Raw genomic sequence first — 72,089 nt, 5'->3', positions numbered from 1 at the left:
TCTCTGTAACTCTGCCTTTTAAATAAATACATACATCTTTAAAAAATGTTTCTTGAGCTTATCTGATACATGGTAAGCGCTTAACATACTTCTGATGAAGATTTTTGACTAGGGCAAGTATTAGTTAGCCTTCTGTATCTGCTAAACACATCTGTGTACTTGCTTATAAAATTTGGGTTTAGGAGAAGAACCCTGCTCTGTCAGTTTAGCCAGAAGCCTCTGTCCTTAAAATCTTCAGTATCTGATCAGGTTCCTCATCCTCTGCCATCCCCTAAATAGCATCTGATTGCCTTGACCTATCTTCAGCAGTATATATTAGGTTGGTGTATATCAGCTTTTTTATCCCATACTATCTAAGCCACTTAGGTAGTAAAGACATTTATTTTGGTTCATGGTTTTGGAGGTTCACAATTCAAAATCTGGAAGGCCTATTGGTTCAGTCGTCTGGTAAGGCCAGAGGATAGCAATGGTGGAACATTTGTGGAGGAACACTCACACAGCAAGCCAGGAAGTGTAAAGAGTGGCTGGGCCCGATGTGGCTTTTTTTTTTTTTTTAAAGATTTTATTTATTTATTTGAGAGGTAGAGTTACAGACAGTGAGAGGGAAAGAGAGAGAAAGGTCTTCTACTCACTGGTTCACCCCCCAATTGGCAAAAATGGCTGGAGCTGCACTGATCCGAAGCCAGGAGCCAGGAGCTTCCTCCAGATCTCCCACACGGAGCGTTTGGGCCATCTTCTACTGCTTTCCCAGGCACAGCAGAGAGCTGGATCGAGGTGGAGCAGCTGGGACTAGAACCGGCACCCATATGGGATGCCAGCTCCGCAAGCAGAGGATTAACCTACTGCACCACAGCGCCAGCCCCCAATGTGGCTTTTATAAACAACTGTCTCACAAGAACTACCTTCTGAAGGTATGCACCCCCCACCCCTATTACCTAAAGACCTTCCATTTACCTCAAGTCCTGGAAACCATAAATGGGGAAAGTCTTACTCTTAATCCCATCACGTTGTCACTTTGGTGTTTAACTGTCTGCAATCATTTGGGAGCTCTACCATTCTTAATAGCAATCAGCTTAGCTAGAATATCCCTGATCCATGATCCTCTAAGCAACATTCTACCCTCTGTCCCCATTCTGCTCCTTGGTTATGAATGCCCACAGGTGCATGCTGTATTTGGAGTTGAGCCCAATATCTTTCTCCCACTGCAAGACCCTGCTGCACTGATATTTATATGTGTTGTGATGGTCCTGAATAAAGTCTGCATTCCCATGCTTTAACAAGTATCATTGAATATTTTTCTTAATGCTGATGCAAACTAATCTGACCTTAGGAAAGTTAATCTACATGAACCTTGTTTTTCTTAGTTTAAAATGCTATGCTCAAGATAATTGATCTTGTAGATCCCTTACTGACCTAAAATTCTGAATTCTGATTATGTATCTCCATTGTCTTCTGGCTCAGTGCAACCATTAACAACTTCATATTTAGTTCTCACATCTGAGCATTATCTTCTTCTGTATGATTCTTAGCAGAATTATTGCATAAATTTTTTCATTGTTTACTAAGCCTTCTCAATGTATTTACAGAGATGTCTCTTTAGAATAATCTGATTATGCCTTTATTTGTTGCCAGCAGAGGTACGTTTATAGTAAACTCCATATTGATACTACATCTTTCCCTCTCATGGCACTCAGTTCACAGTCAGATATCTTGTCTGGAAGACACCTGCAGAGAACAACAGAATTGCTCAAAGATCTCAGAGTTTCAGGCCACGAGTGGAATAGAAAAAGATAAAATTTCAAATATGTTGGTGTTTCTGGGGCAGGCATTTGGTGTAGCTGTTATGATGCTGCTTGGGATGCTTGTGTCCCACATCAGAATGCTTGAGCTCAAATTCCAGCTTCACTTCTGATTCTGGATTCCTGTTACCGTGCACCCTCAGAGGCCGCAGGTGATGGCTTCATTTCTTGGGTGCCTACCACCACGTGGGAGACCTAGACTGAGTTCCAGCTTCCTGATTTTGACCTGGCCTACCCTGGCTGTTGCAGGCATGCAGGCAGTGATCCAACAGATAGCTCTGTCTGTCTCTCTCAAATAAATAAAAATACATAAGTCAAAAAATTTTAAAAGGTGCTTCTCTTGCTTCCTCTTTCATATATTCACTAAATGAAGCATACATTTGTTATTCTATATGATGGACCAATCTAAAATTTTCTAATTACCATTAAATACAGTCTAGAAGTGGTTGTTACAATAACAAATACCACTTGAAATAATTCTTTGGGTTTAGGATCTGGAAGAAAAAGGTCAAAATTCTGCTTATGAATGGCAACTATGGGAGTATATTTTTAAAAAGATATTTATTGATTGATTTGAAAGGCGGGGGGGAGGGAAGAGAGAGAGAGAGAAAGAGAGAGAGAGAGAGAGAGAGAGAGAGAAAGAAGAGATACTATCTGCTAGCTCAGTTCCCAAATGGCTGCAATAATCAGGTTTGGGCCAGGCTGAAGCCAGGAGCCAGGTACCCCATCCTGGTCTCCTGCATGGGTAGCAGGAGGCAAAGTACTTGAGTCATCTTCAGGTTCATTGGCAGGAATCTGTATCAGAAGCAGAGCAGCCAAGACTCCTGCTAGCACTAGTGTCATGAGCAGCACCTTAACCCACTGTGCCACAATACCAGTTCCCATATAAGTCCTTTTTCTGTTACTGATAACACAGTACCATAGACTAAGCAAATTATAAAGAAAAGAGGTTTATTTCAGCTCACAGTTCTGGCCTATGGTTGAAGGTACCAGTGGTCATTGTCTTCTAGCTGGCAGAGTCCCAGGCTGGTAGCAGGGTGTTACATAGCAAGAAACAGAAACCAAATGTGTATTTCTCTTCTGGCTTTGGTCTTGGTCTCAGTCTCGGTCTCGCTCTCGCTCTCACTCTCTCTCTCTCACTATAAAGCCACCAGGATTCAATCATAAAGGCTCCATCCGGAGTCTTATGTAATCTGACCACCTTCCAAATCCTCCCTCCCCTCATCTAATCATAGGTCGTGCTATTTCCACCCTCTTAATACCTCACAATGGGAATTCAATTTCAACACCTGAGAGCACTTCGAGACACACAGACCATAACACCTGCTCTCTTTGTTTCAGGAAACAATGACATTTTAGCCTGAAATGTACATTTCTTTGAGATTTACTTACTTCTCTGTTTTTTCTCCCATGTATATATGAGGTTACATGTTAACTAATTTCGTTTCTTTTTCTCTTACTAATTTTTTATTACAGGGAGTCCCAGTAAAAAACTATGAGGGATAAAGAGAAAAATATTTTTCTTTCCCTACAAGAACAAAGAGCTACATGATATATAGTTATATAAATGTTTCACAAAAATACAAATGAATCATAACTGAATTTATGATGAACAAATTATTCTAAAGATTCTTGTAACACCAAAAGTAATGCTTTGTTTTCTCTTTTTTTTTTTAAAGATTTATTTATTTGAGGTCGGGCACTGTGGCATAGTGGGTAAAGCCCAAGCCTGCAGTTCAATACCCAGCTGCTCCACTTCTGATCCAGCTCTCTGCTATGGCCTGGGAAGGCAGTGGAGGATGGCCCAAGTCCTTGGACTCCTGCATCCATGTGGGAGACCTGCAGGAAGCTCCTGGCTCCTGGCTTTGGATTGGTGCAACTCCAGCTGTTGAGGCCATCTGGGGAGTGAACCATTGGCTGGAAGACCTCTCTCTTTCTCTCTCTCTGCCTCTCTGTAGGTCTGCCTTTCAAATAAGTAAATAAATCTTTTTTAAAAAGGCAGAGATAGAGAGAAGGAGAGATAGAGATCTTCCATCTGCTGGTTCACTCACTAAATGGCCACTGGGCCAGCCCGAAGCCAGGAGCCCGGAGTTTCTCCCAGGTCTCCCATAAGGTGCAGGGCCCAGGACTCAAACAGGTACTCATATGGGATGCTGGTGCTGCAGGTGGTGGCTCAATCCTCTATGCCACAGTGCTGGTTCATTTTTTTTGAACTGGGAGTTAACTGCCAAGTCATTATGGAATATCTCTAGGATTGGTTTTGAGTGGAAAGTATTGATTTATTTCTCTCAAAGAATTATACTGCACTAGTGTTTTCCGTTGTTAGGTTTGTAGGGCTTTACATTTTTTTCATTTCATTCTGGTTGATTTTCCAAATGTTTATTCACCATTAACAATATACAAGGCACAATGAAAGTGATAGAGTATAAATGGGACCTAGAATATAAAATATATTCCTTCATTTGAAATGATAGATAGGACATGTGCATGCAGATACTTGAAGGTAATTGATGATATAAAACAATGAGTTAAGTTCAAAATTATCCTTATGACTGCTATCATGGATGTTAAATATTTTCTTCTTTTATTTTTTATTTATTTGACACATAGAGTTAGACAGTAAAAGAGAGAGAGAGACAGAGAGAAAGGTCTTCTTTCCATTGGTTCACTCCCCAAATGGCCGCTATGGCTAGCTCTGAGCCGATCCGAACCAGGAACCAGGTGTTTCTTCCTGGTCTCCCACGTGGGTGCAGGGGCTCAAGCACTTGGGCCATCCTCCACTGCCCTCCTGGGCCACAGCAGAGAGCTGGACTGTAAGAGGAGCAGCCGGCACTAGAACCTGGCACCCATATGGGATGCTGGTGCTATAGGCAGAGGATTAACCAAGTGAGCCACGGTGCTGGCACCATGGATTGTTAAGTAGATAATTGCCTTATGGCTGCTGATAGTTTAAAAAAATCATACTTTCCTTTAATAGAACACACATATTTCTTTGATAGAAACACAAGATTGAAAGGTCAGCCATCTGGGTTTCCTTAGTCCTGCCACTGAAATTCAAACAACATGTTTTGGGAGCATTATTAAACCAATTGCATGTTCTCAGGTTTCTTGGGGTAGACACTGGAGGGGTGAAAAAGTAGCTGTTAGAAACTAACAAACAGTAGATGCTGGTGAGGAGGTAGGGAAAAGGAACCCTAATCCACTGTTGGTGGGAATGTAAAGTAGAACAGCCATTGTGGAAGGCAGTATGGAGATTCCTCAGAAAACTGAAAACACATCTACCATATGACCCAGTAAACCCACTCCTAGGAATTTATCCAAAGGAAACGAAATCAGCATATGAAAGAGTGATCAGTACTCCTAAGTTCACTGCAGCTCAATTAACAATATCTAAGATATGGAATCAATCCAGATGTCTGTCAACTGATGACTAGATAAAGAAATTGTGGTGTGTGTATATATACCATCCCCACTCCCATCCCACCTCCCACTACATCTCCCATTCCATTTTCCATTAAGATTCATTTTTAATTGACTTTGTATACAGAAGACCAACTCTATACTAAGTAGAAATTTCAACTATTTGCACCCACATAGACACACAAAGTATAAAGTACAGTTTTGAAGACAAGTTTTACTGTTAATTCTCATAGTACAACTCATTAATTCCATATTGTTCTTCAGCCCCCTTCAGTTCCTCCATCTTACGTTAAATTCAGAATGTCTCCCAGTGCCCAAGCACTAACAAGCCTCTTAAGTCCTATACCAAGTCAGCAGATAAAAATGTTTTGTGATGAACATGACCATTCTATTCTTCCTTCATGTTGCAGTCTTAATTTTCTAGCAGCTTTTTTCAGACTGGAGGTGCCCTAGTAGTTAACAAGTGACAGCTGTGATTGGCCACCAGCTTTATGAGTCTCCTGGGAGATTCAGCTTGTAGAAGGAGAAGGTCACCTTTATCTAATTGGAAATAAATTTGAAAGTCTCACAAAGATGAATCCAGAACATTAATAAAAACAGAGAAAGAAGCACTGCCAAAAGTGTTACCCAAACAAATCACTCAAGGGTTGGTCTTCTGGGACTGATAACATCACGAGCACTTGCTTAGAGACTGTAGGAAGCCTACTGTGTCAGAGCTGTAAACTTACCAAGTTTATTCAGCCCCAAATACAAGGCATGAGAATTAATCCAAGACACAGCTCATGTCGTGTTGTGCACAGAAAGTAGTCTGATACCAAGCTACAGGTCTAAGAGGGAGGACAAGAGAATGGATAGCTTTTATTCAACTTCAAATCTATTTTAGATACTCAACAATAGGGTTAGGAATGAAGCTGAGAAGAAAAAGCCAGAATTAGTGATAATTCACTTTTGAAAGAAAAAATGCAAGCCTAAGGAGGCCTCATCTGTAAACACACAATTTCAGCAATGGTTGTTATTTTAGTTTTTGAAAGGGCACAGAACACTGTGGACACTGTTCTTCTAGGTGCTGTTTTCAGAGAACAAATTTATCAGCAATTGTTGTGGCCTATTTTACATAAACAACTGGGATAGAATTCTCAGGGAAAAAAAATCAGAAACAAGGAATTGTCCAGAATGAGTCTTCACAAAGAATCAATGATCCTGTCACTGCTTAATTTCCTCCCCTTTCCTCTGGCTTTCCCAGGACAGGAGTCCAAATCCTCTGTTAAGTCCATTAAGTACACAGCACCCATGAGACTCCCTGATTCACCTTCTAAGCTAGAACTCTGACTGTTGGGTCAGGCCATGAACGTGAAATTAATGCCTTCACTTCCTAATTATGCAAGGACACATGAGCTCTCCCCAGGACACCTGGTCTAACCATGTAACATTTCATTTACTTTCTTTGGTATTGAGGGAATCAATTTGAAGCAAGTATTTGGAATAAATAGTTTAAATATTGGCCTCTTATTTTTTAAGTTCACATAGGTATGCTACTGCTCATTTCTTTAAAAAAATTCCATTATAAGATAAGAAATGAATATTTTGAGAAAAAGTTGTCTATCAGAGCATCTTCACTGGTTAAAATAAGATACCCTATGGGCTACAGCAAACCAAGTACCAAGTAAAATCCTAAACCATGTAGTAATTAGTATTTAGTGAACCCATATTTTATATCAGGTATATGGTTGAACTTAGTAATAATCTGCACATATAACAAGAGCCATGGCCAGGCTCCCTTGATATGGCCCCACTGTAGCTTTCCAATACTTTCTACTATTTTGCTTCACTGACCCAGGCCACCGTCAAATCAGTCAGCCAGCTGGCCTCTTTTACTTTGTGATTTCCTGCTGCCACTTAACACTGCAAGGAATGCCTTTCCTCCTCCCACAACCACATTCACATGCCTCAGAACTGTCACCTTTCTCAGCTCAGCTCAGTGCTTCTCTTGCTGGCCGGAAGTAATTTCTCCTTCCTTTCAACTTTTATAGCACTCTCTCAGAGGTTTGCTCAAGAATTTATCACTTGTCACTTTGTAAGATCACTATTTAGCCGGCGCCGTGGCTCACTAGGCTAATCCTCCACCTTGCGGCGCCGGCACACCGGGTTCTAGTCCCGGTTGGGGCGCCGGATTCTGTCCCGGTTGCCCCTCTTCCAGGCCAGCTCTCTGCTATGGCCAGGGAGTGCAGTGGAGGATGGCCCAGGTGCTTGGGCCCTGCACCCCATGGGAGACCAGGAAAAGCACCTGGCTCCTGGCTCCTGCCAGGATCAGCGCGGTGCGCCGGCTGCAGCGGCGGCCATTGGAGGGTGAACCAACGGCAAAGGAAGACCTTTCTCTCTCTGTCTCTCTCTCTCACTGTCCACTCTGCCTGTCAAAAAAAAAAAAAAAAAAAAAATCACTATTTATATCAGAGTCCTGTTTGACTCTCTAGACCTGAGGGCAGGATCTATGATTGACTCACTGTTTTATCTTCCTCAGAGCTTAACTTCTATAGTAGAAGATAACAGAGAAGTGAGAATGCCAGATTTAGAAAAAAAAAAAAAAGGTTGAAAGGACACATAGTTAAATTTTATTTTCTTATGGGGAATAATTTTAAGCGTACTTGGACATTTTGCATATTGAAATATTACATGGAAAATAAGTCACACTAAAAACATTCAATTCAAGGGCCTGGTGTTGTAGCACAGTTGGGTTAAGCCGCTGTCATCCCAAATGTGTGCCGGTTTAAGCCCCAGCTGCTCCACTTCTGATTCAGCTCTTTGCTAATGTGCCTGGAAAAGCATCGGAAGATGGTCCAAGTTCTTGGACCCCTGCCACCCACATGGGAGGCCTGACTGAGCCCCAGCCATTGCCACCATATGGAGAGTGAACCAAGGGATGGAAGATCTCTGTCTCTGTATCTCCTTCTCTGTAAATCTGCCTTTCAAGTAAATTAATCTTCAAAAAATTCAATTTTTATCTGGAATTAAAATTAACTAGATGTTCTATTTTTAAAAGATATTTCATATTGTTTTAGAGGCCCAGAGACACAGAGACAAGGTAAAGAGAGAGAGAGAGAGGGAGCACACTCCCATCTGCTGACTCATTCCCCAAAGGTTCACAACAGCTTAACAGGGCTGAGCTGAGCTCATACTTGGAGCTGGGAACTCAATCCAGGTGGAAAGGTAGATAGGTGGTAGGAGGTGAGCTGAGGTCTGACAGTCCCTTCCCAATCCACCCAGACAGCCTATGTTGACGTCTAACAGCTTCAGCCCAACTGCATGATGGTATGGGTCTGTAATTGACCTGCCCAACTAAATAGCTGTTGACAGCTCCTTGCCAATCTGTAAAGGTCCTTGATTGACAGCTTTATACAGTTCACATTTTTGTTGGCCAGTGGGACAGCAGCACTATCCCATATGACAGCCTGGCCCAGCTCCCATGTGGGATCCTCCTTCTATGCACCATCAAGGCTTCCTTCCCTTCCTCTGCTCAGGCCAGGACTCAGTTTCTGTGCCTGATGCAAGACTAACTCCCATGCTCCAACAAGACCCCTTTACAGTAGTAGAAAGTTGAAGTTCCACAATGTTGCAAACTTGCAACCAGCTCCAGCTGAAAATATCCAACTTGGCTGTAGGATATGTGCCCCCACCACCTTTAGGTCATTATAATAAAATTACCATAGGGCACTCCCACTCTCATCATGCACCTGATGCCACTACACTTCTGCTATTTCCTAAAATGGGAATCAGCAATATCTGCACCCCACCCATAGCTGAATCCTTTCGAATATTCACTGGAACTCCAGCTGGGACATCACCCCCAATGCCTCTAGAGAGAATAAATGATAGGTCTAACCCAACTGACAAGGCCTTTTTGTTTTTCCAAAATATTTATTCATTTAAAAGGCAGAGTTACAGAGACAGAGAGAAAGAAGAGACAGAGAAATCTTCCACCCACTGGTTCACTCCCCAAATGGCCCAAATGGCCCCAGCTGGTTCAGGCCAAAGCTAGAGTCCAGAACTCCACCTGGGTCAGAGGCCCAAGTACTTGGGCCATCTTCCACTGTTTCCCCAGGTGTATTAGCTGGGAACTGGATTAGAAGTGGAATACTTGGGACTTCAACAGGTGCTCACATGGAATACATAACTGCCATAACTCACTGAACCACAGTGACAAATCCTGAGGACTTTTTCTAAGTCAAGTTTTTCCTTGGTTGGGCTTTTCCTTTGTGGAGGGCTTTTTGACTGTTGGAAGTCTTTCCTTGGAGAAGGGCTTTTCTTTGGGCCTTTTTGAGTTTTTGGCTATTCGTGCACAAGTTGGTTTTTGGGCTTGCACTTTTGTTTTACTCTAAATAAATCCTGCTCTCCTGTACATCCCTATGCCTCTACCTTTGAATCCTTTCATATGTGAAGGGGAGAACCTGCAGTAAGCCTAGCCAGGAGACCCCAGTCCCACAACACCAGGATTCCAGTTATTTAAGTCATCATCACTGCCTCCCAGGTTCTGCAACAGCAGGAAATTGGAGACAGATGCCAGAGCTGAGTATTAACCAAGTACTCTGATGTGGGATGTAAAGATCTTAACCAGCATCTTTTCCTATTATTATTTTATAGATTTATTTTATTCGTTTGATAGAGTTACAGAGAGAGAAAGGGAAAGACAGGGAGAGAGAAAGAGATCTTCTATCTGCTGGTTGGCACTTCTTCCTTTCATCAGGATTTTCCTGCCCTGCTCACATGTACCTGCCAGGTGGAAAAACAACCTGATAAACTAATCTGAGCAAAGGTGTCAAAGGCTGACATGGATGTAATAGGTTTAACATGCACCTCCTCTGACGTCACACTTCCTGTGACGATGTTACTGATTTCCCAACAAAGTTAACCGCTTCCTCCTGGATGCTACTCCACACCTCTACCAACCCTTCAGTACTTGTTTAGTACTTCTCTGGTGGAAGAATGATTAACTGTTTATAAAGGCAATGCGTACAAATGTAGTGTTTATAAATATACACAAAGCCTTCATGTCTACACCACCAGTGCCTGGCATAGTTTCTGCCCAACAATAGGCAATCAATATATATTTGTTAAATAAATGTTTCTGTTAACTACTTAAACAGGGAGTCCTATATATGTAACAGTCAGTACAATGATTCTATAGTTATTAGAAGGCCCAGCACTGGTAATAGTCAATAAGGAAGTGTTTTAGGTCTTGTGGTCTAATAAGTAGTCCTTAATTGTGTCTAGTGTTTCAGACCTGAAGATCTCCTCTGAGAATAGGGCTATTATTAGTTCAAGACTGTTTACAGTGCAGACTATTATTAACCTTAAACTGTTTTGTCTCTTTCTTTTTGAAAAAATTTATTTATTTATTTGAAAGCTGAGTAAAAGAGATAGAAAGTGAGGAGAGAGAGAGAGAGATTGAGAGAGTCTTCCTTCGGCTATTCACTTCCGAAATGCCTTCAGCAACCAATGCTGGGCCATGTTGAAGCCAAGAGCCAGAACTCCATCTAGGTCCCCCACATGGATGACATTTGTAATTAGTGTCTCCATAAATGTTTTTCTCAATTTTCTTGAATGACATCTTAGACAGTTTGAATAACTTTCTGGTAAGTTTTAATTATTCAAATATAGGCTTGTCTAGATTAAAACTGAAAGCAGGAGTTGGGGAAAGGATTAAGTGCAGCCTGCTCTTCAACTCCTCCCACCCCCTTCCTCATTCAAGTCAATTTCTCTGAAGTTGAGGACAGGGAGGAGAGACAGGAGAACCAGAGGTCCTCTTACAAAAAATCCATATACTGGACTAAGGCATATGGCACTTCTGTAATCACCCTGGCTTTGAGTGGCTCTATCCTTTTTTGATGGTATCTGTTGATATAGTGGTCTCTGTAAGGGCAGAGTACCTAGTTTCTTGGAAAGGAAGGTAGTCAGTTGTGCTAAGGCTTATCTCCTCCAGCTCTGCTGCAGTATTTTGCTGGGTGAGGCTTCTTGGTTCTGTGGCTACATGAGCTGCTCTAGAAATCTTATCTTCCACCTCTATCACTGTATTCTTACACATGGAATCTGGAAATGATTAGGTATATTAAGGTCTGAGGTATGATGTCCAAGTGTTAAGATAAACAATGTGTTAGCCATGCAATATTAGGGTATACAAGTCCAAGATTTGTTCACTTTGGGATTTTAAAATACTATAAATATAAGCTATGCCAGTAAATTTACTGACCTCAGAATATCTAAACCAGAAATAAGTACTTTCTTCCATGTTTACAAACATACTGTTCCCCCAAATTCTTTATCATGCTCTCCTAAGGCATCTTTCACCACATTACTGAGCTTCAGGGGGAGTTTTACAGTGGGCCTCTAGTTTCTACAGTTCTGCAAGGAAAAGAAAGACCAACTTCCTTTTGTTGGCATCTCCATCTGTGCCATGATTCTCTTATAGCACATGCCCTTACTTAGCCATCCTACTAGTCAGCTTTCATAGCAGGAACACCAGTCCTCAGCTGGTGGCAGCATCATGGTACATAACTGTGACGCTAGATTGCCCCTCCTGATGCCTTCAGAACTAATATGGATTCTAACACAAATCATTGAGAGCTGGTTATACATCTTAAAATAAATATTTTCATCATTAGCAAACCAGCATGTCATCAACAATGTGAAGCTCAGGCATATTTTTAAACTGTTTCTGAATTGTTACTCTCTTCAATTTTATCTTTTCATATTCACAGATGTATAGCTTTAGAAATCACTGATGGGGCCGGCGCTGTGGGGCAGCTAGTTAAAGCCCTGGACTGAAGCGCCAGCATCCCAATGGGCGCTGGTTCTAGTCTCGGCTGCTTCTCTTCCAATCCAGCTCTCTGCTTTGGCCTGGGAAAACAATAGAAGATGGCCCAAGTCCTTGGGCCCATGCACCCACGTGGGAGACCTGGAAGAAGCTCCTGGCTCCTGGCTTCAGATCCATGCAGCTCCAGCCGTTGCGGCCATCTGGGGAGTGAACCAGCAGATGGAAGACCTCTCTCTATATAACTCTCTCTCTAACTCTGTCTTTCAAATAAATAAAATAAATCTTAGAAAAAAAGAAATCACTGACATTGCCAGTCCAGGTAAATCAGAATAATCTTCATTTTCTGTTGAATGAAACCTTACTTTCCTCTGTGAGAGACTGAGAGTGTCATCAATTCAATTAACTTTCAGTTTGTTCCCTCTGAAAATATCCAGACAGTGCTTTTTAAGAGCTCTGTTTCTAAGAAAAATAAAATGAATCATGTGTACTCAGCATGTTAATAAGCAATTAGTACTCAATTTTAAAAGGCTGAAATCCAAGGCTTTACGTTGCTCTAGGGGGAGCTGGCACATTTGTCCTGGTTTGAGCTCTCAGGTTATTTATAGATCCTGCCCAGGAAGGCTTTGGCTCCTGATGCTATGAACCATGTTTTATGGTTTGAATGGTGTCCTCCAGAAGAAATATGTTGAAACAGTCACCCCCAACAGTTTAAAATGTGACCTTATTTGGAAATAAGGTCTTAATAAAACTAATCAAGTTAAAATGAAGTCATTAGTGTGGCTCTCTATCCAATATGACTAATGTCCTGATAAAAAGGAGTAATTTTTACACACACACACAGAGTCAGGGAGAACGCCTTGTGAGGCTGAAAGTAGAGATTGGAGTGGTACATCTACAAGCCCAGGTATCAAGCATTACCAGAAAATCATGATTTACCTCACAGCCTCAAAGAGAGCCAACCTTGCTGATCCCTTAATCCTGGACTTCTGATCCCCAGAATTGAGACAATGCATTTCTGTTGTTTAAGTCAACTAATTTGTGATACTTGTAATGGAAGTGCTAGCAAAGTAATGTGCAATACTCCGTTTCTAATCTCTTAATTTCTGACTTTCTCAATTGTATATAAAGAAGACTCACCTTAAATTTGGTGGCAATTATACAATTGGTGAGGATAAAACAGAGGGAAGAGCTACTGGCATTTTGGTATGGTGATGCTACTAAAAGTATGATTTTCCCAACCTTAGCTCTCCAGCTCTTGTTATCTCTATCTCATCTACTTTCTGAGACAAAGAGATGGCACTGTCCAGAAGAAATTGATCCTAATTGATCCTTTACTTTCATTTCTGAAGTGAAATGCCTTTCTATCAAATAAATCTAGGATTGAACATTGGCAAAGTAGTAAACATTGAAGAACTTGATCCAAGTCTTCTCAATTTTGTGAAATAAAAATGAGAACTTTTAATTTCTGTTATGAGCAAAAAATATCTATCAAATCATCTGGAAAAATGTTTTCATTTTAGTAAGTAGGAATTCATTATGGGTTAAGTAGAACTTATCTTCCCCAAATTCATGCAGATGTTTAAATTCTGATGTTTTAACATTAATGGTTAATAGATTAAGGGTACAGACTTAGTCTAATCATGGTTTCTGAGAGTTGGGTCTAGTGGAAGTTGGTCATTGGGAATGAACGCTCAGAGTGTGGTTCTTGTGAGAGGGTTAACTGAGCTCAAATTCTTCCTACTTGTTCTCTCTGTTTTCTGTAATTATGTAATTATTCCTCCACACCTGCCATGGCCATGACCAGTCTCCACCAGACACCTGACTATGGGGTAGCCCAATCTGAACTATAACCTCCAAACAGTAAACTGAAATGAAGCTATTCTCAAGTATTTTAGTCCAAGTAAATGAAAAGCGGACTAATATAGAAATCAATATTCAAAATTTTCTAGACCAGTGATCTTCCTGTCACCAGTGGTAGACAGTTTGCTTAGATTCTTTTTCACTGATGGAGTAATGAATTACAGTTCAGTGAGATGGAAGTAGGGATAGTAAAGCAAGACTTAAGGAAGTTCCAAGGGAGGAATATGACAGTTGAGAGAAAATGTGGCACATTTTCTTCCTGGTTTGAAACTTTTATCCCTAAAGCTTAAGGTTGTCAAGTGGTGATGTAGCTGTGATGCTCATGACATTTGTGATTGACATCTGGGAGATGCATAACTTCGGACTCTCTGAGCACGTGGCTATAAACTAAACTTTTGATTTGCCCGAGCTTCCATTTAATCAGGATACAAGTTACACTGCAAATAGGGCAGTCTTGGCTTGCCCTGGGAGAAGAGGAGAGGGTCCTTGGTTTCACGTCTGCAGGGGGGGTCTTGTGGCCCCTCCCCAGTTGCTCGTGTTCAACTCCCTGCCTGACACTTCTGTTTAGTCCCCACTTGCTGTAAGAATGAGAGACGCCAAAGTCTGTGCATTAATAAAGTATTACATTTCTATCACTTAATAGCAAGTAACATGATCTGCATTTCAAAAGTTGTAGGGGAAAAATGAGCTTTCACAATGCACAATCAGTTGCACAATGCAGCCAAGCACAATGTCTAGTAAATGATCAGAAACTCTTTTTCCTACTTACTAAAATACAAGATGATTTCAAAAACATGGAAGAACTAAATTAATGTTTATTGGCCACTCTACTTCAGTACTTTATATACATTGCTTCATTTAACCTTCATCACAGCAGCCTTATTAACCTACTTTACTGAAGAGTAAGCTGAGGGTGGCAGTGCTGTGGCACAGCAAGCTGTCACTACTTGTGACACTGGCATCCTACATCAGTGTTCCAGTTAAGAGTCCCAACTGCTGTGCTTCTGATCCAGCTCCCTGCTAATGCACCTAGGATAGCAGTGGACCCCTGCCACCCATGTGGGAGACCTAGGTAGAGTTCTCAGCTCCTGCTTCAGTCAGGCCCAGCCCCAGTTGTTGCAACCATTTGGGGAGTGAACCAGAAGATGGAAGATATCTCTCTCTTCCCCACTCTGGTCACTCTACCTTTCAGATAAATAAACAAACCTTCAAGAAGGAAAAGCAAGCTGATGCTCAAAGATGTTTACAAACCTTCTCCAGAAAACGATGACTGGCAGAAGTGGGATATGAATCTACATTTGCTTCAACCTGAAAGATTAGCAGTTTTTCTCAACTTTGTGGATCATTTGTATTCAAGTCACCTGGAAATAAACTTTAAAGTGCTGGTTTAAAATTCCTAAATCCAGAAATCTTGATTCTGTGGGTCTGGGGTAGGGTTCAAGAATTTGTGTTTCAGGGGCCAGCATTTGGCACAATGGTTTGTCATCCTTGGGATGCCTGCATCCCAAATCAGAGTGCCTGATTTGAGTCCCAACCTTCTTGCTTCCCAACCAACTACCTATGAATATGTACCCTAGGAAACCTAGATGGAGTTCCAGGTTCTTAGGTTCAGTTTGGCCCAGCCTCAGCTGTTGTAGGCATCTGGGGAAAGGACCAGCAGATGGGAGATCTCTCTCTCTCTCTCTGTTCTTTCTCTTAGCCTTTCAAATAAAACAAAAATAAATGAAAGTTTAAAAAAAGAGAACTTGAGTTTCAAATTCAGCATCATACATAATTTTGACACAAACCTGCCATATTTTTAAAAAGTCTGTGAGAGTGATTCTCAGGTAACTTAATCTTTCAAATATTAGTTCAGATTGGCAATCTTTTCATAGAAACTAAGCTACTTGGAATAAAAATAAATCTTCCCCTTTTCAGAGATGGACCGATCCAAAGCCAGGAACTTGGGGCTTCTTCCAGGTCTCCCACATGGGTGCAGGGGCCCAAGGCCTTGGGCCATCTTCTGCTGCTTTCCCAGGCATATTAGCAGGGAGCTGGATTGGAAGTGGAGCAGCTGGGACTTGAACCAGTGCCTATATGGGATGTCGGCACTGCAGACAGCAGCTTAACCCATTTTGCCACAGTGCTGGCCCCAAGACAAATAAATAAATCTTGAAAGAAAGGAAGGAAGAAAGGAAAGAAGGAAGGAAGGAAGGAAACCTCTTGCCCATGCTCCAGTCTGACTACCCTTCACAACATCTTTAAACAAACAAACAAACCTTTACTACATGACATTACTGTGGTCCAGTGTTGCTTTAGCTTTTGGATATTTGAACCAGTATAAGGAACAATGAAGCACTATCATGTGACTCTGTATTTTGATAACAGGAATATTTAAAAATTTTTCATCTAATATCATAATCATCTTGTAAAATAAATGAAATTTTGACAAATATGTAAGGGCATAATATTAAACTGTTTCTTAAAGCAAATGATTTTAGCTTTGTGAAAAAATTCTGTACTTATTTTTTCCTTTGAATTAACAAAATTTCATCAGGAACCAAAACAGGTCCGTGGGTTGAAATATGCCCATAAACCACTGCTATGGGTGTCCAAATTATCCACAAGAAGACTCAGCCAATGACTTTGAGTATTGTAACTAAATTAAGATAATTAAGCTTACCTGCATGGAAGGATGCACTATAAGGTAGGCAGAATATACTTATGTTGTACTGACAGTAGGTATATAGTCATATAATGGGAGACCTGAAAAAGAAATATCTATGTTGGGGCTGGTTTTCTGGTGCACTGGATTAAGCTGCCACTTGCAACTCTGGTACCACACAACAGAGTACCTGGTTCAAGTTCTGGTTTCTCTGCTTCTGATCCAGCTTCCTTCTAATGTGCCTGGAAAAGTAGTAGATGATGGCTCGAGTACTTGGGTCCCCACCACCTATGTGGGAGACTTGCACTTGGTTTCAGCCTGACCCAGCCCTAGCTGTTCCAGGCTTTTGAGGAGTAAACCAGCAGTTGGAAGATCTCTCTAACTTTCTAAATAAATAAATAAATCTTTTTTTTTGAAAGAGCCAGTTCTTGATTAACAGATTGAAAAGGGTGATTCAACTTGTCAGAGAATTTGAATTTAAAAAGATAGATCTGTATAGACTAGAGTAGGAAGTAAAGGATTAGTGAAGAAGAGGCAGCTAAGCTGAATTTTGCTAGGTTAGAAAAGGTGCGAAGGGAATCCTAGATGGAAAAAAGAAAACCATGTAGAGGGTGGAAGTCAGCCACCGAGGGTGGCAGTGATTCAAGTGCAGGTGTTGTACAGAGATCAGTCTGATTAGAACAGAGCTGGTTTTAAAAAGTAGTAGATGATTAGGTTGTATAAAGAGAGGTGGTTTGGGATGATGTGAAAAATGGACTATCAGGCTAAGGAGTTAGACAGTCATAGAGGTGTTGCAGTTTTGAGTTTCTCATGTACAGAGGAATCTAAAGTTAAGACAGTATTTTACTCTGGTAAGTAATGAGTTTTGACTTCTGATTCTTAAAACCTAGTTTCTGACACAAATAAACCATGGATTCCTGCAGATGGCATGATGGCCACTAGATTTAGAATCCATACAGAATCTTTGCAATATCTGGCAAGTCTGATCTATCTTGGGATTAGAATCTTAGTTTGAATTTCTACTATTTATTTACTTACACACTTGCAAGGTCTGGCACTCTGCTTTTTGTCTCCAAGTCTAAAATGAAAACATAGGAGGGTGAAATACAATATCCTCATTCCCCGACATCACTTTACCCTTGCCGTGCTTACTGGAGAAAAAATAATTTGAGACAAATAATTCAATGTCAGATTAGTAATGCTCTTTCAGCATAATATAGTCTGGTTTATTTTTAATAAATAAGGTCAAAATTACGTTAATACTATGCTTATGAATTCTCATGTAGAGCAAATAGTGGTTTCTGAAGGAAATGAATCCTCAGGGTAGAATAAATGTATCAAATGTTTTTAGTTAATATCAATGTCAGAAAAAGAAAAAGGAACAGAACCAGAAATAACTAGTAATCAACAAATGGCTGAAGCTGTGACACAGTTAAAATAACGCAAGAAACTGAGAGAGTCTAGGACTTTATTTTGTTTGGAGTGATGGTAGCTCCTAGAGAAATCAGGGATGGAAGAAACCCATCAGAGTGGGGAAAAGGATTAGGAATGAGAGAGTACATACACAGGACATCTGTGAAGGCCCAGAATGTCTTTGTGAGACTGACAGTTCACCCAAGGGTAAGGAGGGAGACATAATTCTTGGAACAACACAAAGGAACAAAGTAGTTAGATCAATGTAATCAACCAACTAAATTCTCCCAGAAGAACTGTCTAACCCTTTATACATCTTTGGATTTTGCATATAGGTTCTAGGAGCTGGTAGAAGGTAGAGGGTATTTAGGGATACAAACTTTGTTAAGATTCAAGGATACAACCTGCGCAAATAAAAAGAAGGGCTCTATCACACAGCTTTTCACAACAATGAATACTGTTTCTATGAAGTATGCTGTAGAGGATTAGGCTACACAGTACAGGAAGGAAAAGACCGTTGCTAATATTAAGGATTCGGTTCCAATTTTGAAAATATCTTAATAGATTATCCTAGGAAAAATATTCAGGGATTAATTTCTAATTTATATAGTCAACTTATGTTTGCCACATTGAGTTTTCTCAATAAATAGTGGGAGAAAATGGAAAGGCAATATTTTTTAAGACTAAGGAGTAAATTAGATGTTACTGGGTCCTTATACAACATGTAGAGATTCAGATACAGTCTCCTTTTTGTGAGAGCTCTGGGAAGATATTGAGAGCTTAGAAGTGATTTTCTTCTGAGGGCTTATTTAAATAGAGTCACTATCATTAAAAAAGCAAAAACAAACAAGCAAAAAAAAAAAACCCCAAAAAACAAAAAAACAAGGGAATGATAATACCTGAAAATGACAAAAGGCAAATTATCCTAAACTTTCCTGATGTATGATACTGGCTTCATTTCTAAGATTTCCTCTCTGCTGTGATAGAAGCATCTGTGACACCTCAAATCCCACATGTTGAGATCCTGACTTTCAAGATATGGTATTAGGAGGTAAGGCATTTGGAGGTAATCAAGTCAGGAGGTTAGTGTTCTCATGAATGGAATAAGCTCCCTATAAAAAGCGTAAGGGTGTGGCGGTGCTGCAGCATAGTGGGTAAAGCCGCCGGCTGCTATGCCAGCATCCCATTTAGATGCTGGTTTGAGTCCTGGCTGCTCCATTTCCGATCCAACTCTGCTATGGTCAAGGAAAGCAGTAGAAGATGGCCCAAGTGCTTGAGCCCCTGCACCCATGTGGGAGACCTGGAAGAAACTCCTGACTCCTGGCTTCTGATCGGCGCAGCTCCGACCATTGCTGCCAGTTGGGGAGTGAACCAATGGATGGAAGACCGCTCTCTCTCTCTGCCTCTCCTCTCTGTGTGTAACTCTTTCAAATAAACTTAAAACAAAGGGGGGGGGGGAGTAAAGAGGAACTCATTCACTCCTTCCATTACACAAGGACACAGCTAGCAGTCACCACTTACAGTCTAAAAAAGATGCCCTCGCCAGATGCCAAATCTGCTGGTATCCTAATCTTGGACTTTCCAGCCTCCAGAACTATAAGAAATATCTGTTGTTTATAAACTATTCAGTTCATGGTATTTTATTATAGCAGCCTGAACAGACTAAGACACCTTTCTAAAATGTATGCGATTAGTTTCAAAATTAGAGTTGGGGGGGGTGGTGTTTGGTGCAGCTGTTGGTCACCACTTGGGATACCCACATTCCATATCAGCGTGCCTGGTTCAGTCCTGGCTCTTCTGCTTCTGATTCAGCTTTCTGCCAATGTGTACCCCATGAGATTCAAGTACTAGGATTCTTCCCCCTGTCCCACTCCCTCGTGAAAGACCCAGATAGAGTTCCAGGTGTGTAGCTTGGCCTGCCCAGCTCCTTGGCTGTTGTAGGCACTCAGGGAGTGAACCAGTGGATGAGAGATCTCTCTCTGTCTCTGCATTTCAAATAGGAAAATAATTTTTGAAAATTATAATTTTTCCTATTGCATTAATTCCTTTTAAATAACTGAAACACCTCTGGATATTATAATGACAATACTGGAAATATATAGAATATAAAATTTAAATTAAAAAGTCATATTGGATAGTTTAACAATGTTAAATTTGTTTTGGCTGATAAACTCAACTTTTCTGTATTTTTAAGTAAGTTATATAATATAACTTACTTAATATAACTTATATAAGTTATATAATAACTTAATGACTTGTTTTTAAATATTTTATTCATTTATTTGAGAGGTAAAGTTACAGAGGGAAAGAAAGGTCTTCCATTCACTGATCCACTCCCCAAAAGGATGCAACAGCTGGAGCTGGGGCTGATCCAAAGCCAGGAGCCAGGAGCTTCCTCAGGGTCTCCCACACAGGTATAAGGGCCCAGGCACTGGGGCCATCTTCAACTGCTTTCCCAGGCCATAGCAGAGAGCTGGATCAGAAGAGGAGCAGCCAGGACTAGAACAAGCACCCATATGGGATGCTGGTGCCACAGGCGGAGGCTTAGCTTACTGTGTCACAGCACCAGCCCCCTGTACTATTAACATAATACAGCTTGATGTGAAACTTTGGGGAAAGGATACTACCGATTTTTTGCATTCCTGGATCTGGCTTAGAGCTCATCACAAGTTATCAATGGATAATATTTTATGATTTCAAACTAAAAATTCCATTTGTATCTTGACTAAAGAAATTTTTTAAAGTACTGAAACTAATAAAGAAAAACATAGTGGAGTGAAAGGGTAAAAAGCAGAAAGCTACTTTGAATTCAGTGCTGCTTTTCTCCTTAAGCCTGAAGTACAAACATGTATTTTGAAGTCAATAAATTTAGACTCTTTTTTCAAACAGAACACTGTGTTCAATGTTTATCACTGTTAACTTATGTAAGAGAAAGTGCAGAAAACTCTCTAAGATTATCATTTATACAACAGCGCCACCTAGTGAATGCGCTGTGCATACAAAAATGTTAATAATTTGCTAATGTTTAAATACTAGTTTGTTTTCAGTTTATCAGGGCCCCAACTGTTTATATATCATTGTACATTATACTAATTCAAAACATATGAAAATATTAAACATTTTATTATTAATTCATAACTACAGATAATAAATGTAAAGGATATTCCGACACTTGTGAATAAAGGATTTGGCATATTAAATTTTTTTTTAAGATTTATTTATTGGAAAAGCAGGGCAACAATAGGTGAAGAGAGACTGAGAAAAAGAGAGAGAGGAAGGGAGGGAGAGAAAGAGATCAGTCTTTCACCCACTGGTTCACTCCCCATATGGCTGCAATAGCCAGGTCTGGGCACGCTGAAGCCAGGAGTCAGGAACTCCATCAGGGTCTCCCACATGGATAGCAGGGGTCCAACTACTTGGGCCATCTCCCACTGTCTTCCTAGGCTCATTTTGAGGAAGCTGGATGAGAAGCAGAATAGCTGGAACTTGAACAGCACTCTGATATGGGATGCCAGAGTCGAAAGTAGCAGCTTAATCTGTTGTGCCACAACACTGGTCCTTGCATATTAAATGCTAGTTGTAACAGAAAAGGAACCCAATAAGATACATACAGGAAAAAAAAAAAAGGAGGAAGAGGGTGTGGGGATGCCCAAAGTAATCTTTCAAGGAGGGACAGATCTATTGTAAAGAATATATAGTATAACAGTCTAGGAGGGAAAAAAATAAAGGTCTAGAAAGAAAAGTAGTGATCAATAGCATTGGTAGAGGGAATAAATTTTATCTTCTGAGATAGGAAAATAAGAAATAAGTAGATAAATTTCACATTGAAATGAGGAGGCAGAATTTAAGGTGTATGTTTCATGATGGCTTTTCTCTCTCAATTAATTGGGAAGAAGGTACTGAAAATGTACCTTCTTGGTAATTCCTAGTCAAATGAATAGGTGACTGACAGCTAGTAGGGTATAGAGCTGAATTTTGGCATTTCACCTGTTCGTACCACATTAGACCTAATGGATCAATTTTCTTTCCTTACCAATCTGCTGAAAGCAAATTGGAAACAACAGTTTGGAATTCTTGTTGTTTAAAAAGGAGGTTGATTTAAAGCAGTAGCTACCACAGGAACACTACCTGTATGAAAGATAGAGTCCCAACAGCAGCAGACTACCATAGTCTCAGTGAGCATCCCAGTCTTGTCTTTCGAAGGTCCATTTGGTCTTTTCAGAGCTGACATAAAGTCTTTAAAGGGTAATCTAGAAAGTGAGCATGGACTTAAAATTATGAAGGGAACAGGCATAGCACATTGCAGATGCAGATGAATAATAAGTGTCTGAAATATACCTTTTCAACTACCCTGGTCACTTTCTAACAGTCTGGGAAGGGGATTGAGAAAAGTGGTAAGACTTGTGAGAAATTGCTGAAATTTACAGGACAGGAAGCTGACTAATGGTAAATTAAGACTGCCATGAATCACAGAAAAGCTGAAGTTAGGGACTAAGAATCTGACAAACATCACTTTGCATTACTTTCTCCAGGGTGCTCAACCTGGGGATTTTCAGGCTAGCTTCAGGGTTATGGTTTGACAGGCACCTGGGTCAGATCACTGGACACAGGGAATCTGGATACAGATAAAGCAGCAACGTAGGTTGAGAAAGGAGGTAATAGCAAGAGAACTGACAGAGAAAATGAAATAGAGGAGCAGATACAGGGTTAGAGGAAATACAGGAGAGGATAAAGACGATGCTTACAGGAAGAATCTAGACTGGTCCCTGATGCAAGGTTCCACTTAGGATTTTTTGACTTTACGATGGTATAGAAGCGACATGCCCTCAAGAGAAATCATACTTTGAATTCTGAAGTTCTCCTTGGCTGGTGATTATGCGGTATGATTCTCTCTTGCGATGCCAGCCGGTAGCTATGAACCAAGAAGCTGCAGCTCCCAGTCAGGTATGCAATCACTAGCAGGGGGAAAACCTAAACAACCCGACTTAGGCATATATGTTGCTATGATGTTTAGTAAGTTGGTTATATAAAAAACATATTTTCAACTCTTATATTTTTGACTTAAAGTGGGTTTATCAGTCTATAACCTCATCACAGGTCAAGGAGCATCTTTGTACTGTAGTTTAATTTTCCTCAGCAGTGTCTTTATGGACAATGACAAAACTCTAGAAAATGTAGGGTGAGAAATCTTTCCTTCCATCCTCCACCTCACACCAATCCACTGACAATTTGGTATCAGGCAACCAAATTTTAAAAGGCACATTCATTTCACATTTATTTACTATAGATACAATAAAATGGTTGTCTTGTTTTTCTTCTTTTTTCATCTCATTTTCCTCTTTCCCTATGGCGCATTCTGAAGTTGGCTTTTGCTATGGCTTGTATATTAGTTTGGATGGAGGGATTAAGGGCACTATGGCTAAGCTCAGGGTGACAAGGGAGAAAGAACCAGGGGCAAGTCATAGAGCCCATGTATTATGGGCTTCCCATCCAAAGTCTTATGTTAATGGTATTAAGAAGGTGGAAACTAATCTATTACAGATTTAGAGGTGGGACCTTTAGGAACCAATTACATCGAATTAAACTGTTGTATGGGAGGGGAGTCCCAGACTCCCCATTAAACAGACCTCTCACGGGAAAATGCTCTACCCTGCAGCCAGATGCAAGCTCTCGGCTGCCCCAAACCTCAATTACACATAATTCCCACCCCCAGTTTCCCCCGCAGTTAGGCCTGGCACATCCTCTGGAGCAAGATCCTGATTTGCAAGAGGTGCAGCTCCTCCTTGGTAGAATCCAACACACTCGGGAAGGGCACGTTGGGGGAGCAGTCAGCGGTGGGAAGCCCCCGAGTGCCTGGCTCCAAGTGGAGGGAGGGAGGGGGAGAGAGGGAGTGGAGGGGGAGAGAGAGAGAGAGAGATAGAGAGAGAGAGGAAGGGAGGGAGGGAGGGAGAGAGAGAAGCTAAGGTTGCGAGACCTGGATCTACTCCAGGTAGTGTCACTTTCTTTGTAACGAGGGACAACCCATTTGTCTCTCAGCCCAGTTATCGTGGCTGTAACAGAAGATTTGAGCAGATGCAAGGCTGGGTTCCTTCTGCCCCTCCAAGTCGCGCTTAGGAAATAAGATTTGGAGGCTGTGCGTCCATAACCGGGCTAGGCTGCCCGTAAATTCTTGTGCCCGGCTGAGGGCCATACGTAATCCGCTCAGTTTATGAGCGCCCTCTTACGAGGCGATGCTGACGGTGTCTAACTGCCTTCCCCCACTCGCACCAGCACTTGACTGGAGCTTCCAGGGGGTGATGCCTAAAGTTCTGCCACAGCACCCGGCTCGGCAACGCTCAAGCAACGTCGGTACTGTTAACTCTGGGACTCTTGACTTACCCCCGGTTCACTGCAAGCCCCGGGTTCTTTCTCCCTTGTCACCCTGAGCTCAGCCATAGCGCCCTTAATCCCTCCATTAACTTTTGCCCTGCAATTGGGCACCCTCTCGGTAAAGTCCCAGGTCCCCGCCGAATGCCCAACCCCGGACCCGCCCCCAAGCCGCAGCCCCCACGCTTCCTGCCGAGGCCAGGGTCCGACTAGACGCCAAGTCCGCGAAAACTAGTTCCGCGCGCAGCCCGGCACGCGCCTGCAAGCGCCGCCCACTTAGGGCTTTTTGAGCCCACCCGGCACCCGGCGCGGCCGGAAGTGCGCTCGGCGGGACGGGGCGGGACTTCCAGGAGGAGGCGGCAGTTTTGAAAAGTGACAACGGTTGGTGTTTGCTGAGTTTTGACTTGGCCGTGACTGCTACCGGGATTTTCCGCCCTCCTGCGGGCGGCTGCGGCGGTAGGTGAGCGCGAGCGGACGCGGGAGGAAGGGAGGCCGAGGGCGTCCCGGGCCGCCTCTGGCGTCGGGACCGCGGCCTGGCTGTTTTCGTGGTGCGGGGCGCCGGGTCGGAGGAGCGCGCTCCTGGAGGGTGGGGCTTGCCTGCGGCTCCTTTTTCTTTGAGTCCAGGAACAGACCGAGCTCAGTGCCAGTGAAGCTAAGGCTGTTATCGGGTGTGGCATAGACTGTGGGGCGAGTTGACCTGGAGCTGGTCAGGCTAAGCTTGTGTTTCTGTGTATTTAAAAATCCGTGTATCAGGAAGGGGGTTGACAGCGAGGCTTGTTCGGGTGCAGAGGCCAGATCTTGGTTGTTTCAGTATGTCTTAATCAAAACCCAATCCCAAAACCATGAAGCAAAAGGAAAAGCTATCATACCTCATCCAAGTCAGAGGGCAGCGTGTGAGTGGCACTGGGATCATTTTCCTCGCTCCTATGCATGGTTCTCAAAAAATGTTTGCAGCAAAACACACTTTTTAATTCCGTTCTCCACGAACTGTTTGGGTACCCTCGTATGCGTTCAGAAGAACTTTTGTGTTTAATTCATTGGGATTGGGAGTCCTTTCTGTTTGTGTTGAATTGTGATCTCCGCAAGCCAGTTTTGGCAAAACGCAGTGTGTGAAACGTAATGGACATTCTTCCAACACCTGTGCTCAGCACCTTGGTGTTGCAAAGAAAGAAGAAACCCGAGGAGCAAGTAGCAGTTAATTTCGGCTGCTTGCTCAGCCGTCGAAGGGTCATTTTTCATGTACTGTCCTGCCCATGCACTCAGACTGTGTGCTTGGAAGGGCCGTCTTCCTCAGTTCCCCCGCACTCACGTATCGATGAGTGAACTGGACCTGAGATTGTTCTAGGGAGGAAGGATAGGGTTTGGATGTGGCAGGAGGCCCTTTGGGAATCAAGCTTGGAGGAGACTAACTTGTAGCCAGAAGTTCATTCGATTGGTGAAAGTTTTAGAAACCAAGCAGAAAAGTCGGAATTTGCTTTAGTGGGTAAAGTAATTGATGTATTTTTGTGTAGATGTTACATGATGCCTTTTATGTTGTATTAGGATTAATCTAAAAGCAGAGTGTACAAAGCATGTGAGAGGAAAGGGATGTGTGATAGGAATTACGAGGTATTTCACACCTGCTCTTCCTGTTGTGGCAATCTCTAATCCAGATGTGGCTTGTTTTGGAAAATGATTTTTTTTGGTAGTCTTTGGCCCAGTTCTTTCATCAACAGTTTTTAAAGTATGACTTTAAAAATATAGGATGCATATTTATATATATATATATGTATATATTAATGCTGAAAGGGACACCTACTATGGGAGGTGCCAGAGTCTAGATTTAAAAAGATAACAAGCTCTAGAATGAAAGCTTACGATTATGTGGTTTATTAGTAGAAATACAAGCCCTTGCCTAAGGTTAAAATAATGAGTTACCTAAGAATAACATGGAGAAGTGCAGGCTTCATCTAAGTGGGTCATGTTGAAGAGGTTCTTAAGTTTGAGTTGATCATAAGCATGTGTTTGCCGGAAGTAGTGAGGATGGCTGTAGACTAGATCACCAGAGGCCATTGCCTACGGTAGGAGTACTCTCCCCTAGGCAGACTAAATCTGGAGTGTTGTGTTCAGTTTGGTCAACACATAAAACAGTGTGTTTGAGAGGAAGGTAAGTAGGATGGTGTGATATCTTGAAATTTATATTTAGTCTTTATCCCTGTTTCCTGATATATAGCTTATAAAGTGCTTGGACTCTTTGCTGCTTGTTGTGTTTTTGTGTGCTAATGATGGCTGGTAGCAGTATCCTTTGTAAAAAACCAGTAAAATAAGCATTTCCCCGAGTTCTGTGAATCACTCTAGTAAATTAATGAAACCCAAGGAGAGGGTCGTGGGGATCCCGATTTGTAGCTGGTGGGCCACAGCACAGGTAAAACAACCTGGGGCTTTCACTGGGTGTCTGAAGTGGGTGAGGGGTGCTGCAGCCTTGGAAACTGAGCCCTCCCTCCACCTGTGGAATTTGACTGCAGGTGAGTGTTAGAAGTGAACTGCATTAGAGGACCACCAGCTGGTGACTGCAGAGGACTGATTGCCAGGTGTGTAGGGAAAAACCCACACAGGATTGTTCACAGAAATCTTCCATGTTGATTGCTCTTGAGCTAGAGCAGCGTAGAGAGAACCATGTTTATAAAACAATATCATATATGGAGTGGCTTTAGGTAAAGAAGCTGTGTATACTCTAAAGAGAACTTCGCAGAGGTTGATAGCTTTCTTCACGTTTTTGAAAGCAGTGTCTACAGACAGGGATTAATACCGTCTATGTAGTGGTAGTCACTAGAAATAAGACCAGCAAGTGGAAGTTACAACAAACGTTTCTATGAAGCATGAGGAAGAGTTATCTAAGTGGAAACAAATTTTTTCAGAACTAGTGGACTCTTAGATGTTTTTGTGTTCCCGCAGAATGGTGGTCACCTTTTAGAATGGCTTCCTACATTGATTTGAGGTTAGGAAAGTTGTCAGAGCTTCTCTTTAATCCTGATATTTTAAGAAACATTAGAAGCCAAAGAAATGGGTTTCCAGGGTATGGGCCATTTCAGGTTCTTCGCAGAGTTGAGCATAATCACGCGGGGTCTTGGGCCTCCCTGTTTCCCTGGAGGGGAGGAATCTGTAGGTAATTAAACAGGTGTTTGAGTGGCTAGGATCCTGGCTGCTAATGCTGTTAGCATCCTATTGCTGCTGTTAACGCTCCTATTGTACTCTATCAGGCTCAGGTAAAGCTCTGTAGTGTTAGAGTTCTAGAAACAAATCCTGTAACTGTTAAATTTATTGCCATTTTGGACTGAATAATTGTTTGCTGGGGGAAAGGGTAAGTTCACCCTAGGCATTGTAGGTTGTTTTTATCCCTGACCTCTACTCTCTAGTTTCCAATAGCAATAGCCACTCCTGTCCTAACAACTAAAAATGCCACCAAATATTGTCAAATGTGGTCCCAGAAAGGATGAGGGGGGAAGGATTGTGAGAACTACTCTTCTAGAGACATGGGTACCAATAATTCTTTGTCTGAATACAGTAGGGAAAATAAGTTTTGGTGCTTTTATTTTTCTTTAAATTCACACTCTGATGATAGGAATTCCTGTCAATTACATCATTTAATTTATTCTGTCTTTTGTCTCTCCAACTTCCATATCAAGCCTTATTAGCCACCACATTATGTATGTTGAATAGGATGTAAATCAGAAAGTATTTACTTACCCTGTGTTGGTATTGCTTATATATAGCATATATATATTATATATATTGCTTATATATAGCATATATATGTATATATATGTGCTGATGGTGCGGCTTCTGTGCCTTACTTTGAGGATTATTTCTCAATATTGATTGCAGGACCCCTTGGCCCCAAATATAAAAAAGAAATACATGGTTTCTCATCTGTCTATTCAGCCAAAGTCCTCCCTTCCATGCAGAAGTGAATATCATTAGGAAAGTTAGGAGAAAATGGCTGTACTTTAGAAAGGAGTATGTCCATCTATCTATATATCTTTTGTTTTTATCTTATAAGTGTATTTGTTGATTATTATTACTACTGTAAGTAGTGCAACCTTGCTTTGTTAATTTTGTCTTTATCAGTTTCTAGTTAGTGAGAATGACTATGTAGTAATTCTGATCTTTGTTTTTTCTTCCTTTAGACTAAGAGGAGTCTCCCAAGATGGAAACTTTGTCTTTCCCCAGATATAATGTAGCTGAGATTGTGATTCATATTCGCAACAAGTTCTTAACAGGAGCTGATGGTAAAAACCTCTCCAAGAATGATCTTTATCCAAATCCAAAGGTAAAATATGGTTGTATTGGAATGTGGATAGTGACATTTGAAAACAAAGCTTCTGGGTTTATAAAGTAGCAAGAAAGGCATATACTCTCCTATTTGATGTAGGCCAATCATTTTAATCTAGAGAAAATCTCACACCTGGTGGAATTTTAAACTAACATTGATTTTGTTATGTGGTGCAACTTCTACATTCCCGTTAGGAATTCCATTCTTTAATATGCTTGTTTTCTTTAAAAAAAAATTCTCAACCATAGATATTAAAGTATATTAAATTTCTATATTATTGGAGTGTTGGTCTAAGGATCTCATTTATTGGTAGGCTTGATGTAACTTTTTCCGAGTGGTTTCCAACCACAAAAAAATGCCTAGAAACAATCCTCTTTGGAAGTTTATAGATTAATTTTTGTGCATTATGCCCGAGGGGGAAATTGGCTTGTTTTGACAGGCATTGTTCTTTATATCTTTAGTTATTAAATGCAAAAATGAACTATTTGTATGTCACAGAAAATCCCAGAGTCTCCTTCCAGTTTCCTGTGCTTGTACTGAAGTGATAGCATAGTGAAACCTAATTTAATGATGTGGAACTCAAACTTTTTGATCTCTATAATACTTTAATTCTTCCAAATAGAAGAAATAGTCTAAAAATAAATGATAGGCCTTTAAACTGAAAAAAATCTAGCTTTATGAAAAGTTTAGCACTGTATTTTCCCTATATTTTTCAGTTTAGTGCTCACCCAATAATCTGTGTATGGATCGGAACAGATTCATAAGCCAGTATTTGGGAGTTGCTGATCTAGAAGATCTTACAAGTCTTACACTACCCTAGTAAATTTATGCCTCCTAGATCAAATACTCCCTTAAACTTTAAATCTAAGGATACCTTAATATCTATAGCAGCAGCCCAGGTTTTCCATGATATTGAAAAATAAATACACCCTCAGTGTTCCATTATTTCTACCTCATGCCTGATAGCCTATTCTGAAAGACTGAACTTCCCTCCATTCCTTAAGATAGCTGATTTGTTTAGATTGGATTTGGATATGCTACCTTTCATTCTCAAACAACTGATCTCATTGACCATTTGCGAGGTATAAACAAACTGATGAGTATCATAAGATGTTTTAAAATTTAGAAGAATTAAGAAATTTCAATGGAGATGGTATTTTGTCATTTTTTTCTTTGCAATATTAGATGGTAATAATGATAGTGATACAGTTTTAAAGCCATGCATCAGGACATTAAGAGTGATTTTTCTGTTATAGCCTGAAGTCTTGCACATGATTTACATGAGAGCCTTACAAATAGTATATGGAATTCGACTGGAGCATTTTTACATGGTGAGTTTAAAATGATGGTATTTTGATGACAGTTCCTAGTTCTCACAGTTCATACTGGATTTTTGAATAGGGAGTTTTTTTTTTTTAAATAAGTCCAAAGTGCTACATAAAAATTGATGTAATCTGCAAAAGAATCTTAGAATAGTGAGTAGTTTATGTAAATTTAGTAATATGAAAATGAATAAAAGCTGTAAATGACACAAATTATTGATATTACATGATTACTCATAGATTTATGGGTTTGCCTTCAAGAGGCTGTAGTAAACAACAGGAAAATCTTCATAGGTGTCATTCTCTCCTTAGGTAGGCCTCCCAAATTATTACAATGGACGATATGCAGGAAGATTGAAATAATTGACATGAGACAACTGAGCTTTTAGCTAATTAGGCATTTCTGGTAGGAAGTCAATATTCTTGATCTTGTTTCAGTGTAAAATCATTAGAGCGTTTGAAGATACACTAAAATTCATCTTAGAATTTCTTAGAATTGTTAGAATTTCTTAGAACTGTTATTAGAATTTCACCAATATTATTGCATATTATTTAAAGATCTGAGTTATTTAGGATTTTTCAATTGTTAAACAGTTTAATGATAAGTTAATATATTTTGGTTTTAATCTATGGTTAAAGATTTCTTGTAGTTGAAGATTTTTCTCATGCTGTCTGTTCAATGTGTATCATAGATTTTGTGATTTATTACATTTAGATGCCAGTGAACTCGGAAGTCATGTATCCACATATAATGGAAGGCTTCTTACCAGTCAGTAATTTATTTATTCATCTGTGAGTATTCTTAGTCTACATTCATATTTATGTTACCATTAAACTTTGTTAGCACAATTTTTGGTGGGAAAGAACGTCTACTATTTCCTATTCTCCTCCATCCTATATACATTCAGAATTACAGATTTCCACCAAATAGAACTGCCTCCACTGTGGTACTTTCAGGGGGCTTTCAGATAAAAGTGTAATGTATAATTCCAACAACTTTCTGTCTTCTTTTTAAAATTTCTAAAATTTATTTTCTTTATGTTGAAAGAAAGACAGATTAGGGAGTGCTGATTCACTCCCCAAATGCCTGCCATAGCAGGGACTGGAGCAGGCCAAAGCAGTAAACCAGAACTCAGTCTAGGGCTCTCTTGTGGATGACAAGGTCACAAGTATTTGAGCTGTCGCCCACTGCCTCCTGGGGTGCATATTAACAAGAAGCTGTACTGGAAGTGGGTGAGCTGGGACTTGAACCTGGCACTCTGATACAGAATGTGGGCGACCCAAGGTGTGTCTTAAATACTGTGCCAAATCCCCATTCTGTTTGCTATATTGTGGAAGATTTTGAGTTCTTAATGTGTCTTAGGGTTTCTATGAGTGTTTGTTGTTATTAGAAGATGTAACTATACCTTGTTATGTGTGAATCTATGTAGTATCTAGAAAAAATAGATTTTAGTGCTATATCATGCATTGTAGTAGACTTCTTCTGATTTGGTCCTTTGATATTGAGAAATCTCTTTTTGATAAGAGGTTTGTTTTCTGTAGCTGAGTATGTAATTTATAATATACTCTTCAATATTCTTTCTCCACTTCATCTTCAAGGGATTCATTTCTGCCCATCTGCCGGGTGAATGATTTTGAGATTGCTGATATTCTATATCCAAGTAAGTGTAAACTTAAAACAATTTCTAGTGTCTGGCTTCAATCTGCTGTTGTACTCTTCATCAGTCAATGTTCAAAAAAAACTTAATATGGCTTTAGAAAATGTATCCCATCTTGTAGGGTGATTTTATTGTATCTTATTATTGAAATTGTTTTTTCTGTAAATTTGCAGAAATTCTGTTTTTTAAAACATTCTTAAGTCCTTACATATCAAAAATGTTCTGTATACTTGAGAATATAAATACAAATTATATGCAAGTGTGATATTGCATCATACCAGTTTTACCAAATTATAGCAGTATTACTTTTTACTATGTAATAATTATCTCTTAGCAGTAATAAGAATAGTCATGATGTTGTATGAGAATGTATAATTCTGCCACGTTTATTTAAGTGTCCTTCATTAATTTGTTTCTGATATTCATCAAATCATTTTATGCTGCAGGAGATTGGGTGTGCTATTTAAAAATTTGGGTTTTTCTTAGCCATTTAGGGGTCTTTGTTTATTAATCTATAATTTACACACAACAGAAATCCACCACTTAAAGGTAGACTAGTTTTAAGGAATGTTTATTATTGTGTAATCACTGCCACAGTTATGTGTAGAATATTCTCATGACCACCAAAAGTTCCTGCACATCCCTTTGCTGTCTCCTACAGCCACTCCCATTGTCCGGCAACCCCTAATCTGTTTTCTGTCACTGTGGGTTTGCCTTTTAGAATTTCATTTGAAATCATACAGAGTGTAGTCTTTCATGTCTGGTTTCTTTACACATAATACTTTTAAAATTCATCCATGGTATTTCTTTTGTTAGTATTTTGTTTCTTCTAATTTTGGAGTGCTGTAAGTATATTGCACAATTTGCTGATCCACTGAGTAGTTGATAGACATTTGAATTGTTTGTAATATTTGGTCATTCTGAATAAAGGTATGAATGTTAGCATGCAAGTCTCTGTGTGGACATGTTTTCATTTCTCTGAATAAATACGTAGGAATAGATAGACTTATTCATGTGGTGATAACATGTTAATTGGGGTATAGCCTGAAAACTCTCCACAGTGCAGGCTGGTGCATTTACAGGATTGAATTTATTTGATTCTGTTGGAGATTTCTGTTCTACATTGCCTGTTGTCCATTGTCTGAAATTTGTCACTTCCTATGTTGTGTCTGTTTTTCTAGTTGTTTGTGATGGGAGGATAAATCTGGTCCTTTTATTTCCTTGTGGCCAAGAGTAATTTGCTGGTTTTTTTCTTCGTTACTAAAGTAACTCTTATGTTTAAGTTTGAGCAAATGTTCAATATTTTGTTAGAGTGTATACAGTTTTATTTTATACACCATGAGCAGAGTATGTGGCAAGAGAGGATGAATTTTGGTTCTTAGGTTGTTTTAAAGATATATTTTTAAAAGAGTCTTGTTTTCTATTTTAGAAGCAAAACGGACAAGTCGGTTTTTAAGTGGCATTATCAACTTTATTCACTTCAGAGAAGCCTGCCGTGAGACATATATGGAATTTCTTTGGCAATATGTAAGACTTAAATACATTTTTGTTTGCATACCAGATCAGTAATATCATTTATGAGCTATTAATCTATTTTGAAATATTTGTCTTGGGTATGAAATTGTTGTACGGCCTTTAGAATTGAATTTATATAAAGATGCAGATTTTTGTACTCCTGGAAAGCATACCCTAGAATGAGATTTTCTTTGATATTTGTAACATTTGGGAAAGGCTGAGTTGTTTTGTTTAATTCTTTTAACTAATCTTCCTTTCCTGTATTAGGAAATGTTGGCGAAGTGAATATTGATAAGTTTTTCTTTTCATATTGCATAGGTAGTATAGTGTTATTTAAATAATTGAGATAGCTGAGTTTTATTTGCCTTTTAAATACTGGCCTAATTGTACCAAGTTGTGTATCACACATGCCCCGCATTGCACTATAAGTCTTGGTCCAATGTATTCAATCACTTTATCAAGTAGAAACGTACTTTCCTTCTATACTTTAGAACATGTTGGAACATTCTGGATAATCTGTGATTTATACCTAGTTGTCCTCAGTTCTGGACTCTCAGAAAAGCATACAAGTAACATCAAGCAATTAGATCTTGAGCTCTGGCTGTACTGAACTTTATAGATAAATAGTTGGTACAAATCGTGCTAAGTTTGTAATTCCTAGAGATCACACATTCTTTAGAGTTTACACATGCATGTGCCAACCATCACATATGTGATTTTGTTTGGCTAATTTCTCCTCATTTTTAAAGTTAAAGCTCAGACATCTGTCACCTGTATAAAGCCCTCCATGACCTTCAGCCATTACCAACATTGTGTTAGATGTCACTTCTTCTTTGTCCCCACTGTATTCATTACTGCAGCAAGCTGCTTTATAGTCATTTATTCCTGTATCTGACTCTTAATGGCGACTGAACTATTGGAATTCAGGAATTATAAGCTAGTCTTGGAAATTCCCAGCACCTAGTGTAGTACCTAACTATGGTAAGTGGTCAACAGAAGTCTAATTCATTTGTTATGAATGCATGACTATCATACATTTCTTATTTCTGATGGTAAAAATTATAGAGTGAGTAAACCTCTTGCAGTTTGTGCTTCTGGATTTTAGAAATAAAAATATGTCAATGATTATGTTGAAAAGCGCTAATATAATATTATTAAAATTGCTTTAATAGAAATCCTCTGTGGACAAAATGCAGCAGTTAAATACTGCTCACCAGGAGGCATTAATGAAGTTGGAGAGACTTGAGTAAGTGTCAGATACGTGAATGCAGTTTTAAATGAAAAATTAATTGTAAGTTATATTTTACAACTTAGAGTCCACCTTGAGTGTCTTTTATCTTCTTTAGTAAATGGTATTTAAGTTTGCCTTGTCCAACAAAACAGACAAAATTTAGTTTTTATTCTTTTAATTATATTATTTACTCTTTGGCTTCTTTCTCTTCAGTATGTTAGCCTGATTTGTTTAAACTCTTAACTTCCTCCCTAAGTTATATATGGATTATCTTAGGTAGATGAATTAACTGTCCAGACTCTTTCTTCCTTTAGATCTGTTAACTCTGTTAAAATTTTTGTTCCTAAGACAGAATTTGTTTTGTTTTGTTTTTGACCCACAGATCATAGAAAAAGCTCAATAAACAATTATGCTTTTTGGCCTTCCTTATTTGAGAATACTTTTAAAAGTTTAAAGATTTATGTATTTATTTAAAAGAGTTATACAGAGAGAAGAGAGAGCGAGAGGAATCTTCCACCCACTGGTTCATTCCCTAGATAGCTGCAGTGGCCAAGTCTGAGCCAGGCTGACACCAGGAGCCAGGTGCTTCATCTGGCTCTCCCACAGAGGTGTCAGGGGCCCAAACATTTGGGCCATTTTCCGTTGCATTTCCCAGGCCATTATGAGGGCGCTGGATCAGAAGTGAATCAGTAGCATATGGCCTGGCACCCATACGGGATGCTGGCATTACAGGCAGTGGCTTTATCTGGTACACCACAACACCATCTCCAAAAAGATGGTGATTTTGGTACCATAGAATTTTAAAATCCATGTTTTTTCATAAACATTTTAATAAACTTTTTTAAAATTCTTCATTTGCATAAATTTCAATTTTTTTGCACCAAAATAATCTTTTAAGTCTATTTTCCACAAACTGTTTAAAGTACCCTCATATATATACCCTCTTACTGCATATATCCTGGTATAGGGGTTTATCGGGACATACCACCCAGTTGTATGCCGGAAATCCCACAGCTTGAAAATGGATTTAATACACCCAGTACTGAACATCTGAACATGCTGAGCCACGTAGTGTGCTGTAGAGTGTTGGTGGTTCACCCTCACGATTACGTGGCTGATTAGGAGATATGGTTCACTGCTGTGCTCAGACCATAAAAAAGTCTTACACCGTGCATTGCAGGAAAGATCAAAATTCCTAGTAGGGTTTCTATCACTCTTGTGTCCTTACAGAGTTGAAAAAATTGTTTATGTGGAGCCATTTTAAATTGGGGACCATTTATATTGATTTTGAACAAAAGTTTTTTTTTTTTAATTATATCCTTTCTAATTTGTTGATGTCCTTAGGCTTTTTATTTCAGTTGAGACCTTTTCTAACCTACCCCTGGTATACATGGCCTTTATAAGCAGCAGTAGGCTGAAAGACTGGGAAAGGGCAGTAGATATTAAAATTTAGCATAAGACACCACAAGTCACATCAAAAAAAAAGTGACAGAATGGGAGAAAATCTTTGTAACATGCTGCAAAACATTACCAACTCTATTAACCAAAGCCCTGCAATATCCTAGTATACAAACTGATAGAGGAAAAGGTAACTTAATAGAGAAATGGACAAATGCTATAAACTGGGAACTTATAGGAGTATGAAAACAGATGGCTAATAGGTGAGCAGGAACTAAAGTTAAGAATAAGCATGGAAGAGATTTGAGCATGTCCAAGTGCTGTTTGCAAGGACTAGAGCAGAGGAATGGATGGTATGAGAGAGAGTAAGAGATGTCCAGAGATGAGAGCCGGAGTGAAGGGGAGAAATTAGCATTGAACAGGAAAAGGAATAGCATTTTCACTTTATTACAAATGGAGTTAGAAGGGGTAGGTGGTAGAAGATGAGTTGTAGATTTGATGGTAGAAAATTAATGGAGCTCATCTGATGTTTATTTTCTCTCTTTGGTAGACTGTCATAGGAAAGGATGGAGTTCAGGAACAGTGAAAACAATGTTTTCTTCATCTAAGTTATTTAAGGGCAGGGACTTCATTTTGACCCTTCAAAATTAGGAATAAACGTTATTTTAATTTATTATCTTTAGTTCTGTTCCAGTTGAAGAGCAAGAGGAGTTTAAGCAACTTACAGATGATATTCAGGAGCTGCAACAATCACTGAATCAGGAGTTCCGTCAAAAAACGGTATCTGTTGTGACACACCTTCAGATTTAAAAAAAAATTTTATAGATGTGGTAAGGCGTGTACTGGTGGTAAGAGCACATTGCATTAGTTGCAAAATAATTGGAATATATTGATTGCTGTGCCTATTTGTGCTCCTTATAATGATAAGTGATTGTTTTGCCCATGTACAGTCATGATGGTTTGTGTTGTCAAAATTATGTACTATAGTGTTGAATGCAATTTTTTATTATTCTCTTGTCCCTAAACTACATTCTGTGGCAACCTGGAGACTGCAGCAAACCCTCAAGGGTGCCTCCGGATATTACTATGAATTTTCCTGGGAAACCCTGTAATAACATTTGTCATTTACCTGTTGAACTATTATTAGCATATGGCAGTTTTGTTGTGAGATCATATTACTTTCCTTTCGTATCTGTGTGAAGCTGGATTTTTTCTACATATTGCAATTTCTACAATAGAAAGCAACCAATAGTGTTTTTTTTTTCTTACTATTTGTTGAACTATTCGCTTAGTGTACAGTTAATCTTACGGATAAAGTAAACTGAAAGTAGTTCATTGTAGACATTAAGAGAAGAGAATGAGAGAGGAAGAGGAAAGGTAGGAGTGTGAGCAGGAGGGAGGTAGGGTGTGAAGTATCTCTGTGCTCCTAAATCTGTATATATGAAATACATGAAATTTATTTACCTTAAATAAAATAAAGAAGCATTATCATGAAAATCATTGTGGAACAGGAAGTGATTATGTCTATGTCCAGTCTGATTCCAAGGTATGTGAATTTATATAGAAACATCCAATTTGGAAGTAGTGGTGGTTATTTTGAGGATAAGGTAAAAATATTTTTCCTTTCAACTACTATGTATTGTTTTTTCCATGGGCTCCCTATTGTTAGGATATATATACATGTACGGTTATTTATGCTTAACTACTTAGTAAAGAAACTCTTAGTTTTTTTTTGGCCTATGGACATTGTGAATGGAGAACATTTAAGAATATCTCATCTAACTCACTTAATTCCTTTCTTACATTTATTTTATGAGAAAGCAGTGAGTGGCTGAATGTGAATCTGATTTGATTTATTGTAAAGCATGTGCTGCTTTTTCCTTTAGATAGTGCTGCAGGAAGGAAATTCCCAAAAGAAGTCAGAGATTTCAGAGAAAACCAAACGCTTGGTAAGCAACTTTAGCATTTAAAGTTTGTGTATTTTAGAGGAATATTTTAGTAGTGTGTGTTATTTAATCAAACATTTCTTATGTTTTTCCTTGAAAATAAAACTTTAAGTTTGAATGTAACAGATGTCTACTGTTTTACAAAATATTGAAATATAGAAATGGATGAAGAAGATAAAAAAAAAAACTGAGCTCTTACCACTCCATCTGATATATATCATAGATTTCATTCTTTATGCAAATTTACATATATGTGTGTAACTTTACATTAATTGTATTACATTCAATATGTTCCAAGCTGCCTTTTATCCTGACTTAACAGTATAGTCCAAATAGTTATCAGGAGTTTCAAATAGATCTTTGTTGTGTTAGTGGCTGTATATTGTTATGCATTGTTTATATGTACCATAATGTGGATTATTTGAGTCTCCCAGTACTTACATTGCTTGTTTTTTTGCTAACCATAAATGTATATATATGAGTGCTAAACACATATATCTGAACTTAATGTATATTTCTGCATCGGATTGATTTTTTTTTTTTAAGATTTGCTTTATGTATTTGAAAGGCAGAGTGGCAGATAAAGGGACAGAAAGAAAGAAAAAGGTGTTCCATTTGCTTGTCCACTTTCCAAGTGAGACCACAAAGGCCGGGGCTGGGCCAGGCAGAAGCCCTTAGCTTCATCCAGGTCTCCCACGTGAATAGCAGGGGCCTTGGGCCATTTTTTGCTACTTTCCCATGCACGTTAGCAGGGAGCTGGGTAGGAAGTGGAGCAGCCAGGAACTGAACTGGCATTGTGATATTAGATGTCAGTATCACAAGTGGTGGCTTCACCAGCTACACCACAACACAGCTCCTGCTTTTTATATTAGAATAAATTCCCAAGTTTAGGATTTCTGGGTCAAAAGAAATAAACATTTACAGTTGACACATATTGAAACTAACTTCAATAAAACGTGTATGTTCCTTTCTCTACACCCTTGCCAAATTGGATGTTTTTAGTGTTTTCCTTTGATACTCATTTTTTTCTCTTACAGAGAAAAAAAGCTTCAGTTTTTAATTTGATGTCTTTAATTCTAGTGATTTTTACATCTCAGTGATTTGATTTTTACATCTCAGTTACTCTCATTTTTAAAACTATTTATATAGCTTACTTGTTTAAAAAAAATCTCCGTTAATAAGAGATGTTAGCTGTCTAATTATGTGTCTTATAGATATGGTCTTTATCATATTGGACTTTAATTATGTACATAGGAAGGCCTTTCCCATTCATCTTACTACTTTTCAGTAGTATGTTTTCTCATTTTACTTTCATGTTTTCCCTATTATTTTAACACATATATTTTAGATACACCTGAAATGTACTTTATTATCATATGTCTTATTTTTTTGTTTATTGGCAAATGACTTCTTCTGAGTAGTACTGACTGTGGCTCAATTTTATTACTCATTTGTTTTTGTCTCATTTAAAACTAGGTTAAAACAAAATCACCTTGTAATTATATCAAGCTTAGCTTTTCATAAAGGGAAGAAAAGTAGTGAAAGTCAACACTGTTTTAAACAACATGACTAATTTTGTAGAGCGTTAAGAGTAGATAGTATGGTGGTTTGCTGACTCCAAGATGGAGTATATAGAAACAACAGAAATGCAGTATTTCAGACATTCAGTTTTGGCCTCTGAGTTAGCCATTAAAAAGGTAAGAACCTTTTTTTTTTAAGTTAAAATTTAGACAAATGACAGAAGTCATGTAACAAAACATCCATCTTATAAAATACTCAAATTAAAGTTCTTTTCCCAGCCCTCTTCACCTAGAGGTAACATTGTTCTTTCTCTGTGACATCCCATGCACATAAAGTCACTTGTCACACTTTGGTGGTTCTGTTTTTGTGGAAACAAGTCGGTTTTTTTGTAGAAACAATTTTGTTCACAGAATTGATCTGTTTTATATGTTGATCTGTGAATCAATTCTTTTGCTTAATATTGCTGAGAATTCTTTCATGTCAGTATGTGGAACCATAATATCTGAAAACAATATATACACTATCAACAAGTATTTGAGAAAAAAGGTTCATATGAGTTTTTTTTTAATATACAATTTTTAGATTTGCAGAAAAGTTCTAAGAGACTATCTGGATAGCCTACACTTTGCTTCCCTCTATGGGGGAAATTCATGAGAAGGAATTTTTTTTTTTTTTTAAGATTTATTTATTTGAAAGGCAGAGTTAGAGAGAGAGATGGAGAAAGGGAGATACAGAGAGGAAGAGGTCTTCCATCCACTGGTTCACTCCTCAAATGGGCACAATGGCCAAGGCTGGGCTATGCTGAAACTGGGAGCCAGCAAGCTCTTCTGGTTCTCCCACGTGGGTGCAGGTACACAAGCACTTCTTCCACTGCTTTCCCAGGCACTTTAGCGGGGAGCTGGATCAGAAATGAAGCAGCCGAAACTTGAACTAGCACTTATATGGGATGCCAGTGCTACAGTCAGCAGCTTTACCTCCTCTACCACAGCACCAGCCCCAAGGATTTTGTTTTGATTCAACAAACATTTATTGAGCATCTTCTCAGTGCTCTTTGGAGACCCAGAGAGCAAAGATAACGTAACAACTCCAAATTGCATGGCCAATTTGGAAACGGGTGTTAAACCCTTATTTATAGCTTTGCAATACATTAATTATGCTATTTACAGAAGGAATGTAAAGGAAATGGTAGCAGGATTTTCAAGGATCAATAGAAATTCAATGGGCAGACAGGAGTGGTATGCTGATTTTCTAGGAGAATCATACTTATCAAAGAATTAGCAGTTAGAAGTTGTGGTTTGGTGCATTAAACCACCACCTGCAATACTGGCATCACATATCACAGTGCCAGTTCAAGTCCCAGCTGCTCTGCTTCTGATCTACCTGCCTATTAATATACCTGAGACAGCAGTGGAAGATGGCCCAAGTACTTGGGCCCCTGCCACCCACGTTGGAGACCGGGATGGAATTCCAAGCTCCTGGCTTCATCCTGCCCCAGCCATAGCCATTGTGGTTGGTTGGGGAGTGAACCAGCTTGAAGATACTGCTTTTTCTCTCTCTTTCTCCCTCTGTCTCTGTGTGTCACTTTTTCAAATAAGTTTTAAATAAATTTTTTTAAAAATTTAAAAAAGGTATGTTAGAATTGTCTAAACTAAAAACAATTATTACCATATTATAGGATATAGTAGGCAACTTGTGACAGATGAAACTGAAAAGGAAGGTAATAGCTGTGTAATGAAGGAGCTTGAGTGTCATGCTAGGGAGCTTGCCTTTTGGCATAGAGTTACTCATGAGCAAGTAAGCAGGCCAGTAATATGGTCAAAATTTAATTTTACCCCTCTACAGTGAATATGGGACTAGTTTTTTGTTCTTTTCCATGATTGATGTGGTAAATCACCATTTTATTATATATTATATATAAAAATGTTTTCTGAACAGAATGAACTAAAGCTGTCAGTAGTTTCTTTGAAAGAAATACAAGACAGTTTGAAAACAAAAATTGTGGATTCTCCAGAGAAACTGAAGAATTATAAAGAAAAAATGAAAGATACAGTCCAGAAGCTTAAAAATTCCAGGGTGAGTTTCCTTTTCATTTTAATTCTTTCCTATGTGTTTTCTTTTTGGCCAGTCTTGTTTAATTGTGTTAATTTTCTGGTTCCTAGATTATCTCTACTTTCTTCCTCTTTCACTTTTTGAATTTGCATCCAGTTATAGCTCTTCTTAAAAGTAGATATAGGGGGGAAAAATTTCAAGACATGGGATCAGTTGTGTAGCAGAGTTTTGAGACTTTGCTGTGAGTGGTGAAAACAAATATTCTGAACATGTGAATTGATGAGAATCATGTTGTAGTAACTACTATGCAACTGTGTTGACCCTGAGAATCTAACATATCAATAAATTCCTTTAAAACAACAGTTATGTACTCCCAAGATCTAGTTATTTTAGTATACAGGAGAAAAATATTAAGCGATTTTGTAAACAGTTGCATAATTAGAAATCATAGTATGTACTTTGACAGAGTAAAGGGCATGCATGTGTGGAGCCTGAAGGTGTACAAGAAATGTTGGTCCCCTCTGTTTAATTTTGCTTAAATGTAAAACTGCTCCAAAAAATTAAAATCCATTTAAAAAAAAAAAAACACAAAGAGAAAAAATAGGGTGTTTTAAAATAATGTTATGGCGGGGGGCCCAATTTAGTATTGTGAGAATCAGAAGAGGAAAGGAAGTAGAAATGTATGCTAATATCTGAAGGATTAACAGTTTATCAGTAAATTTTACATGGAAGCACATTCAAGGCAGAGGGATTAGCATATATGAATTCTGTGAAGTAGTAGGGAACAAGGTATGCTCAAGGTTAGAGATCACTGTGGGAGGTGGTTTGAAGTGGGATAGGACAAAATTAGAAGTGGATAGACAACTTAGCATCATTTATGAGGCAAGGTTTTTAAGCTACTGATGAAAAAATGTATGGCTTATCTCTGAGCTTACTAAGATCACTCCTGATAATTAATATTATCATACAGAAGTAAACAAAAATTATCATAATAGAAATGAGAGCCCAGAAATGGCTTTATATAATATATATATAGGTGAAAAGGATGGTTTATCTAAAAGAAAGTTCTGTTTCAATTAGATATTCAACTTGAAGGAAAGGTAGTTGGGTCTATCCCTTATGCCAGTTAGAAAAATAAATTCTGTGTATTAAAAGATAAAATATAACAATTTTAGGAGAACGTATTTAATCTTTAACTGGGATTTTTTAAAAAAAAAATTAAGATTGGGAACCCAAAAACTAAGCCTATTGGAACATACTTAAATTGCATATGTCAGGTAAGAGGATTATGTCTGATATGCAAGAAGTATCCGTGAAATAGCAAGAAAAAGACATCATAGAAAACTGAGCAGTAATGCGACTGGGCATCTCACTGAAGGGATATAGAACTGGTGAATAAGGTGGGACAAGGGGCAGGCTAATGGGGAGAAGGGAGAAGTCTTTGTATTGTTCCAGTGGTTATGGTAAATGTGTATTCATTTTTAAATATTAGAAGAGGAATTAATCTTCTTAAAATAACTAGCTGTAGTAATAACAATTATGTAAATGAATGGGAAGATTATAAATGGTAATATGATTGCCCAGTAATAATCAGAAGTGGTTTGAGTATTTGCAGAGTGAACTATTTTAATGTCTTCATAAATAACCTTGGAAGATATTTCAGTGAATGCTATAGTAAAATAGGGCACTTTTCCTTTGTCTGAGGATAGATATTTGGCAGTTAAGCATAATTATATGTGTATGGACACTTGTCAGTAAAAGTGCTGGGTTACTGATTTAGAAACTTGTTCTCTGAAGCTTTCAGTTTTAAGTGCAGAAATTATTTAAGAGCAAAAAATTGACATTGCCATTTCATAAAGGAGAATAACACTGTGGTCTCTGTTTTCTTTTTTCAAAGCAAGAAGTGATGGAAAAATATGAAATCTACAGAGATTCAGTAGACCGCCTGCCATCCTGTCAGTCAGAGGTGCAGTTATATCAAAAGAAGATACAGGACCTTGCAGATAATAGGGAAAAACTAACCACCATTTTAAAAGAGGTTTGTATGGTGTAGAGTTTTCATGTCTTTATTATGTAATATCTTATTGTAATTCCTTGGATTTGTTTTCACATTTATTAGCTTTTCCTGGGGAAAAAAAAAAAGATTGTTCTAAGTATAATTGATATAGCACTATATACTGGGAAACAAGACAGTTTTCTTATTAAACAGAGCAATAGCTACTATTTTAGCCCTAAGAAGAAATGGATAAGAATGAACATAGACCATTGGCATGTATATTTTGGAAAATTGTAATGTAATTTTAAACGAGTTAAAATACTTGGAAATGATCTTATAATCAGTAACATAAAGTTTCAGCATGGCATCCAACATTGTACCTAAGATTATTTTATTTTCTTTATGTTTTTAATTTATGTTATTTGAAAGGCATAGTTACAGAAGGAAAGACACAGAGAGAGGTCTTCCATCCTCTAGTTCAATCCCCAAATGGCATAACAGCCTGGGCTGGGCCAAGCCAAAGCCAGGAGCTAGGAGCTTCTTTCTGGTCTCCCACATGGGTACGGGGCACCAGCACTTGAGCCATCCTCCACTGCTTTCCCAGGCACATTAACAGGAAGTTGAATCAGGAAGTACAGCAGCTGGGACTCGAACTGGTGCCCATATGGAATGCTGGCACTGCAGTCAGTGGCTTAACCAGCTACACCACAGCGCTGGCCCCATATCTAAGATTTATAAAGAGATTTAAAGTTTATGACATTTAATGTCTCTGTCCTAAAGAATGAGAGCTATTGTTGTCACTTAAGTTTCTTAGGCTAGATACCTGAAAATCCTTTTCCACTTCTTAACTCTATCATCTTAATCTAGACTGCCTGCTGGATTACTAACATATTAGTGAAAGCAGTTTTTTTTTTTGTTTGTTTGTTTGTTTGGTTTTTTTTTTTTGAGGAAAATAAGGTGATATTACCTGAGGTATTCTTTCCTAACTTCATACTCCTCTTATCTGACATCAGGAATCACCAAAAAAAGATTGACAAGTCCTGTTTTGCATTTTGTTTAAGGTCTACCCTTCCTTGTTGTTTTTTTTAATATTATGTGGACTTACTTTTTTTTTTTAAGATTTATTTTATTTGAAAGACAGAGTTACAGAGAGACATAGAGACACAGAGAGATCTTCTATCTGCTGGTTCATTCTCCAAATGGCCGCAATGGCTGGAGCTGAGCCAATCTGTAATCAGGAGCCAGGAGCTTCTTCTGGGTCCACGTGGGTCCAGGGGCTTTCTGCTGCTTTCCCAGGTGCATTAGCAGGGAGCTGGATCACAAGAGGAGCATCCATGACTCAAACCAGTGCCCATATGGGATGCTGGTGCCTACCATCTTATCTCAGACCCTGACTCTCAACCCTAGCCTCAGAGCCCATCTTCTTACTGTGTCTCTGTTCCTGTCCTTGCTCAGGTTAATTCATCAAAGTATCTCTCGAGTTACTGTGTTCTTTCTTTCTTCTTGTTGTCTCCTTTAGTTAGAGTGGCATTTTTCTGCTGGGCTTCTGGGTTTAAACAGTTTTATTCATTTTAAAATTATATTTTACTAAAGCTTATCATAGATAATAACTTTTTCATTTTCTTTAATTGGTTGTATTAACTTCAAATACTTCTCCTAAAACATAGAGCCTGAATTTGGAGGACCAAATTGAGAGTGATGAGTCAGAACTGAAGAGATTGAAGACTGAAGAAAATTCATTCAAAAGACTGATGATTGTGAAGAAGGAAAAACTTGCTACAGCACAATTCAAAATAAATAAGAAGCATGAGGATGTTAAGCAGTACAAACGCTCAGTAATTGAGTATGTAGTTATTTTCAATTTTAGTGCATTAGAAAGTAATTAGAAAAAGCTAATACATCTTCCCCCTCTAGGAGTCCCAAACTACGATATGCATATTTTCTGGAAGGTATTCTACCTTCAGGTGACTAAAACAGATGAGTTAATTATGAAACTTACAGTGCTTTGTCTAGATTTGGAGGTGTTTTAGCTATGAGGTTTTTTTCCTTTTCTAGATACCATGATTGTAGTGCCTTGTGTAATTCTTCAAAAGGGTATTGGTGTTACTACTTCTTTCAGCACCCTATATTTTCTTAATTGAAGTTTAATTTTGTGTACACAGAGCCAGTATGGTTTTCCATAGCATTGATGTCTTGGACAATCTATTCAAAGAAAATCACTTAACATGACTTAGTGAAGCCAATATCCTTCATGTTGATGGAAACATTGGTGGCACGTATTGAGGCCATATTTCTGTATTAGACCATGCTGTTTGAGCAGATGTGGCAAGAGTGAAAATCCTAGCCAAGTTTTTCTGGGTAGCTTCCAGTAGAGCTGCTCATGACCCATCTTGTTTTCAGGAATGCAGTGAGGCAGAAGCCTCAGTGCACTTTAGAGATGATGGTCTGTGGTTGCATTAGGATAAGTCCACTGGTCCAGCTGGCCAGTAGAGTTGTCACAGCCACATTTTGAGGAAAAGTCTTACTGTTTAAGGAAGAATTAATGCTTTGCTAAATATTGGGGTTTTTTTTAGCCAATATGTTGAGATATTATTAGTAGAGTTCCTCCCCATCAGTCCCAAGAATGTGTTTTCAGAATACATGTCCCGTAAGTATCCAGGATGCCATTCTTTCAGTAGGGATTGAGCATTTCCTCCACACTGCCTCACACAAATAAAGAAAAAGGGCAGAACCTGAGGACTTTGTGTTTGTTGCCAAATGCCTTACAGAAAAGTTGTGCTGGTTCAACTGGGGAAATGTAACTTAAAAATCTCCATTTTAAAGAATGTCTTTTTGGTGAAGACTTTACTGTATATCATGATGTGACTGTAGCATCACATTTCAGGATTTTCATCCATTTCCCTTTGTTCCTTGAGAAAAGTTTTACTTTTGTCAAACACTGATCACTTTGGAATCAAAATTAGAATTAAGTGTTTACCTTTTTAGATACTTAAGAGGAATTATCTATTAACTGTCACTGTTTCCCTGTAGGGATTGCAATAAAGTTCAAGAAAAAAGAGGTGCTGTCTGTGAGCGAGTAACTACAATAAATCAAGAAATCCAAAAAATTAAGTCTGCAATTCAACAACTAAAAGATGCCACCGAAAGGGAGAAACTGAAGTCTCAGGTGAGTGTGTTCAAAAGAAATTAGCTTCAGATAATCACATGAGCTTAAAATGTAAATTCATGTCATCCTAATTATGAGGATTCTGATTAATTCTCTGGAGTAGAAATTGACCCCTAGGGTTTTTCCTTTTACTTTAATTTAAAGCACCTTTTCTATTATCCTTGTAATGGAAGTAGCCCTGAGATAATGCTACTTCAGTTGGAAGGGAAAAAGGAAATGAAAAGAATGTAAAAGAAAGAAAATGGTCATGTTTCTCTTCCATGGCCTGCCCAATACATTGTTGGACTTTTTCTGTTCTTTTCTTTTTATACTCCATCTATCTATCTTTTTCCTGCCCCTTAACTGGTTAGTCATCAAGACTCAGTCTTTGGCCCTTTAACTCTAGAATGAGGGTTAGAAAGATGTTAGGTGATTATCTGATCCTACCTCTTACATAATCCAAGTCAACAAATACTTATGTGTCTTCATGTAGTCTAAGTACAGTTAATAAACCAGCTATTAATTAATAACTAGTTAGTAATTCAAATTTGAGATATCTGTCTAGCAGTTGTGAAAGATGCCTGTGTCTACCTTGTATAACACTACCAACCTGTTGGGAGTGTATATGTCTCACCAATAGCAATTTTACATTTCTTGACAGTAACAACCATGTCTTGTTAACGTTAGTGTGTCATATAAAACCGTGCCTAGGATGGTGCCTTATATGTAATACACTTTCCATGCATATTTTTAAAATTGAAAGGCTGGGGTCAGTGCCATGGCTCACTTGGTTAATCCTCCGCCTGTGGTGCCAGCATGCAATATGGGCGCTGGGTCCTAGTCCTGGTTGCTTCTCTTCCAGTCCAGCTCTGCTGTGGTCCAGGAAGGCAGTGGAGGATGGCCCAAGTGCTTGGGTGCCTGCACCCACGTGGGAGGCCAGGAAGAAGCTCCTGGCTTCGGATTGGCATAGCTCTGGCTGTAGCGGCCATTTGGGGGGTGAACCAACAGAAGGAAGACCTTTCTCTCTCTCTTTCACTGTCCCAACTCTCTGTCAAAAAAAAAAAAAAAAAAAAAAAAGAATTGAAAGACCAACTAGCATGTTTCTTAAAATTCTTTGTATTCAAATTGAATGGGGAATTTTTAAATGAACAAACTCCAATCCAAATATATTATTTAGAATCTACCAGGTGGGCCCCTGAATTTGTATTTTTTTTTAGCATGGCTTTTGAGAAGTTCTGACAGGCTCTTCTTAATTGTTTTCAGTGGTATAGAGTTATAAAACTGTACATGCTGTTCTACAAGGACAGCTTTAGTTAGTAAAAATGTTATTTTTTATTTTGAATTTAAATATTTCTGTATTCTATTGAACTCAGAACTGTTTGGAAAAATCTGTAGCCTTTTCAACTTAATAATTCCTCAGACATTTGTGGATAATAATCATGGGTACTTTCAAATTTATATTATTTAGGTTAGTTAGCCTGTTTTCTAGCCATTCTCTAGATAGGTTGATTTTCAGATTCATTACTATCTTTTTTACTGTCTTTTCTATTCTGTTTACTACTTATCATTATTCCATTTGAAATGTAAAACTCTGTGACAGCAGTTAGCCTAGCAGTTAAGATGTTCATGTCCTGTGTTGGAGTACCTGGGTTCAATACTCAGCTCTGGCTCCTGACTCTAGCTTCCTGCTAATACGGACCCTGGGAGGCAGTGATGATGGCTCTAGTAATTGGGTTCCTACCACTCACATAGGAGACCTGGCTTGAGTTCTTAGCTCCTGGCTTCAGCCTGGCTGGGTCATTGAGGGCACTTGGAGAACAAACCAGCAGCTGGGAACTCTCTGTATCTATCTGCCTTTCTTTCTCAGTCTCTGCCTCTCAAAAAAATTAAAAAATTGGGCCTAGCATTGTGGGATAGCAGGTTAAGGCATCATTTGTAACGTGGGCATCTCATGTAGAGTGCTGATTAAAGTCTTGGCTGCTCCACTTCTAATCCAGCTGCCTGCTAATGGCCTGGGAAGGCAGTGTGGGATGGCCTAAGTGCTTTGACCCCTGCTATCCACGTGGGCAATCGGGATGGAGTTCCTGGCTACTGGCTTCAGCCTGTTCAGCATCAACCTGGCTTTTGGGGGCATTTGCAGAGTGAACTAGCAGTTGAAAGATTCTCTCTCTCTCTCTCTCTCCGCCCCCCTTCCTCTCTCCGTCCCTCTTTCTCTGTCACTGCCTTTCAAATAAAGAAATAAATCTTTTTAAAAAAAATTAAAAATAAGTAAATAAGAATGAAATCTAAAAGCTAGTGCTAAATTCAATCATCCAAAATAATGGTATGGCTAATCCCAAAGTACAATTCTTTTGTTAAGCATAATATTGAATTAGATTTTTAGTAGCAGCAGCTTGCCTTAGACTCATTGAGCTTATGATCAATTAAAGGAGCTCTGTCTTACACATAGAATTCTGCTGAATTAAGATTTTTTTAACCATGCTTTTAACCTGATTATTACTTTTTTTAAGGATTTAGTTTATTTGAAAGGCAGAGTTACAGAGAGAAATCTTCCATCCACTTGGTTAATTCCCCAAGTGACTACAGCAGCCAAGGCTGGACAAGGCCAAAGCCAGGAACCTGGAACTCCATCTGCGTTTCCCATATGAGTGGCAGGGACCCAAGCAGTTGGGCCATCTTCTGCTGCTTTCCTGAGTGCATTAGTAGGAGCTGGATTGGGAGTTTGGGACTCTGACTGGTGCTCATGTAGGATGCCAGTGTCATAGCAGCAGCTTAACCTGCTGTGCCCTGACCCTGGCCCCAGTGACTGTTACTTTTTATTCAGGATTTTACTATTAAGAAATAATAGTGGGTTTTTAAGATTTTGTTTTACTTATTCAACCTATATTTACAAAATAGCAAAATCAGTTTAAATCTATCATTCACATTCATTATTTCTCATTTTGTAATGTAACCTGCAATCTTGATTTCCATTCCTTTTTCTCCAAGATAAACATGTTGAGTAGAACTAAGTTCTTCACTGCATTGTATTTTTTGCTTCAGTTTGGCATGGAGTAATTGATCAAACCTTAAGGTACAATTGTTCAACTGCTACGTTGTTCTAACCTACTTTGCCCAGTCTTCATTGTGATACTCGTTGTTCATTATTAGCATGGGAAGGTCTCTGAATGCTTTGGTTAGCTTAGGACTTCAGATGTTTGCTTCTGCGGACTTGCCACAGGAATTGGGTTTGGTTGGTTCATTCATTTATTGTGGCCCTACCTCTAGAATTGACTCATTGGAAGTAGGCTCATGTTTATTCTCAGGAGAGTATTCCTTTGGGCATATTTAAGTGGTTGCTTTATATATTTATAGATCATGTATCCTTATTTAGCCACACTTAGTTTTGATATTTTTTCACAAGTAATAGCTTTTTACTAAATTTATTCAACTTTCTTTTTACTGTGAATAAACATATACCCCAATAGAACTAGGAGGTTAAATTGATTTATAACTGCTAAATGTGCTGATTTTTTAAAAATGGCATTCACACAAGCCAACAACTAATTCATCTTATTTTTCCTACATGATTTAAGAAATACTTTCAGAAATTTTCTGTTTTCCCAGTGGTTCATATTCTGTCATATTCATAGTAATTTGATGCCTGCTTAGACATTGGAATCTAAAAATGCCCTAGTTTGTATTATGATTTAATACCAATGTTTAGATTTTTTGAGTGTTTGGCCTTATACATCTATTTAATTCACTTAATCTAGAGTGATAGTTCTCAGACTTGCATAGGTGGCAGAGTTGCTAGAAATAGTATTGTTTTTTGGAACACAGTGAATTCATACTATATTAAATTATTTAATTTATTCAATACCTGATAGTGTCCATATTAGGATTTAGCTAAGATAAGTAGTAGACAAAACTATAGGTTAAAAAAAGTTAATGAGAGAGGTGCTTTGAGAACATTGTATCTATTTACTACTTTTTTTCTTCTCCTGTTAGAAAAGGGCTGCTATTTGATTTCATTGGAAAAAACTTACAGAATACCACTGTTTCTTGTGAGATTGTTTACGAATTGTTTTGTCTAAGAAAAATGAATAGAGGATCAACATTATATTCGATGAGTATGAGATAAAAGACAACATAGAATAATTTAGTTCGGATTTCATTAAATCTTTAAAAATTGTTCAGCTCTCATTTTGTCTTAATTCTTAGCATATCCATGTAGGTTTATATGAAAATTCATTATTGCTTAAGTAGAAATACCTGATCTATTTATTAAAACAACTCTAAAAGATTCTAATATATTTTTCAGTCTTATAGATTACTTATTAAATCTTTACACATCTTTTGAATGATGATTAGGGTCAAATGTAGAAGTTATAGTTATCCTTAATAATCTAGATATTTAACATGAAAGCTCAAAAGTAAAATTTTTTCCTTGGTAATTATAAGCTTATTCTGAATTCCTTGCAGCCCTAGCTATTATCCCATGTCTCCACTTTGTTCTAAGTAACAAACTTTTTTAATGTATTATTATAGTTTACAGAATGAATTTTCAAAATATATTTTAATTGGCACATTGTAAGTATTTATGGGGTATAGTATGACATTTTAATACTTGTATGTAATGTGTAATGGTTAGATCAGAGTAGTTAGCATATCTATCACCTCAGACATTTATCATTTCTATGTATTGGGAATATTTAAAATCCACTCTTGTAGCTGTTTTGAAATATTTAGTTAGTTGTTGTCAATCATAGTTATCCCACTGTGCTACTGAACTTTATAAGTTATTCCCCTCATCCAGTGGTACCCCTGTACCCATTAGCCATCCTCTCTCCATCCGTCCCTCCCCTATATTCTTCCTAGGTTCTGGTAACCACTCTTTTTCTATTTTCTACTTTTTTTAAAATCAGTTTTTCAGTTACCATAAATACTTGAGAATTTGCAGTAGAATGAATGTTTAATAACAGCAGGCACACATGCACATGTGGAAGCATGAAAGTTTAGTCTTTAAAATATTAATAAATACAAATGAAATTCTTCTAATTTATTTTTAGTTTAGGTTGTTACATGGAATAATTCTTACTCTGTTTCATTCTCCACTTAGGAAATATTTCTAAACTTGAAAACTGCTTTGGAGAAATACCATGAAGGCATTGAAAAGGCAACAGAGGAGTGTTATGATAGGATAGATGAAAAAACAGCTGAACTGAAGAGGAGGATGTTCAGAATGTCAACCTGATTAGCAACGTCACTTGTCTTTGTAAATGGCTTGCCATCTTTTAATTTTTTTGTTTGGAAAGGGAAGAGTGAAGTTGAAACTACTAGAAGTATCAGAAGTAACAAATAATGTTGGCTCAATCTGTTTTTATATACTCATATATAAATTGTTATTAGATATGCATTTAAAGTGGACTTTTATTAATTTATAATTAAAGTAACTTGTGCAGTTATTCCTGTCTCTATTCTTCCCCCCTTATTGTCAGTAGTAGGAGGAGCAAAACAAAAACCAGTACTTATGAAATGTGTATATATATATATTTTTCTGTTAATTTCATGGCTGTTGTTAATTTGTTGACATACAGAGTTGTGGCATTATTGAGCCCTGACTGTGCTATAAACACTGTAGTTGGGATATCATTTATTTCTCCCTTAAGCAACTTTAGGTAGATTTTATTATTACTACTTTATAGGTGATGTCACTATGAAGATCTTGAAAAATTAAATAGCTGAGCCAAAATTTGACCATGCTCTGTATGATACCAAAGTCCGGAATGGTCCCACTATACCACACTTTCTAATGTAATTATGTGAAAGAGAAAGTTTGAGTGTTTATTTCTTCATTGATGCTATTAGGATTTTTATGAGAAGAATCGGATTAGAACAGTGTCTGGCATGGTAGACACTCAGCTCCTATTATCTGTTAGTATGACAGTCATGGGAGCTCCAGGTGGTTTTCCTTTTGTCAGGCTTAATAAAATGTTCATGTGGTTAGAGGTTTTCAGTGAGGGGAAAGGCCCTGGATTGGGAAGAACAGAAGGGGATAAGCAGTCAAACCACTGCCCTGTCCCTTTCTTGCTTCTCTTTAAATAATCACAGATTTTGATCCATAGTAAAGTCGTGCAGTGAGGCCAGTTAATGGGCATAAAACATGACTGTACCTCTGTCATCTTAAATTTAAAATGGACTTTTCTCCAGCTTTAGTGACTGCGCTGTTCCCCGTACTCCGTATAACCAAATTTCTTGAGAGTGTTTCGTTCCCCATTCATCATTTCATCATGACATTGTTATTTTTAGCCATAGTAATCTTGTGAACTTTTCTAAGATCACCAGAAAATTCCTAGTTCCTAAAATTCTGTGGATGCTTTTTATTGCTTTATCTTCCTCAATTCTACCCATCTAATACTTCGCATTTGTCTCAGAAACACCACTGCCTTGGTTCTTTTAGTTCTCTGTCCTTTTTAACTTTTTCCGTCCAAGGGCTTTGTTTTCTGTTCACCTCCTAAGCATTTGTGTCATCTTGGCTTCTTCCCTTGACCTTCCTTGTCACACCCACTATAATGCTCCTTGAAAACTTTTAGCTGTGGCTTCAGTCATGAATTAAACATTCATACAACTTCTACATTTATGTACATTTGTCATATACCTCCTGAATTTCAGTCTTGTATATTCAATGCCCAGTACGTGTCTAAATCTTACGAAGGCAATCTTCTGGTGAAGCCCAGCGGGCCCTTTCAGAATAATGTTCTTCACGCATAAAAAAAGTACAGGATTGCAAGAGAAACCAATTATATTCAAATATGATTATCAAAAATTTAAAACCATTGTGGTGAACTGTATCACTATGCTTTTGCCTGTGTTGGAAAAGGAACTCATTCACTGTTAGAATGTTAATCTCCCTCCCTTTATCCGTCTAGTAGCAAGAATTGTGGATTAATGTGCCCACATCTACTTTTCACTTCTCATTTGCTCATGTTGCAGTCTGTATTCTCATTGTCACCTGATGAACTTGGGGCAGTTGTACCAGGCTCCCAGTCTCAAAGCCACCTACAGAGACATCAGAGTATTCTGATGTGCAGATTGGTTTGTATCAGTGATCTGTGCAAAGTTTTTTAACCTTTCAAACTGTCTTGCAAGTGTGCCAATTTTTAACTGAAAGAGGAACTGTGGAATACTTTAAATTTCCAAAGGAAACAACAGTACTTCATATCTGTCAGACACCATAGCTCACCATAGTTCAGTTGCGTTGTTAGGCTGCCTTATATCCCTTTTCAATTCATATGTTTGTGAGGCTAGGGTTTTGGCATTTGCTGTAAAGAAAAAAACCCAAATATTAAAATCAAAACTTTTATGGGACAGATAATGAGACAGCAATATCGAATCTGATTCCAAAGTTTGAGAACTTGTACAGCACCCAATAGGCACAGATAGCCTATTAGTACTTAATTACTTAACAGTAAAATAAAACGTTTCAGTTTCTGTTAGGTTGCTGAAACATCCATTGTTAGAACATAAATGCCTGTTAACTTTTTTGGATGTAACTACTTCAATGGAACTGTTAAATATTTTGTAGGGAACCTTTCTCCTTATGGAATAAACTAAAAATTTTTAACTGCCAGCTTTTCATTTTTTGTGGTTATTTTAACTATAATTTGTATCAGAATTTTTATATATGTTTTTCACTTGAGACCAGTAAGTGCTTCTGTTTTAGAATTTCAGGTCTAGCATGGTACCATGCAGTTGATAGTAACTTAAATGTTTACCTGAGAAATGGCCTTTTTTTTTTTTCTTTTCTGTGATCAAATGACAGAGCCTGGAGGCCAAGTTTATCCAAACTCAGCAAGAAACACTCTTTTCACACTAAATATCAGCACATGTTATAGTAACTTGATAACTTCACTTACCTATTTTTGTCCCCAAAAGCCTTATTGAAGAGGCCCTCAATATAATCCACATGAAAATTTATATTTGGCTATTTTGATTAGGGGATAAATTTAAAAATTTAGAATTTATTCCCAGAGCCTTCTTGAAAGTGAGTATTTGAGGCATGTAACCTTTTTACTTTTTCTTAAGACAGGGAAATGAATACAAAAAGCAAATGATATCCCCTATATGTGGGCTCTGTTGAGGCCTGATTGTGAAGGAAACAGTGTTCTGATCCAGACTTTAGTTATCTTTTATGAGTTCAGCTACTTAGCCATATGTAGAGCAAATATTTAATTTCAAGTTCAACTGACATATTTCAAGGAGCTAATCCATTTTGTGACAAAGCAAGGGAAATTGAAATATGCACCTTGCAGGCTGAAGTTAATACATCTGATTTTAGTTTAACGGGATGTTTCCTATTTTTAGTAAGACCAGAAAAGTTTTATATGAAATTCCATTTCAAATTCAGGGCCTGCCACCTATTTCAATTAAGTTGGCACTCTGCCTTTGATTGAAATATGCTTCTCATCTTCCTATCCATATTGCCACCAGGGGGCATAACACAACTTGCATAACCAATGCTAAAATAGCTGTGGATTTGAAAGGCTGAAACAGGCTGAAAATTTTAAAGTGACAGTAAGTGCTTGACGACAAAAGTCAGAATTTAGGAAAAATATGTTTGGAGTTGAAACATGCTGAATAGTATTTTAAAATTTTACTGAAAGGGTGACATTCTGGTATTCCACCTTGACCCTGTATTTACTATCCTTAAAAAAAATTTTTGTTTTGAGCTGATATTTGGCATGGTGGTTAAGACACATAAGACTCAGAGTGCCTTATGTTTGGCACCCCCCTCTAGCTCCTGACTCCAGTTTCCTGTTAATGTAGACCCGGGGATGCAGCAGGTAGTGGCTGAGGTAGTTGGGTCCCTGACCCTCACATGGAAGACCCGGATTGCATTGCTAGCCCCTGGATCTACCCTCTGCCAGAATCAGCTTTTGATGCTGGGGGCACCTGGGGAGTGAACCAGTGAGTGGGAATTCTCTCCATCCATATATCTCCATCCTTCTGACTCTTTAATTTTTTTTTTTTTTTTTTTTTTTTTTTGACAGTGCACAGTGAGAGAGAGAAAGGTCTTCCTTTTTCTTTTGGTTCACCCCAACCAATGGCCGCTACAGCTGGCATGCTGTGGTCGGCGCACCGCGCTGATCCGAAGCCAGAAGCCAGGTGCTTCTCCTGGTCTCCCTTGAGGTGCAGGGCCCAAGCACTTGGGCCATCCTCCACTGCACTCCCTGGCCACAGCAGAGAGCTGGCCTGGAAGAGGGGCAACCGGGACAGAATCCGGCGCCCCAACCGGGACTAGAACCTGGTGTGCCGGCACTGCAGGCGGAGGATTAGCCTAGTGTGAGCCACGGCGCCAGCCTATGCCTCTTGAATTTAAAAAAAAATTTTTTTTAAATATTTGGAAAAGAGAGAGGAAGAGACAAAGGGATCTTCCATCTGCTGCTTCATTTCCCGAATGGCCACAATGGCCAGGGCAAGGCCAGGCCAGGCTGAAGCTAGGAGCCAGGAATTCCATCCTGGTCTTCCACTGCTGCCTTCCCAGGCACATTAACTTTGATATCGGCTGCCAGCATTGCAAGAGGTAGCTTAACCCTCTGTGTGACTATGTCAGCCTCTTAGAAAATAGTTGTATTGACATTACCTCCTTAGTAATCGGTTCTGGACGTCTAGTCCAGATTGCATGTAACTTGGAAAGTTGAATTTTCCTGAGACAAGAATTTGAGATAACATACAATGAGAAGTCGTTTAGGAAATGAACCTAGTGCACACCCCCCGACACTGCTGTCTCAGTATGACATCCTTTTTTCTCTGATAATCCTGTAAAGTAAGTCCCTACTACCACAAACTTGCCCAGATCCAATCTTACTGCCACCACAGATTCCCCTAAAGTACAAACTTGATTGTCTTTCCTCACTTTTCTATGTCTTTGACAGAATGAGATCCCTAATACTTTGAAATATTCTTATTGATTGATTGATTGATTTGAGAGGCCGAGAGAAAGAGGAAGAAATCCCATTCCTCAAATACCTGCAATGGCCAGGGCTGGGCTGTGGCCTGAGACAGGAGTCAGATAATCAATCTTGGTCTCCCAAATGAGTGGCAGGAACCCAATTACTTGAGCCACCATCACTGCCTCCCAGGGTCTGCATTAATAAGAAGTTGGAATCAGGAGCCAAAGCTAGTAATTGGACTCAGGCACTCCAGTGTGGGACATGTGGATCTTACCTGAGCCTAAACACCCACTTCCATGAAAGTCAACATTTTGATATAGGAAATATAGTGTAGAACAGAAGTTCTCTAATCGCTCTGTATAAAATCTGATTGGATGGGTCTTCAGAGTTCTACACTTGAAATAGGCATACTAAGTGATTTTAGTATAAGAATCCTAGGCGATCACTTTAAGAACTGCTATGTGATTAACAGCATAAACTAAAGTCAACCATCACATTACTTTCCTTATAAAATGGAGTAACAGGGACAGCATTGTGGTAAGCATGTAACTGCTTGCAATGCTAGCATCCCACATTTGAGTGCTTGTTTGAGTCCCAGTTGCTCTACTTCCTATCTAGCTTGCTGCTAACATGTCTGGGAAGGCAGTGGAAGATGTCCCCACATACTTGGGCCCCTGCCACTCATGTGGGAGACCTGAATGAAGCTTCAGTCTCCTGGCTTCAACCAGCCATTTGGGGCATGAACCAGAGGATGAAAGATCCTCTCCCCGACCTGGCCCCACACTTAGACACCCTCTCTCCCTTTCAAATAATTAAATGTTTTTAAAAATTATAAATAATTATAAAATAATTAATAAAAAATATATTATAAAAATTATAAATAATGCTACAGCAAATGCATCTCAAGCATATATGAATGAGTGAGTTCTGGAACACAAGAGCGCAGTACCAGTCAGAGCAAACACTAATGGCTGCTGGTGCTGCTACAGCCATAACTCAATAGATTTCTGTGGGGCCAGTTGAATGTGCCTTCTGTCTTCTGTACTACCTCTTTCAAAACACTGTCCACCTAGTTGCTGGTGAATGAATAAATGTTTTTTGGATGAAATAATCTAGTCTGCTTGACAAAAAAGGGTACAGGATCCTCAAACAAAGAGTTTGGAGGAAAAGAAATCAGCACTGTATTTTGAGTGCATGATTTTATCCTATCAAGGGAGAAAAGCAGAAAAGATGCAAACTTCCCCTGGCTCCACAGGGTGTCACTACTAGCTCTTCGCTGGTTGTGCATAGGTATAGCAATTGCCTGGCATTAAAATGAGGATTTTTTTCAAACCTCAGGATTCATCAGAATAACTTGGAAACTAAAACAGATGATTCCTCCAGGCTTCTGATTTAATAGGTGTGGGGTCAGGCTCTGGAATTTGCATTTCAGCCAATTCCAGGTAAAGCTGATTCTTCAGGTGTCACTTTTAGAGAGCCACTGAGCGTCACAGGAGTTAGAGAACCACGGCATTAGGAAACACTTCACAAATGGAGTGGAGTTCTTTGCACCAGTATTTTATTGCAGTGCTTCTGTTTTTAATTTTTTTAAGATTTATTTATTTATTGGAAGGTCAGAGTCACAAAGTCAGAGTCAGAGAGAGAGAGAGAGAGAGAGAGAGAGATCTTCCATCGGCTTGTTCACTCCACAGATGGTGGTAATGGCCAGGACTGTGCCAGGATGAAGCCAGAAGCTTCTTCCAGGTCTCCCACATGGATGACAGGGGCCCAAACACTTGGGCTGTTAGTAGGGAGCTGTATGACAAGTGAAGCAGCCAGGACTCGAACCAGTGACCATATGGGATGCTGGCATCATAGATGACAGGTTTACCTGTTATGCCACAACGCTGGCCCCTGCAGTGGTTGTCAACCTTAAAGGTATTAAGAGTCTCCTGGAGAAATTATTATAATCAAGAGTCTGGTTTAGTAGTCTGAGTGGGGCCTGAGATCCTGTGTTTCTTTATTGCTGTGTTTCTTTAACACTCTCAGTATAAAATATCAATGTTGCTGGATCACACTTTGAGTGCTGGATTACTCAGCTTTTTGTTGCTATAACAAAATACTCAAGATAGGCTAACCTTATAAAGAAAGGTGATTTACTTTATTCACAGACTTGAAGGCTCAAAGTCCAAAGATTGGGCAACCCCATTGGTTTGGCCTCTGGTGAGGATCTCATGGTAGATTCCTGTATCAGGGAATGCCTACAAGAGGAAGAAATCACATCATGAAAGAAGTCAGAGAGAGCCTGGGTGGAGCCAGGCTCAGGCTTTTATAACAGCTGGCTCTTCAAGAACTCACTTCAGGACACCAGGGCCCCTTTCCAAGGACAACCCCCTTCAGTAACCTAGGTCCCACCTCCTACTGGTACCTCTGCTTCCCAGTACCTGCCACCCTAAGGACCAAACTTCCAACACTTAAACCTCTGTGGGTGGGTAGTCAAACAGCACAGCAAGTGGCCAGAGTTGATGGCCCTCCCAACCTCAGCGTCATTGATTCTACTCTCACATCACCAAATTCTTTGCCTTTCAAGGTTGTGATGATATGTCCCGATTTTAGTGCTGAATGTCCCACATTTCAGGAAATCCTTGTGTTCAGGGCAAATCAGGATGGTTGTCCTCCTTGAACACATATTATCCATTCTGTTTGCTCCCTCCTCTTATACCCATGGTTGGGTTTCCATTACTTTCACAGAATCTAGACTGCTTCTTCCCTCAGTAATTCAACAGACTTTTCCCAAGGGCCCACCATACACAGGTTCAATCTGAGTTTGTTGGAAGAAATGGAAGTGAGAATGGCAATTTATGTTCTCTAGAAGTATCCATGGACACTGTTAAGTCTTAAAGACTTTCTCTTCATTCAGATATTATTGTTCAATTTTGCCCATATCCCTTATTACATAAACGAATGAGCAACTTTTGCTATGTAATAAATTATTCTGATTCTTATCAGCTTAAAAAGTATTTACTATCTCACACAATCTCTGAGGGTCAAGGAATCCAGGAACAGTTTTGCTGGGTGTTCTTGTCTACGAGCTCTCATAAGATTGCAGTCCATCGACTTCCATAGCTGCTGTGATCCAAAGGCTTGGATAGGGCTCTAAGATGGCCTTCGATGATCTGCTTCCAAGATGGCTCAACCAAAGGACTTGGCACGAGCCTCAGTTCCTGCTGACTGTTACCAGGAGGCCTCTGTTTTTCACCAAACAGCCTTCATAAGGCTGTTCAATGTAACAGCTAGCTTCCCTAAAAGTAAATGATATATATAGAGAGAAATCAAGATGGAAGGCACAATGTCGTCATCACCTAATCTTGGAAGAGACATCCCATCACTTCTGCCATGTTCTACTCATCACATAGATTAACCATGGTAATGTGGAAGGGGATGGCAGAAAGTTATGAATACAAAGAGGCAGTTCTCTTTGGGAATTATAAGATGACTCTGTTTTGGAAGGTTAGGAATTCTAGACCCTTACCAACAGCATAGAGGAAATGTCTTAAGGTAGAGTTATGGGATCCTTCCTTTGAGTAGTCTGCTTGTCTTGCTGAATATCACCTGAAGATATGAGTGTATCTCTTACAACATACCCTTTTCTTGATTGGAATGTTAGACTTGTCTAATGTGATCACAGCACGACTTGGTAGATGAAGCTCTCATTATCGCCTGTGAAACAGATGGGAAACTTTGGCACAGAGAGGTTCTTAGTGGCAACCAGTTGCTTCGCTTGCCCAAAAACAAAAAATGATTGCCAATGTCATTATTAGTTCAAGTCTCAACTGTTGAGTTGGCATTCAAGTCTTGTCTAAACTGGACCTATATTATCTTTAATCAGAGTGCTTTTTCATTGACTCCAATGTCCATTAGAACAAAATTATGAATTGCTTCTAAATTGCAATTTTATATCAACTTTTAAGAAATGCCATTAGACATTTACTAGCTCCATTTCCAAAATTTAGTGGCCCATAGATTGAACTTCATAAACCAGATGCAATTTCAAAGATTAAAATCTAAAAACTTTGGGGAGCCCAGTTTGGCTCCTTCAGCACAGGCTGCTATATAAGAAAAACATATAAATCCTTCCTTAATTGAATTTCTATTGTGACAGTCTGGGATTACCACCAACCACCTGCCCCATGTATGTCTTGATTCAGTATATTTCTTTTTCTTGGAGAATTCAAAATCTGTCTGTCCTCTGGAAGTTCTGATGATTTGGCAGCCCCAGACTGCATCCAGGATAGTTGACTTTTCTCCCAAAGGTGGTTTCAGGGTGCAGTCCACCTGCTAAGATGGTCCTGCTTTCATCAACCAGGAGACACAGCACCTCAAAGTCTTCATAAAAAGATCATCAACATGAAACATTAGATGCCATTGCTGTGGAGGACGAGGTCTAGGAATCAACCTCCAGTCATGTAGGTAGCCTCTGTGAAGTTTTTCCTAACTCTCTAGCTAAAACTATGGCCCATTTTTTAAAGGCCTGCATCCATCTTTTCTTTTTCCTGGTTAAAAGTGAATTTCTAAAGCTTTATACATATCTACCATAGGGTCACAGTCAACAAACACTATTTTTGCCATTATACTCATCATACAAATGTATGAAGCACTATGGAATTTTAACATGTTTTTTAAAATATTCATTTGTTGGAAAGGCAGAGTGACAAAGAGAGGAGGAGAAAGAGAGAGAGGGATCATTGATCTGCTGGTTTATTCCCCAAATGTGTGCAGTAGCTTGGACTGGGCCAGGCCAAAGCCAGGAACCAGAAACTCTACCCAGGTCTCCCCTGTGGGTAGCAGGAACCCAAGCCTTGAGCCAACACTACTGCCTTTCAGATGCATTAGCAGGAAGCTGGTTCAAAATTGGAGGCAGGACTAGATCCCAGGCACTTCCATGTGGGATGTAGTCATCCTCAGTGGCAGCTTAACCCACTGCACCAAAATGCCCTCCCCAATGTTAGCGTGATTTTTGATGCACACATAGTAAAATTTCTCTGGGATATACAAGTATGCCAAAGAGTAGAATTATGAGGTCTCCAAAGTGGTTTGTCATTTTATATTAGCACCAGCAGCATTTGTCTTTTCCAATTATTTCATTTCTTTGTTATCACTTGGCATAATCAGACTTCTTGATGCTTTCCAATGTGATAGACATGAAATGATGTTGCATTGTGGTTTCATTTTTATTTTCCTGATTACTAGTGAGGATAAACATATTTTCATATGTTTATTGTCCACAATTTTTTTTTTTTTTTTGGTGAATTACCTGTTCGTGGTTTTTGGCTATTTTATATCTGGTAACTTATTTTATTCCTTATTGCTTTCAAGTACATATATATTTTTTTAACAATTCTATATTACTATTTTTTGTCCATTATATGCTTTACAAATGTCTCCTATTTGTGGTTTGCCTTTTCTCTCTTCTTTCATGACACTTTTTTAAAAAGTACATTGTTATATTTGTCCCAGTGATTTGTGACTTTCGAATCCACTAAAGTTATTAAATCCACTAGATGGTGAGATCCTTGAAGGTAAAATACTTGCCATTCATGATTAAGGGCCTACTATCATGCCTTGTACTCTCTGGGGTCCAATAAACACTTTCTGGTTTCCGTTTTTGAAATGAATAGGGCTTTTTTTCTTAAACATGGTGAAAAACAACTTGTAGAAGCTAATGCAGGGGTTGGTAAACCACTGTCCAGGGGCCAAACCAGCCTACTGCTGGATTTTTTTTTTTAAGTTTTATTTATTTTATTTGAAAAGCAGAGTTACAGAGAGGCAGAGGAGAGAGAGAAGTCTTCCATCTGCTGGTTCACTCCCCAAATGGCCGCAATGGCCGAAGCTGAGTGATCCGAAGCCAGGATCCAGGAGCCAGGCGCTTTTTCTGGATCTCCCATGTGGGTACAGGGGCCCAAGGTCTTGAGCCATCCTCTACTGTTTTCCCAGGCCATAGCAGAGAGCTGGTTTGGAAGTGGAGCAGCTGGAACTCAAACCAGCACCCATATGGGATGCCAGCAATTCAGGCGGCGGCTTTACCCACTAGGCCAAAGCTTTAACCCCTACTACTGGCTTTGTAAATAAAGTCTCACGGGAGCACAGCCACACTCATTTGCTCATGTTTTGTCTAAAATGGCAGAGTTGAGTAGCTGTGACAGAAACCATATGGTCCACAAAACCAAAGCTTTCACTATTTAGCATTTTTCGAAGGAAGGTTGTGATCCTTGTCTAGGAGATAAAGGTGAAGGCACCAAGAAGCATGCAATTCACACATACTTAAAGCTTTGAGGGGGAAAAATGTGCAGCTCAACTCTTTTCTGCCATTTTTAAACATTTTATTATTTGCCAGTCTAGCTATTTTCCAAACCTTCACTTAATTCTATCCTAAAAGAATGAGTAAGGAGATAAGCACATGGCATCCAATGATGGACTGTTTAGGACGGTGTCCCAAAGATTATAACACCTCATGACATTCTGACTGTCTCAGTTTGTGTAAGTACATTGTGACATTCACACAACTAAATCAGCCAGCAACACACTTCTCACAATGTGTCTCTATCATTAAGTGACAACATGTGGCTGCATTTAAAAGTAATCTCACTTAATTTAGGTCCTAAATAATGCCTCATTCTCCAAATAATGTCAGCATTCTATTTTTTTTTTAAAAAAACTATTTATTTATATTGTTTGACAAGAGACACAGAGAAATAAACAGAGAGAGAAAAAGAGCTCCTTTCCATCAGTTCACTCTCCGAATGATATGCCCCAACAGCCAGGTCTCAGCCAGGCCAAAACTTAGAGCAAGGAAGTCACATCTAGGTCTCCCACCTGTGAAGCAGGACTCCGACTACTGGGACCATCATCTGCTGTTCCCCAGGCTGTGCAGTAATAGGCGGCTGAGACCTAGAGCAGAGTTGGAACCTGAATGCAGACATCGCAAGCAGCCGCTTACCTGCTATGCTGAATGTCCACTCCCTCAGCATCCGGTCTTGAACGCACTAATACAGAGATGCATTTTATTTCATAAGAATTTCTACCCCAAATTGCCTCCTGAATCATCAGCTACTTAAGAACAAGAAGAATGTCTTTGAATTTCTTTGTAATTGCTAAGTCCTCAACCTCACTCAGTGTTCTGCTCGCTAAGTTTATTCCATAAATGTTGACGTACGACTGCTGATATTACAGTGCATTATTTACCTGGTTGCATTTTGCAGGAATTGGGACAGACAGAGAGGGACTGGGCTTAGGGGGAGAGGAAGTGGAGAAAGCCAAGGGATAGAGGGAAGCAAGGAAGAAAGATAGCCCTGAAAGCATTTGCTCATTTACAACTTCTGGGGCTGCTGAAATTGCTTTCGAATTTTGCAGGCTTTGACATTTTTGCCATTTTTTCCATGTTCCTGCTGCCGTTCCTAGTACCACAGATAAGAAACCCTCAAATCTTGCTGTGTTCGGGAATAATGAGAATGGAAATAAAAGATCTTTTTCATCTTTTTAACATTAAGAAAAAAAAAAACTAGTCAAAGCCCAGCAGTTCAACAAATATTACTCATGTCATTGGCAGGAAGAAAAGGAGACTTTTGAATAAAAAAATGGAAAAGAGGAACACAAGAGGCATTGTTTGCATATCAGAAAAATTAATCTACATAGGAAAGTGTAAGAGCCTGCAATTCAGAAAGCAAAGAATTAGGACAGCCCAGCTGAGAATAATTTTCTAGCCAGTTAATTTAATTGCATAAATCATTCCTTTGTTAGCAATAAAGAGATATAATTAAAATGAGATTGCCTCTAGTTTCTATTCTCTAGAAACTAAAGGAATTGATTTTGGGCAAAGCATTCTTCCAAATACCAGATCGGCAAATTACATTTACCTTTTTAGAAAAGCTAAATTATTTTGCTGTAATATCATGGTGGGTTTAATTAATTATAGATCTGCCATATGATCTTAAAGAAATAATTTATTTAATGTCCTTAGAACAGAGGTTTGCAATCAAGTGTGTATCCCTTTGGTAGATGGTGTGCAGATTTTTACAAACAGGTCAGAAGTTTAACAGGCAGCTGTCAGGAGGAATTGGAGGCCGAATAAAGATTGTTTGGGGTTTGGGTTATCTGTCCTTATTTAAAATATAAAACGCCACTACTTAGTATTGCATAATTTAACTGAACTCATTTAGATTGGCTTTATTCTAAAATTGCTACTGGTAATTATTTGCTGTCTCTGAACCTTTGGGATTTTAAGAGCCTATAATTGTCTATTAAATAGGGAGAAATCAGATCAAAGAGGAATGCAAAGAGTCTCCTACTATAAAGCACAGGTCTACTGATCAGTCAATTGAATGTCAGAGAGAATTGCAAGCTGTGACAGAGAAGAGGCTCATTTTTATGGTAATGAATTTGAATTTTTAAAAATGTACTAAACTACACTTGCTTGCTTCAGATTTTTGAAGTTTCTTGGCATTACTTGACAACAGGGATTTGCTCAGTGGTGGGAGGCATCCCACCAGCCTTCAGAGGGCTTGAGCTCAAGCTATGTCCCTGCACAGTGGCTGTGGGTCTCTACCACATTGGAGCCTCAGAGGGGCTGCTGACCCTCCCATTGCACTGATGTGATTGCAAAATGTTCAGGTTCATTTCTGTACTAGACAAAATGTTTGATTCGACTGTTAGAGGTTGACATGTATTGATTTTTAGAACAAGAAGTACATGCCATCATTTTCTTATGTTCCTGAGGCTCATGAGAAGGCAATCAGGAGAGAAAATTAGCCCAGGGCTCGGGGGAAATTATACCTCTTTTGCATGATCTCTGCTCGGTGAAGATCTGTTGCCAAAGGGCTGGACAAACAGGACAGATACTTCTTAATTCCAGACTCCCTCCAGATTGGACATCTGTTGGACAGAACAGATGGATCTGAGCTTTCTCTGCTTAAGAAGGTAGCAGAAGATTCCAGACTGTTGAGCAATCGCTGCTAGGTCTGTTTTCTTGCTACATCCTGCTAAAGCAGGCTTCAGCCCTTAGATCCCAAATGGCTTTGGAGACTTCACCTTGTGCCATGTCATTCACTCTTACATTTTTCTCCTGGTACATTGCTTGATACTGTGACTGACTGGCTAGTCCCTTAGTTAATCCTTTTAATGTGCACAAGACTGGAAGTTATCTCCTTTTACATACTTAAACCTGTGTTACCAAGTAGGCTATATGTGTACTGAAAATTCACACTGAGATTAATCAACAAGTATCCTGGTATATTTGGAAAATTAATTTGAAAGACATAGAGTTGACATGATGGCTTCAGCCACAATCATTGTGGACTCTAAATTTATACTACATCATTAGGATTAGAAGCACATCTTTAGTGTAATTTCAACCTTATTGCGTTATTCTGAATAATATCTGCTAATTAATCCCAACCTTAGGCAATTTGAGTCCTTCTATACACTGTTTTTCTTTATCTACATTAGTCTTGCTCTACCAAGAAAGTAGAGTTGTAGGGCTAGCATTGCAACATAGAGGGTAAAGCCACTGCCCGTATGCTGGCAACCCTATGGGCACTAGTTTGAGTCCTGGCTGCTCCATTTTCAGTCCAGCTCCCTACTAATGGCCTGGGAAAAGGAGCAGAAGATGACCCAAGTGTTTGGGCCCCTGCACCCACATGGGAGACCGGATGAAGCTCCTGGCTCCTGAATTCGGCTTGGCCCAGCCCTGGCTGTTGCAGCCATCTGGGGACTGAACCAGTGAATAGAAGATCTCTCTTTCTCTCTTTGTGTTTCTCTCTCTCCCTCTCTGTAACTCTTTTAAATAAATATATAAAATCTTAAAAAAAAAAAAAAAAGAAAGTAGAGTTGCTCATACATCCTACTTGGTGTAAGCTTTTTCATGGATGGTCCAAATAACGTTGCTAATTAATTGGGTGACTCAAGTACTATTCTAAGGTGCAATGCCCAGCACATGATGTTGAAATGGAAGGCCTGTACAAAAGCTGTATCTTCAAGTCTAAATCAGTGTTAGCAGGTGTAACAAGAAGACTCAGAATGTACTGAGCATCTCCTGAATCTTTGATCTGTTTCTGGAGCACCATGCCATTGATCCTCATAACATAAAGAGTGCTGTGTGCCAATCACCTAGATTATAGGATCTTTGGGCCAGAGTTTTAGGTCACAAGTTTTATCCAGGCACATGGGACAAATTATCAGCAATTTGTGAGAGCAGCCTTTGGCTTTCCTACCTTAGAGTTCAGAACCCCTTCAGTTACCTGATCTGCCCCAGGGGGTCATGAACTGATATGTAATTACATTAGTTTGTCTCGATATGATAGCAAAGATGACTTTCCTATTGTAGTGTTTGAAAGTTAAGTTCAAAGTCCCGAGCAGCTCACAAGTGTTTTATGAACCCTAAAGTGTAAGTAAGAGTACTGATAAAGTTGGTACTATTACCTGAAACTGCCTGTCTCTGTATGTGAGTTAGGAATTTGGCCTATAACCCTGGATCACCATCTCTATTCCACTGTGCTCCACACAATTACTCCTCTCCCCACAGTATCTTTTAGCTATCGCTCCATGAGCACAGTAATTTATGATCATTTCTCCACAATAACTGCTTTGTCTGTGAGGCTCCAGAATAAAGGCTCATTCACTGTTTGATTCCCAACTTCCAGCACCGTGTCTGGTACACTCAATTACTGTTTATTGTAATCATTAACCAATGTGCAGGGGTGGGGAGCCCTACATGATGGGCATCCTTGGCCTTCTGTTCATATCGTTGGCCTCCTATACACAATCAAAAGGGATGCTTAATGTGTTATGCCCTGTCTAACACAGGACCTTCTGCAAGCTTGGTATTTAATAACTTTTGCAGAATGAAAGTCATCATGCACCCTGACAGGTCTTTTAACAACTGCCAGCAGATGTGTTTAGACAACGTCTACTGTGCATAAGGCTGGGCATGGAAAACCATCACATTCCTGAGCAGCCACAGTCTGGTGCTCCTCAGGGCTGTATGGATGTGAGGCATTGTTTCTATGATTCTCACTTTCCCCGGGCTTTAATGATGTGCCCTTCTGATACCTCCCAAGTCCACAGGTCCAACCAGACCTGGGTATGCATCTTGCATCTGCTTTCTGGGCATCAGGCTTGTATGTACTACCAGCAGTCAATCTCAACACATCCAAAAGAGAACTCATCATCTTGATCTCCCTTCACAGTAAATGACATCACCAGTCACCGAGGTACACAAGACAGAAAAGAAAAAGAGCCTTCTCTCAGTTCACGGCCACTCTTATACCCCACAACAGTTCATTCAACAAGCCTATCAAACCTCTTTCTAGATATTTCTGGACCCTTTTTGCCATTCTTTGGGACTCAATGACCACATTCTGTCTTACTGTTCTCTACCCCTGATGCTAGAGCAACAGCCAAATAATCACTGTTAAAAAAAGAAAACTAACCTTGGGACTGGCGCTGTGGTGCAGCAGGTAAAGCCGCCATTTACAGTGCCAGCATCCCATATGGGCACTGGTTTGTGTCCTAGCTGCTCCACTTCTGATCCAGTTCCTTGCTAACGTGCCCCAGGAAAGCAGCAGAAGATAGTCCGGATCCTTGGGCCTCTGCACCCACATGAGACACCGGAAAGAGGCTCTTGGCTTCTGGCTTTGGATCGGCCCAGCTTTGGCCATTGCAGCCATATGGGGCGTGAATCAGCAGATGGGAGACCTCTATCTTTTTCTCTTTCTCTGCCTCTCCTTTCAAATAAGTAAAATAATAATAAAAATAATAATAATAAACAACTATCCATTAGCTTAAAAGTCTGTTTTTGTCCCATTGCCCTTTGGGATAAAGCTGAAATTCCTAAGCATGGCTTTTATAACTCTTGATGACTTCTTTGTTTCATGACTTTCTTGCCCTCCAAGCTTCTGCTCAAAATGCAGAGCTCTCCACAAAGTCACCTCCTCAAAGACATGATTCCTGCCCATGCTGGCTGGAGCAGCTTTATCCCAAACCATTCAATCTCTATTTCATTACCTTATTTTTAAAAACAAGCTTAAGTCAACATAAAGATAGGTGGCAGGTCTATTAATGGCTGTTCTGTACAGTGATCTGCCCTCAAGGAGACCCAACAGGCCAGTCCACTGCATTGGTTTTCAATGTGGAAAGCCAGGGCTTCAGCAGAAGTCAGCTTATGAAGAGCCCTGGCAGCTCTGCCAAAAGTGGGATCTCTGGAAATGGAACTGCCTTGGAGTCGAAGGACATCCAGATCGGAGCCACAGATCTTGCTGGCTCCAAGCTGAAAAGCTCTTCACTCGGCCCAGCTTCCAAAGTGACCACTGCTGCTGAGGGGACGGCCAAGTAGGGTCAGTAACATTGCAGGCAGAACTATAAATTTTCTGTTAGAGATGCCACCTGCCTTTACTGGGCCAGCTCTCCTCCCAGGCCAGACAGGGAATGGAAGTCAACAGGGTACCTTCCCAAGGAGGTTCACACCTCCCTTAGGATGTACCCCATGTGAAGAGATAGATAGATCTGGGTCTCATAACTTACAAGCCTTAAAGCCCACCAGATTATTATCAAGCCCTTTCTGTCAGTTTCTATTTGATTCTCAATCGGAGAACTTATTCATGGCTTAGATAGCACCTTTCTTAGGTCCTCTAATAATGACTCTGTCCTTTGTATCTAGCCCACTTGGGCCTCATTCCTTTGTAATCAAAGCCTCTAACATCTATAGCTCTACTCCTGACCTGTGTATATTGGTGGTCCTCTCCCCTACTCGATATTGTATGATTGTTCAGGATTTTCTCCATGGACAAATCCCTCTACTCATAAAAGATGAGTAGCTTTCTCCTGGTCTTGGTTGGGATCAGCTTTAAACCACGTCCATCAAACTGTCCTCACAAGGGTCCATAGACCTCCCCTTATTTCCTCTCCTCTATGAAATCCTCTCATTACTTGGTTAATGCCACTCCTAGGACCATTGGCTGCTATTCTAACCCTGTCTTTTGTATTACCATGTCTGTTCAAGTGTTTACAGGGGGTAATTGGGGAGCAAACAAAAGTCCTCACCAACCAGGTGGTCAACTAAATGCTGCTACAGGGATATACTCAGCTCCCCACCCAGGAGATAACAACTTAAGGCGCGTTGCCCCAGATCAGCAGGAAGCAGCTATAGAAGACAGACCATCACTCCTTCTCCCCTCCTGAACTTTTGGACCCATGTAATCCCATACAATGTCTGCTTTATAAAAAACAAAAGGGGGGAATGTTAGGAAAATGGTACAGTCTTATCTATGGTGCAATCTACACCCTGACACCATCCTAGGCTGTAGCCCCTGCTGCCATTGTTGGAAGCCAGGTGGTCACACGGCCCAAGCACTGGTGTCAAGCTCCACCCCCATCCTAATGGGATTTACTGCTCCTACTTCCCTGCCAGCCCTCCAGCAAAGTTTTAAAAGGACCTGTTCCTGAACACGTGACTCTTCTCTCTTCTCTCTCCTTCCTCCTCTCTCCTCTCTCTCTCTCCTCTCTTTTCTCTCTTATGCTCTCCTTCTCTCTCTTTTCCTTCTTTGCCTCTTCTCTCCAGTCTGTCTGGTTTCCCCCAATAAACTCTTTCCCTTAAAAAGAAAAAACAAGCTTAAGTATATGTGATATTATCTTTTAAAAAATAATTTATTTGGGAGATAGAGATAGACAAGAGAGAAAGTGTGTGTGTGTGTGTGTGAGAGAGAGAGTACTGCTATCCACTGATTCACTCTCCAAATGCCAACAATGGGTCTTGGGTAGAGCTGAAGCCACAATCAAGGTTTCCGACTTGGGTGGCAGGAACCCAACTATCAGTGTCTGCATCAGCAAGAAGCTGGAGTCAAGTACTGAACTTAGGTACTTCAATATGGGATGTGGGCATCTTAACCATTAGGCCAAATGCCTGTCCCAAGATGGTCTCATTAATGCTTTCCTGTCTGCTATCTATCTTCTTTCACTAGAATTTAAGTATCTCTTCCATATCCATCATGCGCAAAGCTGTGTCCCTATATCCTAGAATGGTACCTGGCATATAGTATTCACTCTGCAGACACTTGTGGATACACTGAAACCTCTTTTATGGTCTTGTCATTTCCACAAATGTATCGTGATCTATTTCTCTAATTAGGGGTATTTGCACATGTTGCACCACATACACACCCCAACACATGCAGCTTTCTTTTATGCTTGCTAACTGCTATTCAACTTAAATATCAATTCCTCCAGGAAGTCTTTGCTAACCTATGTTAACTCCCTCTGTGATATCCTCACATATCATTTTATGGATTTCTTATCAAAACACTCAACACTATTGGCATTATTCCACATTTAAGAACAGGGGCCAAATTTCTTTTGTTCACAATTATATTCCCAAGGACTGATATAGTGACTGACATATAATAAGGGTCCAGTAATGATAATTTGTAGCAGAATAAACAAATGATTGAAATCAATGTTTCTTTTCTGTGGGGATTTTCTTTTCAGATCAGACTCCAATAAGCGTTTCTTTCCAAAACGTGAATAACCCTCCTGCTGCCACCCCAGCATGTAGACAATCCAGTGGGGAAGAATGCTGATGGCACAGGTGATGTGGATTAGAAAGTAGAGCTGAAGCACCAAGCAGACAAATAGAGAAGCCATTCCTAGGGTGGTGAGTAATTAGCACACATTTGGCAGAATGTGTTGGAAGATGCAGACATTCTGAGCAATGCTTTTGGAACATACTCAGAACTTAAAGCTGAGAACAAACAATGAGCAATTGCAAATAGATACTAAGGAATAAGGATTCTGGATACATGGAAGCAGTATTCCAGAGAGACAGGAGTAGGACCAGGACAGAGTGCAATAGGTGGTGGAATCTCCAAATTTAGGACTAAACTGACGAGAAATCTGTAGAAACAGAGATTTGTTTTTCTTTTGACCTCATCGTACTGAAGATCTTTTCCTTAATATTTATTTATTTGAAAGGCAGAGTGACAGGGAGGAGAGGCACAAAAAGAGACAGAAAGAGAGACAGATCTTTCATCAGCTGGTTCACTCTCCAAATTGACTACAACAGCTAAGGCTGGTCCAAGCTGAAGCCGAGAGTGAGGAACTCCATCCGGGTCTCCCAAATAGGAATAAGAGGCCCATGACCCTGGCTCATCATCTTCTGCCTTCCCAGGCACATTAGCAGGAAGCAGGATCAGACACAGAGCAGCTGCAACTTGAACCAGAGTTCAGCTGGGATGCCAGTGTTGCACGTGGTGACTTAATCCACTGTGCCACAATGTGGCCCCTCCTCTACTTTCTCAATGAGGAAGGAATGAAGATGAGTGTCCAAATCCTATCTTATGATTGCTCTAGTTGATGCACAGGGAGCTCTTAAGTTAACCATGTCCCTTAAAGTGAGTATTTTCATTTGCAGTTTGTATGGTTGTGTTTTTAGAAAGTCTTATTTAAGAAGAAAAAGTACTATATTGTACATTACATTTGGACTGGGTGGGTTTGTTTTTTGTTGTTGTTGTTTTTTTTTTTTTTTTTTTTTTTTTTTTTTTTTTTTTTTTTTTTTTTGACAGGCAGAGTCAGAGAGAGAGACAGAGAGAAAGGTCTTCCTTTGCCATTGGTTCACCCTCCAATGGCCGCCACGGCCAGCACACCGCGCTGATCCGAAGCCAGGAGCCAGGTGCTTCTCCTGGTCTCCCATGGGGTGCAGGGCCCAAGCACTTGGGCCATCCTCCACTGCACT

General features: G+C 39.3%; 1 protein-coding gene across 2 annotated transcripts; it reads left to right on the top strand.

Annotated features, from left to right (window-relative positions):
• Window positions 1-24,625: 24,625 nt before the first annotated feature.
• On the top strand, window positions 24,626-54,012 carry NUF2 (NUF2 component of NDC80 kinetochore complex). 2 transcript variants are annotated; one of them, XM_008264151.4, is made up of 14 exons: window positions 24,626-24,763; window positions 28,474-28,616; window positions 29,876-29,950; window positions 30,657-30,733; window positions 31,541-31,602; window positions 33,029-33,126; window positions 34,287-34,360; window positions 36,427-36,523; window positions 37,630-37,692; window positions 41,146-41,283; window positions 43,157-43,297; window positions 44,923-45,098; window positions 46,286-46,421; window positions 51,502-54,012. In XM_008264151.4, the coding sequence occupies exons 2-14, from the start codon at window positions 28,494-28,496 to the stop codon at window positions 51,634-51,636; spliced, it is 1,395 nt and encodes a 464-aa protein (XP_008262373.1). In that variant the 5' UTR covers window positions 24,626-24,763; window positions 28,474-28,493; the 3' UTR covers window positions 51,637-54,012. The 2 variants fall into 2 exon arrangements, with proteins under 2 accessions (XP_008262373.1, XP_008262374.1); XM_008264152.4 differs by having other exon boundaries at window positions 24,629-24,767.
• The last annotated feature ends 18,077 nt before the right edge of the window (window positions 54,013-72,089 follow it).

The sequence above is a fragment of the Oryctolagus cuniculus genome, chromosome 7 (assembly GCF_964237555.1).
Source record: "Oryctolagus cuniculus chromosome 7, mOryCun1.1, whole genome shotgun sequence".
Taxonomy (NCBI): Eukaryota; Metazoa; Chordata; class Mammalia; order Lagomorpha; family Leporidae; genus Oryctolagus; species Oryctolagus cuniculus.
This window is presented reverse-complemented; position numbering and strand designations above follow the sequence as displayed.

What these genes read in the sequence shown, in the direction of transcription:
- NUF2 (XM_008264151.4), top strand. Translation starts at nt 28,494, where the DNA reads ATGGAAACTTTGTCTTTCCCCAGATATAATGTAGCTGAGATTGTGATT. An exon ending in AGGAGTTCCGTCAAAAAACG is followed by an intron (nt 36,524 to 37,629) that starts GTATCTGTTGTG and finishes TTTTTCCTTTAG; the next exon opens with ATAGTGCTGCAGGAAGGAAA. An exon ending in CAGAGAAAACCAAACGCTTG is followed by an intron (nt 37,693 to 41,145) that starts GTAAGCAACTTT and finishes TTTTCTGAACAG; the next exon opens with AATGAACTAAAGCTGTCAGT.